Source organism: Sinohyriopsis cumingii, chromosome 16 (genome assembly GCF_028554795.1).
Source record: "Sinohyriopsis cumingii isolate HCF-2022 chromosome 16, ASM2855479v2, whole genome shotgun sequence".
Classification (NCBI taxonomy): Eukaryota; Metazoa; Mollusca; class Bivalvia; order Unionida; family Unionidae; genus Sinohyriopsis; species Sinohyriopsis cumingii.
Genome location: NC_142976.1, coordinates 56,029,076 through 56,101,164, shown reverse-complemented (window position 1 = coordinate 56,101,164; position 72,089 = coordinate 56,029,076). Strand labels below are relative to the sequence as shown.

Here is a 72,089-nt window from a genome sequence, read left to right as displayed (position 1 = left end):
CTTTAAGAAAAATAAGGATGGGAAAACGCCATCTTTGCTTCGGTAGCTTCTGTATGACAGAACCAATTGGACAATTTTCAGCTAATTGAGTATTCTAGTAACTTTTATTGCACAAGATCAAAACTGTACGCTGAATCTTAGCACTATACTACGTGAATTAGATTTGTTTCTATATTTATTTATGTTAAGTGCCACATGTACCATCAATACAATACTTCGAGCAAACTATGCGACAAAATTAAACATAAGGGAGGAATTTTAATGCAGAAAAATGTCATTGATTGCCTAGTGTTATCATCAATTATCGAATTTAGCACATACATTGATAAATTATTCGATTATTTGATTAATCATGCCAGCCATAATTAGTAATAATATATTCATGGTAAACGAAGTCTGCTGGTTAGAAAACCTGGTGGAGTTTTTTTTCTCCAAATATTAAAAGAATCATCCCCATGCTTTTAATTTCAATTTGTTTGACAGTCAGCGGCAGTACGTTCCTAATTTGAATATATTCAAATAAAGTTATTAAATTTTGTATCTGTGTAAAATGTTTCAATTTAATATTTATTTCAACCGAAACATTATCATTTTTATAAATTTATTTGTAGGTTTTCCTACTGATTTTATATATGTATTTATTTACCTTAGCGCGAGCTTCACGCGAAGCCTCTGCCTCGGCTGCCATGGCTCTCTGCATTTGAACTGGGAGACGGACATCCTTACTGAAATTCACAATAGAAAAAGAAGAATGATCAGTTTATCAAGTTCAATCTTGATCGTGCATTGAACGCCAATGCTGATCTATTTCAATTTGTTTAATGTGCGTGCTCCGTTTGAAAATTTATGATAAATTTCAACCTGACAATGTAGCATACATGAGAACAACCATCGTCTTGCGCCAAATGTTATAATACACTATGTTCCTTTTTAACCCGTGGCTGCCAGAAACAAGAGTTCCTCATTTTTCGTGAAAATGCATAAAACATACATCATCAGCAACACAATGTAACAATCTCTTGCACATTAAAGAATGTCAATAGTGACTGCTCATGACAGCGAAACTTAGATCGACTCATTCTTACAGCATCAATGTCATGTTGGGTCAACAATGCCAGAAACATGGAGGTTGCAGTAATTGGTCAAGCAGGTTTATACATCTTCATGTGAAACGGGAAGATCGAATCTTACCGAAAGCAGTCACAAGTGAAAAGAGAGCAATGCCGATTTTCGCATGTGGTTTGAACAATGAATATATCATGACATTTAAATTTTAATTGTAATTAGTGAAATGTTGTTTATGTAAATGAATAAAAGAGGAATTTACTCATTAAAAAAAAACAAGCAGCATACCAAACTAAAAAAAAAAACCACTTACATTTCGACTCTCTCCACCTTGACGCCCCATGGATGAGTCGCAGCATCAAGCGTCTCCTGCAAAAATATTGAATACAGTGTAAGGGTTATAAAATATTGAAATAAATGACACGTTTAGGTTCATTGGTAGTGGTGTTTTTCAACACATTTAGGTAGAGGGGCTCTAGTGGTTTTCGACACATACAGACTTTGACAGTTTAACTGTACCAAGACAAGCTGAGTAAATAGCCTTGTCCAATCAAAAATCACAGCTGCCAATCGGGTCTTGGATGATAGAACCAGCACTCTTCTGGTCACAAGTTCCAGGTCTTCTGGCCACAAGTTCCAGGCCTTAACCACTCATACGTATAGATGCTATTTCTCCTTCCCGCACAAAAGTAGAGTGATAGATTCAAAAAATGCAAAACTCGACAGACGAACATTCCAAAATACAAGAACAAAAACAATACACACAATATGCTATTAGATAGATGTGTATAGCTGCATCCAAATAAATGCATGAATGAACATCTATATAGACAATTCGATCATTTAAAAAGTTTCTGATGATAATATAACCCGACAACGGATTCATTTAATTATTTCACATGCAAAGCAAACGTAATGATATGCATAAATTAATGAATCGCTTGCAATGTACCTCCAAGGTATTACTAATGTGCTCTCTATCACTCAACACCTCAGTAAGAGCTTTGGTTCCCAGTATGTTCCGCAGTGTCGTGGCTGCCAGAAGTTTTGTCGAAGACTGAGCGTCAGACACATTGATAATGGACATGGTGGGATCGAAAACACGGGCGTAAAATACGGCGTCCACGGCTACCGTCACCGAATCTTTAGTCAAGATCTGTGAATAATTTAAATTTTTTGGATAAGTAAATTCTATATAACTCGTCTTTAATTACCATCATCATCATCGTCTCATATTGTCATCATCATCTCGTACTGTCAACATCATCGTCAAACACCATGGTCATCATCATGAACATTATTAAAACAAAAAATAAATTCCCAAATTAAAGTGTCTTTCACAATTGTATCTAACAATTAAAGAACATTTATATTGAAAAACATTCCAAGTAGTATATATATATATATATATATATATATATATATATATATAGAGAGAGAGAGAGAGAGAGAGAGAGAGAGAGAGAGATTTAGTATCAATTTACGGTGATGAAGACCTACGCTGTGATTCCAATGTATTGTATTTCAGTTAGTGTACTGGCATTTTTACAATGAAACAGTTGCAGTCATTCCGTTATATTTCAATTTATATTAGGTCACTGGTTTAGAAATAATTTTACCTCTTGCGGTGGAATATCATAGGAAAAAGTTCTCAAATCCACACTTCTGAAGGTGTCAACACATGGAAACAGGAAGAAGATACCTGGAATGTTATACCACATAATATAATGAAAACAAAACGAACTTAGACCAATATACCGAGAGAGAGAGAGAGAGACAGACAGACAGAGAGACTGCCAGACAGACATGGAGACATGTTTTCATATAGCAACTGTAACAAAATTAATCAATACATCGTGTACTCATCCGTCTATCTTTACATCCATCTCATCCATCCACATTTTCGTTCTTACTCCAAACGTACATGCACAAAATGCGCACATAAAATGTAATTATATAAAATTTGTGCGTACGCAGAATACAATTGTTTTATTTATAAGTGATATTTATAAGTGACATGTGAAATACGGACAGGCGGAAGTAAAGACAAGCAGACAAACAAACAAAAATATAGAATGTGTACCTGGTCCGACGGCGCCTCCTTGCTTGACCCGACCCAATCGGAAAATGACAGCTCTCTCATACTCTTGTACTATCTGTACATTGCAAAATATACATTCCTGAATATGATTTTCTGGAAAATCGGCGGAATTTGTTTTATCCTTTCTTTTGTGGCATTTGTATGATTAATGTATTTCAATGTAAGAGTGAATACAGGTTTCAGTGGATGACGTTCGCATCTATGTTTTCAAGTTATTCACTTAATGATGCATTTCGTCGTCATTACAATTATCATCATCGTCGTCGGCAGTATTAGAATCTATATTGAAAAAGTATGTACAATTATCAACACAATCACTACAACTCCTTGCTTTACTTTCATTATCACCGTTATTATTGTAGTTATTATTATTATTATTATTATTATCATTATTATTATTATTTAAACATTAAAACTTACCTTGATAGCACATATGAGAGAGAACGGAAAGAAGAGTATCAAAGTTAAAACTGATATCCCCAATAGTATACAACCGCAACAGCCGATGTCCCCATCGGGTTCAATCTCTTGCTCTCCTGTCAATAGAACAAAAATCAATAATTCATATAATATAATTAAAAGTCCATAGAGAGACTGACGCTCTACTGTCGAAAAGGGACTTCCAAAAATCCAAGATAAGTCACTTTCCTTTTTCTAGTACTGAAACCGTCTCTGTTGTTCATGATAGACTTCAACAGGATTCGGTGTATTCTTTTAAATATATCCAAAAATTTGGTTATATAATAAAATATATTCATACTTGTTTATGTTGTCTTGCTTACAAACCAATACAAATAAAATTAATTTTACCATTATGACCCTATAAGGTCTTGTTTTAAAAACTCATTCATACACGTGAGGATATGGCGGTAGTCAGATCCGCATCATTTTAATTCAGTAACAATTGTATTGCACGAAGCGTTTTTAATGAAAACCCATATTTGTCAGTGCCACCTTCATACCAGAGGTGTAGTGGTAACACGATTGTAGAGATATTACGGAACATATCATTGCCATTTGAATCGAACTGGGTCAATGGAGAGTGATAACTCATTCTATTGTGCTATAAAACGATGCTACATATTGTAAAACGAGGGCAGCACAATTTACATAAATAATGATTATCAGATTGTGTGTGTGAGAGAGAGAGAGAGAGAGAGAGGAGAGTCCCCAAACATCGGCGCCCACCCCATATCACCTCTAAACATATTTAGGCTTACATCAGTAAAAGTTAACAGCTGACCACTATATGTTTGTCCCCCCCCCCCCACACAGTAGAGCTTTTATAATATGTACTACCTAAACTAGATCTATATTTTGTTTATTGACTCATCTAGAAAATATATATTTTCACGGCACCACCAATCGACAATAATCCTTAATACCCCCTCCCCGAAAAAAAGTCTTATTAAATGTCACGGGGGGGGGGGGATATTGGGGGGGTGTCATCAACAATTTAGCATTAACTCGGATATCCAACAATCCTTTTGCTTGAACGAAGTTCCATTATTACTAATTTAATTTGCTACTACTACTAGCAACATATTTCTGGTCAAATGTCTTACAATATCAAACTTTATATGTCACAAGAGCAAAGAATTGTGTTCTGGTCGATGTTCAATGAGGAAACTTCCAATAATAAACACGTCGGAATGGCAATGAATATACAAAAGTGTAAACTTACTTTTGTTAGCTGCGCTACTCATCTTCAGCTGGAGAAAAAAAAAATAGAAAAATAAAATAAACTTGTTGCAAAGGTTAAGTTTTGTAGGGCAAACATTATTACAATGTACTCGAGCGTGTTTAATATCAGTTCCCGATGACAGACGATATTTCTGTGACGTCATCGACAGCAACAATGGTCCCCACAATCTCATTTTACTATTGAGTGCACAAGATGAATCGCGGTTTAAAAATAATCCCCCCCCCATGACCTAAATACTCCCCCTCAAATGATCTAAATAATCCATCAATAGAAAGTTTAGTCGACAGGCCCTCTGTCAGTGTTTCTAGCAACAAGTATTCTAATTTTGTTTCTGTACGCCTTGATAAAAATGAAATATGTTGGAATTATCATATACAGCCAGCAATCGGGCTTGTGTACCATATGGGTACATGTTAGTGATATTAATGAGAAAGGTATATTCTTGTATCTCTAACGTCAGATGTGGCACTAGGGTCCAGGGACGGCATTTGCATGTGCTGTAAAATTGATTTAGCCTATATACGACAATTAACAAGCCCATCAAATTTTGCGACCCCACTGCCCGGAAAAAAGTTGAAATGACGTCCCTGCTAGACTCTGGAAAAGATCTCGTCGCAAATAAGTAAGGGCTCAAGGAAATCAATTTTACGGGACACCTGGCCTGAGGATCAAAAAATGCGAGTCTGAGTTTGAGGGTGAGTTTGAATCCTCGGCCAGTTTAATTTGTCATTTGGTTTTGAAAAGAAGAAAAAAGACGTCAATAATAAGTTCCAATAATTCACTGGAATGAAATACGAAACATATTTGTTCAAATGTGTTCAATATAGGTTGTTAACATTATGATCAGAAAGATATAACCTCCATTTCGTTAGTTGCTTTATCTAGTGGTAAGTATGGTCACTTCTCGCTTAACAGTACCAAGTTCAAATCCTGCCACATAAATATATGATTTTATTCATGTTTTTGTTCTTCTTTGTGTGTTTCTTGCATTGACTAGGGAAATAGAATCGTGCCATTACTGATATTCTCCGTGCGATATACACAAAACACAGTAGAATACGCACAGTACAAGGCGGACATTATCGGGCAGGATACGGTAAGAAATATGCTATTCCACTCTGCTGAACACCAAAATAAAAGTGAAATAACGGATATATTTAAATTCGTGTGTTTCACAAATTAACACTAAAGTCATTTCTCTAGTGGCTGTTCACTCCCTCGATGAAATAAAGATGTAATGACCAAGATGTGCACACAAAAAAAAAAAACTTAATCTCTTCACTGAAATCTAGTTGCCTGTGTGTACAAGTTCTTTCATATACACATACTCTCCACTTTATCTACTGTTAATTAATCAAGAATAATTAATTAAAAAAATACAAGGTCAAGACATGCTGGTCAAGCCCACGATCAAAGTCTGGCTACGAAAATTGTGACCTTGACATGCAAGGTCAAAGGGAGAGTGATTATTTATAAACACAACCCATCACTGAGCTGAGGAAGTACAACTCTATATTTAAAAAGAACTGATATGAAATTTGTCTTTGGATGTGTTTTGATCCTAATTTCAGACGGGCTAGCACGCGTTTCACAGAATAAACTGCTTTTGCTTCATAGTGATTCTTTTCAAGTTGAAAGAAACTCCATCAATGAATTAGGAAATATAAGCAAATTATACAAAACCCAAAGCAAAAGTCTATAACAGTGACTTTGACCCTCCCAAGTAAAAGAGGCGAGGGAGTATAATGAATTATGGATTTACTTAACTTCATAATTATTCGTACTAAGTAAGACGAGAATATATCAAGGATTTCGGAAAGCAACTGAAAACAATTTAGCCCAAAACTTTCATGCAAATTTTATATCAATATGACCTTGACCCATAGCCTGAAAGGCCGAATATGTATATATATGATTTTTTTAAATACTGAAAATATATCAAGGGTCTGATAACAAATATGCAAAACATCCCACACAATTTTTATATAATAAAACCTTAATGAAATAGTGAACCGTAACCGCCGCTAGTAAAGTAGCTACTACGTTTGCATCTCACTAACATCTTCTCTCTCTCTCTCTCTCTCTCTCTCTCTCTCTCTGTGTTTAATGTTTAGGCCTATACGTACGCATGTATATTTCCTACATACTCATCTTGGTATAATGGAGATGAAAATATGAGGAACTGTTATTTAGTCATTATTCCGTGTATAATTTTACCACATACGACAAAAAACAAAAGTAATATGTTTAAACGATATTATTTTGCGAAACGCTCAATACATCTTATTCGTTTGATCCAATTCAAAAGAATGACTGTCATTTCATAAATATATGAATTTATTTTTGAACATCTAGGAAAAAAACTCTGAAAAACAAACCATGTTGTAAAATCCAGTGATTTCCTTTGAAAAAAAAAAATTGTATTTTTTTTTTTTTTTGCAGGAACATTGTGATTTTTGCGTTATCTTTGAGTGTTTGCCTTAGTTAGGAAATCTCGAGATTTTCCAATGATGCCCAATACTCATAATACATACATGGGAATCGATGAATATCAATTAGCAGCTGACCCAAGCGCTGGACGAGCACCAGCTAATGGAATTGGCGATATTACAATTAGGCCCACTGTAATTTGAATAATTAGTTTCGCATGCATTTCATTCTAACATTTAAATAAAAAATACAAAATCGAATCATACGCCAGTAATCTGAGCAAACTAAAAATTGAAACCCTCTGTAAATCATCCCTAGGGCAAACTGTAATCAAGATACCTTGCTGGAAAAAGTGTTGTCCTTGCACATGAATGCAAATGCAGTGCTGTGCTAATAATTATGCCATGTACATTGGAGTCTGACAATTTTATTTCCAATCGTGTACCTATTTTATCAGACCGATAAATCAGCCCTTCAACCGTGATGATATCGTCCATCAGTATCAACACATATTTTTTTTTTTGTGGGGGGGGGGGGGGGAATATATGGGACTATTTTATGTGTCGAGCCTAGTGATGCGTACTTGCATTATTTTGTTAAGGAGCGTTTTATAAACGGTTAACCGAGCTGATAATGAATCATAAAGGGTTGCAAAGCAGAGGTCAAGTACAGCGAATTAAACAACCCATTTCATGGACAATTATCACCTCGGTCCAAGAGATGCGATCAGTTTAAGAGCTTCAGTATTGATTTGATTATCGTATTTCCGCATAACATGTTGAACTTGTACATTGATTTAGAAACCTTACATGTGTATCAGGGCGTATACTTGGTATGCTACAACAGATCTGTAGACACACTAAACACAAGCATACTGCAAAAGGTAAAGCGTCATAATTTCATAATAAAGTGGTTGTACTTACCTGTGTGATATCTACCAGTTGTATGACAGTTATCCCGCCACCTTTTTCCACTTATAACCCAGTCAGAGGTATGTGATGTAGCTATCACTATCAATGTGTATGTCACATGAATTTAGTGTATTGTGTGGCTCTGACGTAGATAGTCGGAGACCACGAGACTTACACCGATGTCTATTTATAGATGACATATATTGTGTGTATTGTGGAGCTGGCAGCTTTTATTAATGTGTTGAATTAGCCGGGAGTGGCTTAGCAACCAGCGTCATAATGTAAACATAGCACAAAGTACTATTATTGGAATGCTATCTCTCTCTCTCGAACTCGAACTAATACGGTTCGCTGGTAAGTCGGATCACAATCAATGGGTTGCCAGTTCGAATTCTGCTCAGAGCAGCCCAGGAGCTGCGGTGTCGCAATGATTATTGAGCTGTTCTCATAATCAGTGGGTTACGGGTTCCAATCAAATCCAAATGCGTCCTGAAACTGAACTTAGCGTGCCGGACTCGCAATCAGAGAGATACGTGCGCTGCATGATATTTACCGAAACTAACAGTGATGAAATTATGAAACGTCTCGTGCTAAACAAATTTAAGCATTTGTCATAACCGTGCATATAACTGGGTCTCTTCTCCATTAATACTGATTAGAAATTATACAAGTTTAGCAGCAAGGAGGGTGAACAGACCATTTTTAGGAGTGTCTATATTTGAAAATAAGCCTACCTACGAAAATACAAATAAAAGGTCAATAACGCCAAACCGAAGCCTCTAACCTACCGAGATTTTCTTTAATTGGATAAGCTCATTTTGTTACTTTATCTTTCTCGCTCGTGTTTTCAAATTTGTATGCGTGTTTGTTTACCCACCCGGACACTCATTGTTGGTCGTCAAATGTGCACCGATGTGTGCAGCCACATTTGAATGCAGATAATTGCAGCTTTTAATGAATAGGTGATATCAGCCTTTCAATAGAAAATAAATATCATAACGGGTGATGGGCTGATTTATCGGCCTAGTCGTCAACCTCCCTGCTGCTGTTTCTTAACCAAATATTTTTTATCAAGACCTACGCGATATCGCGACCGAGGATCATGTAAATTTATCGTGTGGGATAGCTTGCGCAGAAATTTTTGAACTTAATTATATCCATATCCCCTGAACACTGATGAATATTTCGTAGAGTATTTGTATCGACTCCATTAAACGAAACTAAAATAGCACAGTTATCTATGATCACTTTAGGTATTTGTGTATATCGCTGAGTAACATATATAACATCTGGGTTTTTTTTGTGTGCCTGGCTCGAGCGAATATCTGAGTTGGATTTGATTGTTTGTCCAGCATCACATCATCGTATACTACGAGATTATTAATAAATCTATCAAGGTCATCCACAGATGGGGCTTCATCAATATCGGTGATAAAATCAATAATAACATTACCGTCCTCGAACAACAATTTTGCCTTTTCATTAAAATCTTTAAGCACATCGTATCATCGCTGATCATCTACGGATGGTGCCACTAAACACAACTTATCTCACTTAAGCCATCTCGTTATCAGATTAAGCAACAATTGCGTCTTACCAGACACAGATAAAGAGGCCCCGAGTGGCGGAGTGGTCTAAAGCGCTCACCGTTCCGGATCACTGCCATCTCACCTCTGTCTGCGTGGGTTCGAGTCTCAGGCTCGGCTAACGTGGATACGTGAGCAAACCTGACAGTAGCTTCTCGTGGATAGGTGGTTCTTCCCGTGGTTTTCCAGGGTTCTTCCTCCACCAATTATACTGGCCACCATGTATAGCCTATCTTGTGCTGAAAAATGGCGTTAAACCCTACAACAACAACCAGACCCAGATGGACCTATGATAATTGCTCTGATAGAATTTGGTAGCACTGGATGATGTTTGAATGGCTCTTGCGTTCGTGTCGCTGAAAAATCAATGGCATCCATGTTGTAGAAATATGGTAAATGATATGAATTTATATTGTGTTCGATGCAGAGCATCCACCTATGATAATTGCTTTGATAGAATCTGGTAGCGCTGACAAATGGATTAACAACAATAAAAAAAATTAAAATGCGTGCGCTTACAGCCAAGTGTGTGAAATGTGGTACAATAAAAATACAAATTTATCTCTCTTGACAAGTCAAGGAAAATAGGTGGTGATATCACTGCTTCATTAGGAAAATTACCAGAAGCTCCATGGGCTAAATACACAGGACAAAAACAGTTTCCTGAAAATAAGTATTGTGGTCCTGGAGCCCGACTTGATATCCAACTTGACGAGCGAGATCAACCAAAACCTGGAAAGTATCGAATAAATGCATTGATTAAACATATCACGTTCCTGATGTAGCGTATAAAAATAAGGATTTACAACATCGACATATTGCAGATGTGAAGCTGATTCACTCGTTAAATTCCATAAAAAACTTGCATGCTTCCTATTGAAATTCGCGATGACAGGTAAACTAGTGCTAGGGGCTGGTAATTAATCAACAGATTATTATTATTATTATTATTATTATTATTGAATCGATTTTTTATAGCCCAAGAGGATATTGTAGGGGCAGAGTAGCGAATAGTAAACTTGCTGATGCAGTAAATGTCACCGGTTCTGTTCCTAAAAATTGGATAGCATGACAGGATATGTCAAATCTACCTACCATCACCTAAATAAATTCAGTACGCATATTTTGATGTCAGCGCTCCCAATGAAGTTCATCAAACAGATATTTTATTTTTACCACACGATACCATTAAAACACGTAGCCGTCAATCACGCAGATACAAATACGCGTTAACTGCCGTTGACGTTGCAAGTAGATATAAAGAAGCAGAACCACTATCAGCTAAAACAGCAACTGAACGAATTTATCAACGAGGATCCTTGCGATGGCCACATAGGCTACAGGTTGCTCCTGGCAGATAATTTCTTGGTGTAGTATCATCTCTGATGAAAAAACATAACGTCGAAGTCAGACGAGGACATACCGCAATTCATAGCGATCAGGCAATTGTTGAACGATTTAATCGAACACTAGCTAAGCTGGTATTTTTATATATCAGTATGCGCAGGAAATATCCCTGAACAAATTTCAGAAAGATATGAGATATCGTGAATGGGTTGCAAGACTACCAAGTGTAATAGCATTAACTAATGAAATTACTCGTGCAATTTCTATGAAACCCATTAATGCGATCACATAAAACATATACCAATACAACGACATGACTCCTTCTCAAAACAATCAGTACTAAGTAATGTGACTGCAATATATTTATATGAAGCTGGTGAACTTGAAGGTGGTAGAAAAAGAGCAACTGATCCTATTTCGAGTGTGACGACACATACAATTTCTGGTGTAATAAGATCCACGGGGAGACCAGCAAACTACAGACTAGATTCAACTGCTCTTCAACGTGGATTTGTACATGAACAATTACAAGTAATTCCTGAAGACACACAATTACCACCATATTCACTTTTGTGAACTAGCGACCCGACGTTGATTACACTCGAGACAAGTCAGCATCACATTTTCGCGCGTGTGACCAAGACTACTATTAGTTCTATCTACGGTAAACTGTCAAGGATTATTATTTGAAAATCGCTACAACATTACTGTGTTTCAGCTCGCACAATGATTATTCTGTCGTTGTTTCAGCGTCATGATAAATTCAGGATCGAGATCAAAGTCGCGCTTATCTTTTTATGTCACACTGTTTAAAACTATTTTTGTTTTGTTTAACTAGATCGTCGTTAATTTCCAGAGTTTGATTATTAGCAGCAGAGAGGACGAACAGCCTCTAATTGATTCACTCTCTATTTCAAATAATAAGCCTTCCTCGAAATCGCAAAAAAGGGTTCGAAATGAACGTCCTTCTTGAAAATCATTAATAAAAAAAGGATTGCGGTGACTGAGTGCAAAGTATGAGACTTCACTCTTGTTGCTGCTATTAATTAAAAAAAGTTATATCAAATAATGGTTCCTACGGAATCTTATGCTGCCCGGTTAGCTCGAGAGCCACTAGAAGCAATATGACATTTTTTCCCGTAAGAGATTCTTCAGAAAAAGCTACAAAAACGGCAAGAAGCCCAAGTTGAATACGCAAAAGATACAAAACAGTTATTGAAACCCGTTACTAAAGTTAATGAAAGCATTCCAGCAGCTACTGAAAGTCTTCTTCCATCAGTCAAGCAAACCGCTGAACAAATTGCAAAGATAGCTGCAGCTCAACCTCAACTTGAAGATGAAGGTGAAGAAACACTTGAAGGTGGTGTTGGTGAAAAACCAAACATGGAAAAGGAAGAATTGATTTTAGGGAGACATTTGCTAAGAAAAAGGTATACAAGAAATTCAAAAATATAAATTGAAAACTAGACAGGATAAGGCCAAGTTTGGTGAGTTTGTGCCGAAAGTTTTCCTTTCAGAGATCAATTTTTAAAACCTGAATACGTTAACAAAGTAAATAGTGACGCATGGAACGATTGGGTGTTTAAAATAAATCAAAATGTTGATTATATAGACAAAGAAGATATTTATTATAATATTTATCCAGAAGGAGCAAAAAGTCATAATAAAAAACTAAAAGAACAAAGACAGCAAGAAAGAGAACAAAAAACAAAAGGAAAGGGAACAAACACAAAAGGAAAAGGAAAAAAAAAAAACAAAAGGAAAGGGAACAAAAACGAGAACAAAAACAAAAGGAAAAGGAACAAAAACGAGAATAACAACAAAAGCGACGACAAGAACGACAACAAAAAACTTCACAGCAAGAGTCTTCCTATCAACTTCCTCTTCCACTGGAACAAACAGAAAAAGAATCGACTTAAGACTTTTATAAACTATATGGAGAACCTACAGAAGGAGAATTTTACGATGAGCCTGACATTGGTGCTACTGCTAGTGGTTTGGGAAGTGGTCTTGCTGCTTGTTCTAACAATATCATCAATGACGTACAACGGTTAGAAGTTCTCATAGGAGGAGCGCGTGCTGGTAATAATTCTCCGGAAATAACTAATGAAGCGGCTGATATCTGTCAGCAATTATTCACAGGTGGTATCATTGATAGTAGCGTTTACCGAGAACTTATTGATGAACTCGTTGATGATTATAGCGATTAGATAAATGGCAAGTAAAATAAGATGATCATACACAATAGTCAACATGGACCTATCACGGTCAGAGCAATAAACTCACGATTACCAACCTACACAGCAATTTACGGAGATGTGCTTGGTGATGTTGTTCAGGGATTATTCAGGAGGATAGCTCCAAAAGTAGCACCTGTTGCAAAACAATTATCAATGAAGGCTATTGACGTTGTTCGTGAAAAAGCTTCTGGTGCAATTGTTAACGTTGCTGGTAAGGCGTTCTCGGCAATCAAAAAAAGACTAGCACGACTAATAAGAAGAAAATCACAAACAGTAAAATTACCAAGTACTGAAGCCATGCTTGCAAATGTTAGTAAAATAATAAATCAAGCTGCAAATAAGAAACTGGCAGCGCTAGCAGATCAAGGACTCGGTGAAGCAAGGCATAATACAGCAAGTTTAATACCAGGAAGCTGAGTTTTCTAAAGGCGTTAATCCTCGTGTTAGACGAAAATAATTATAATAAAAATGTTTAAGCGCATATCAGACACAGCATTTGACATGGAAGCACCTGTCCTTAAAGATGAGTCTGTGCATGATTATCAATTTTATTCGTATGATGCACGACTACCAAATCAACAGGGAAGAATTGAATTACAAGTCCATGATACAAGCATATACTTTTTACCCGCTGAGGCTTTTATCGAGGTTGAAGGTGAAATTATAAAAACAGATAATGCTGCATATGCAGCTGGGGCTGAAATTGGTTTTGTCAACAACCGCATCATGGCACTGTTTGATAGCGCTACTTATTTGATTGATGGAAAAAATATTGAGACAATTCAGAAAGATGTTGACGTTACTACAACAATAATATGACTAGCAAGATACTCTGATGATTATACAAGAGCAGCAGGTCCCACAGTGATGTTTGTAAAAGACAATTCTGACGCCCCTGAAAGCGATCAGTATACTAAAAGACGACCAAAAAATATAACTGCCGCTGCCATGACTCACATGTGGAGTCGATAATTATTGAAGCTAAATCAAATCACAACTTAGGATTTGCAACACGACGAGCAATGTTGAAGGGAGAACGTAGAAATGTCTCATGCGCAATTCCACTATCACATATCTTTGGATTTTGCAGAAATGTCAGAAAAGTTATCTTTGGAGCTAAACACACAGTTGCTCTTGTGAGAAATGGTTCCGACATTGAAGCTTTATGGCATCCTCCTAGAACTGATAATGGTAAAGTAGTATTGACAGAACTTTTGTTGTGGATGCCGGTAATGACTCCAATGATCGCAGAAGAACAGCGACTATTATCTTTTATAGATACAGGTGGTAAGTCTATGTTGTCCTGGTTGACAACAACTACAGACAGTATAGAATCTAACATTAACGGGCAATTTACATGGCACATAGCATCACAGCAAAGTGTTTCTGCACCACGACATATATTTATTGCGCTTCAGGATGCTGCGCGATTGCACTCACAAGAACGTAGCCATATGATATTTGACCGACTTGGTGTTACCGATGTTTCTTTACGGATAAACGGACAACAAGAAACAACAGTAAACATACTACTGAATTATGAACAAAATCATATAGTGCGTGTGTATCATCGGTTAATTAATTTTATGGGACGTGATCAAAATGTAGATACAGGATTGCAAATCTCACAAAATGATTTTATAAACAGATATCCAATCTATTACTTTTCACTGGAGCATCTTGATTTATCAAAACAATCTGTCATTGATATACACTTTAGAGCTCAGAAAACACAACTGTTGTCGCGGATGGCCCACCAGTTGTTCATGGTCCTTACAGAGCAATCGCGATTATACTCAGTGACAAAGCAATGTTACTTGAAGGTGATAGTGGTCGAATGAGAATCATTGATGCACTAGTGGAAAATCTTTAATCCACGTTATTTAGAAACACGAGTATTTTATAAAAATGTCTTACCATCATGCTAGTGTCAGTCTAACTCCTGGTCAGACCAAAAAGCTACAATCCGCATCAGCAAAAAAATGTGGGACCACAATAACGCTAAAGCACAATCAAATCACAGGCGGTGAAAATAAGCGGTAGTTGACAGCGCGTCAACTTAAATATCTTAATGACGCTAAACAATCCAAGACTGGAATACAATTTAAACTTTCTGCTGGTGCTATCAACGACTCAGTTAAAACGGGAGGAATATGTCCATTTCTCTCAGCAATACCAGCGCTGCTAACTGCCCCAGCTGTTGCAAAAGCAGACGCAATAGATACTGCTGGATTTGTTGGTCACAAGTTAGCAGAAAAAGTAATAGGAAAAGGGATTTAATAAAAGGGAAAAGGCCTAAGATTACCAGTGAGTCGTTTCTCGTAACTTCCAGGCATAGTTTAATAACACCAATGTAAAATTTGTATTTACTTGATGCTGCTAAACAACTCAAAATATAAAAAACAACTTCAGAGGGTTTAATATGCGAGATCAATTACCACAACAACCAAACACCGCTGAAACTGGTATTATTAATCTCGATAACAGCACTGGACCTGTAACTCACTGGGCATCATACGCGATTGACCCTCGTGGGATTGTTTATTTTGACTCGTATAGGTTAGCTCCACTGCAGGAATTTATCAGATATGTCACGCCGTACAATGTGCCAATCTGGTACTCAACGCTATCAACACAAAAACTAACTGATCCGCCAATATGCGGCCGTGAAGCAATTGCGGTGCTCGAGTCTATATCAAAATCATCATTACCACCTCACAAAGCTGTGCACGATTATACAAGTCAGCGTTGGAAATCCACGATTTGAAAACGAAGAAAAGAATAATGTTTGGTATTTACGGAAGATCCTGCGATGCGAGTAGAAAAATAACTGACATAGATTTATCAAAATACGTGACCAAAGAACGACCTTAATGATCTCATGAACCTAGCTGGAGTTGATCAGGATGAGGTTGTTGTTTTTCAGGACCAATATGGCAGGCTAAAAACCAGCAACATCAAATGGAATGATCGACGAGTACTTGGTGTGGTCACGGATAACATCCCCGTGTTTACTGACGGCGGTAGAACCAGAGACTCAAGTATATCGTTTACAACCATCAGAAATGAAATCGCTAATCGTTTATAGAATACCGGCGACACAATGACAGGTGAACTCAGCATGAACGGAAATAAAATAGTAACGCTTGGAGAGCCAACATCCGACGAAATACATGTGAACGTTAACTACAGCACCGTAGATGATAAATTATCCACGTTACGGTCCGAGTATGACGTTCATGCATGTTCACGAATCTTCGTAGAAATTTTAGAAAAATTGATGAAATCGCAGATGTTTTCTCTGGTACTCTATTGACCGCTGACATGAAACTCTCTGATATCAAGACGAACATTGATACAATTAAGAAAACACTCGAAGACATCGTAAGTAGAATTCCTGATATCGTTAACAAAATTAATCTGATTAAAATTCCTCACAAACATATCAATAACGTAGTATACACCGTGTCATCTGGGTTCACAACATGGTCGCAGCAAAAACAAAACTCGCAAACATACCGCAACATTTACTGGTGTTTATAGACTGTCTGTGTTCAGTGCTGCAATATTTGAGATATTTACAACGTATTCCTGGCGGCATTCAACCGACAAGTTTTCCGGGGTTGTGTCGGTTGTGTTAAATAGCGGAACTGAAGAAATGTTCATAACGGAAGCAGCTGATAAAAAATTAACCACAACATCTCAATGGTGGTGTCTGGAATTTGTTGCTAAAACGCCTCATTTTGGTTACTGGGTAAAATAATAGTGGCGTTGACAGAATCAAGTGTTCAGAAATATAGATATTATCAAGTACGTGAATGGCACTCAGCGCTAAAAGCCATCATTGACAAATATACCGTGAAAGTAAAAAAAAATACAAGCGGCGTGCAGTTGCTATTGATGTCGTAGTTTATTCAGTGTCCGCATTAGTTGCATCCACCGGTATAGTGTTATCAGCACTGACTCCGATAACAGTAGCAGTAGCAACAATGTGTTGCATCATCAGCAGCAATTGCAGGTGTTTTTAATATTATCGCGAAAAAGATATCCACGTGCACGAATACAAAATTGCACGATTATATTAAGCGGTTACACACGGCAACAGGAGCATATTCTAAATTATCTTCACTGATATCATCCAGCCTCGGCGACACATCAGTATTAGATTTCGAATTTACCAACATGGTGAAGACAATGAAGTAATTGATTCAGAAAACCGCCATTTGAAAAATGAAAATTTAAATAATGACCGAACTACTTCAGCAGATAGCAGCGAACGCAGCACCGGTAAGAAAAAACAATGATATCGACAAGCTCAACAAAACATGAATTCAGCATTAATTTTCCAACTGCAATTTCAGTAAAAGAAATCGCTTTTGCACAGTTGCGAGTATACTACAGCTGGCCAAATATCAGATCGACATCAGTCGGTCGATTACAACCAAATAATTCGCTGGTGTTTGCAAATAAAAATAAACCAGATGGAACCCCCTACTGGACCGTCGTTGGAATACCAACCAGAAGTTATGATATCGAAGATATCAATGATGAATTTGCAAGCAAAATAAAATATATCACAGACCAGGAATCCAAGATAAAAATAACAGTTCATGAACCAACAATATCATCTGCGATCAAAATAAATTATCCCGTTGATATCTATCCATCATCGATTAGAACAGTGTTAGGATGGCCTGAAATTCCACCGGGGGACCACCGATACCTGATCCAACCCGGGATGATTTTACCACGGACAAGCAATCATACTCGGAACAAAACAAATTTATTGGATCCTATGATGGTTGGCTTGGACCATATGTGACGAGTTTTATCATGGTTAAAAATCTAAATGTTACTTTTAGTCCTTCCAGCGATTAGCTGATTTGGATCAATCGCTCACAAAATGTAGAAATTGCTGAACGAAGACTCATACGTTTCATCAGTGAAACTACTAAAGTAACGTACAAGACGCTAATAGCATGTTTACGTCAAAGGTTAACAGAATACCTCATTGATGTAAGATAATCCCGGGTCGGTATCATTGAACACATTGAGACATCAAATCAAATCATGGCTGATCTGAAGCATATAAATCAGGTTTGTGTACAAGCGGTAATTAACTCAGAAGATAAATTTAAGCAACAATTTCTCGACAAATACAAGATAACAAGCGTTGATCTTCATTTAAATTTTCCGGGTAGAACCCAAGCGAGTTGCAAAAATCAGTCAACGATATCGTTGACGAGTTTTTCCCTAAAATACCCGCCGAATGGAGAAAGATAACACCACCCCAGGATAACATTCTCCGACACAACAATGATCCATCAGGGACAGGTCGTCATGTATCTCCGGAAATCGTAAATATAACATTGGTGATCGCGGTCAATCTGGTATGTGATGCAATTGATGGAAGCTATCAGACAAACACCGACACATCAAATCAAGCACAACAAGGATACATCTTATATACTTTTACTCCGCTAGTTTCACCTGGTTCTCTCATTGTGTAAGAACCAGTCAATCCCGTCTATTTGCTTTGTCATAATCCACTGTTATCAAGAATAAATTTCAGTCTAACTGACCAACACGGGAACTTGGTTGACCTTCGTGAAGAAACGTTAAATCTGAATATATATGTGAAATCGTAAAAATCTACGATTTTCAAAGATTTCCAATCGTAACAATTCTACGATTTTCGAGGATTTTCTCCTAGTGTTTTTATCAAGGGAACAGCACATACTTTAAAAATGTCACTGATGAGGTCTTTCTGCACTGCCGCTCAGATTCATAATAATATTATTTTCTGCTGAAAATCAGACCGATTATCTAATTTTGATAAGTAGATAGGTAGTCAGAATCGTGTAAATTTAACAAATTTCAGTGAAAAACCAAACAAAATATTGTGAAGTCTGTCAGCGTAATCAGAATTACAAATCTATTGTGCGAATTTTTTTTAAATACTGATTTTCAGACTGATTTTGTTAATTCTGACAAGGTAATAGGTAGATAAAAACGTGCAAATCGTCGGATTTGTTAATTCTGATAGGGTAATAGGTAGTCAAAGCCGTGCAAAACTGACAGATTTTATTTTATACTGAAAATTGGTCAGTGGTAACAGCACAAAAAATAATTCTCTTCCTTGACAGTCAAGGTGGACTGATAAATGGACTAATTTCCACGAAAGAGTCTAACTTTCATTTTCATTACTTGAAATAGTCTTTCTTGGTTGCCTCACACGAGTATTAATTGTATTCTTTGCTTCATATTCACGAGATAATTCTGATCTAATGTTTCGAGTGCACGAGAAAGAGAGACAAATTCCTTTACTTCACTTTATTTTATTGTATCTAGCTATTGACACATTGCTGTCTGAATCTTTTTTTACCATTTTGTACTCGGATGGTAAAAGTATACTTTCCTTCTTCCCTTTTTCTTGCAGTGTCTCAAAATCAGAAATAATATTTTCAGGATTTAAGTCATCAATTTATGCCGTCGCTTTCTAATTTTTTAATAGCAGAAATAACATCATTGATATTTTCGCAATTCATTATATATATATATATATATATATATATATATATATATATATATATATATATATATATATATATATATATATATATATAATAAAAATATTTTACCTCTCATGTGAACTCTTAGAGTGCCCATATAACATCCTAGCAAGTCCAGAGGGGTGTTGTTTATACACCGAAGACAAGACAACACAATTCCATATGAGCCTCTAGGGTGCTCATATAACATTCTACCAGGCTCAGGTCCACACGAAACACAACCTCCTGTATGAGCCTCTAACCTGTCAAACAGCAGTTTAGCAGCCTCGAGAGGGTGTGTTTTCGAGGACGTCACAACACATAGTATTTACACTATTTACATATGTAAACGCCTATTGTGCCACCGCATCTTAGCGAGTTTACAAGAATACAGTAAACCTTAATTAAGGGACGGCACATCATATGTATTTACACTATTTACAGGTATTTACAAGTACTTACAGGCATTTACACTATTTACAAGTATTTACAGTAAGGACGGCACGGTACATAATATTTACAGGTATTTACACTATTTACAAGTATTTACAGTAAGGACGGCACAACACATATAGGACGGTACAGAGGGACACGAGGTTATTTTCTACGCTCAACAGATTTTGCACACCCTCCCCCAAAATCAATCCTTGGGAGCGCATAAAGCGCCCGCCACGTGTTGACATGGCGGGAAGATGTGTTTATCTGTTGAGTTTCGAAAACCAAAATAAAGAAAACATGTCCTATAGTATATAAGCTGGACTGATACTTGGAAAATCAAAGACAGGCGTGACTTATATTCTTACTTTTTCTTAATTATAATCGCAGAAAAAATGTTGATCAACCAGAAAATCAGACGGATTCAGTAAAACAGATATATTGTCTGTGAAAAAAATAATCAATAATCAATTACACCTGCCCGTGCTCACAATACATGATATAAATCTTTTGGAAGTAATCGGAGATAACTATTAGGGCTTGAAATAGAACTGATACCAGATAGACCGTAGTTATTTTACTTCCGTGTAAACCGTTACCACAAAAAAATATTTTTTACAGGTATTCTGAAAACACTAAACGAGGAAAAAATGATAATTTACCTTTGAGTCTATTGTCCATTGAGACACTGGAATAGCCCAATTGATTTGGTGCATGTGTATTCAACTCTGCGATAATGAAGTTGGATGCGGTTAATCAGTACAGGATACGAGGATAACTCAATCAACCGCGTTACATATCCTCGGTAGAGTTATCTCCGTTCATTTCCTGTATCATTACATAAGAGAATTAGATCCAATTTTCGTACTTGTTTGAAAAGGCCGATTTTTGTATTTTGTCTGCAACACGTTGTACCCCGGAAGAGTTAATATCAAAATACTTGGCAGCTGCATTCATTGATTGAAATATTATTTCGTTACCGGTCTCTCTATTGAAAGGTTTAACCGTTCTCTTTCCAATACTCTTAAACTGACCGGCCCTTCCACGTGTAGTGTTCTCGATCTGTGTGATAGCCTGTAAATTTTGTAAAGAATTATCGAGTTTGTCGCTGTTGATATGATCAATCACAAGACCATCTTTGATCTCCCCGTGAAAAACACCGAATACAAACCTGTGACAGAGACATGGTTTCTTCTCCTTTGCCGTGAACATGAGTTAACCCTGATTATTAAAAATAACCGACTGGCTTTTTCGCCGATATTGTCTTACTACACCAACATGAGATGCTTCATAATTTTTAATGATGGGATGTTGAACAAATTCTTTTTCCTCCATTTATACATAACATCATTTGTCTAAATTATAACTTATCTTCAAATCTAGCTATATAGTCTTCAGGGATCTTATAGCCTTATCAATGACAGGGTTGTTATTTTTTTATCATAATAACGTTTTAGCTCTCAATATCTTTTGCCACCACAACACGCACACAGCTGTGTTTTTCCTCTAACTCCAACGCCACATCTTAAACAAGGCTGTAGACCAAGACTCCCCTCCTCACACTTGCAAATGTTGACTGCAGAATTCCTTCACGCAGGATTTATTACAAGGAGTTAAAGACCTTATCATCAACCATTTGCACTGATTTCTTATCGGAGTCATCGTATATATAATATTTTTTTATTTAAATAGTTGTCCGAAATATAATATGGAAGAGTTTGAAAGATTTTCTTCAATCGAGCCTTGGAAAACTTCCAGATTTTATCTTGACAGAAGAACCCCTGACTTGTGAAGGAGAACTCTGACTGATCCGACTATTAATCTGTTCAATATTATCAGGGATGCTAAAAAAGAATTTCGTGATGATGGGGCATCTCACACGTGGCCGACATTCAAAATTGTACCTGACGACGAAGTCATTGATGGCAGCTACAATGAACGATACGCGAGCGGAAAAGATCTCAGCGATCAGAAATATTCTTTTCAGAATAACATTTATTGTGCTTGAAGAAATTGATTCCGCTGAGTGGATTATCGGTGACAAACGTGACCCTGTCCTTGCTAATGGGAAATCCGCTCCGTTAAACTATTCGGCCCCGATCCCGTCTGTAGGCGTGATGAGGCTGTACCCTACTTCCAAGCTCTGCAGGATCAAGGTCATTTAAGATACACCAACGTGGGTGGTATTAAACTAAAGTAGACAGATATAGCTCTAAAATGATATCAAATAATCTGGAAGTTCTAGTCGCACTACAAAATACAGAGAGTAAAACCTCATTTTTTGGACCCGTTTTTTTTTCACCCAAAATTCGCTCGACATCGAAATGTGATTTTGTGTCCGGATTTTAGACCTTTTGACCTCAGATCTAAGGCATATCAGTCTTAACTGCACACAGACCAGACAGGTGAACCTTTGCAAAAACTAGGATAAGGTGGGCATTTGGAATAAATTGTGGTCTCCATACGAAAATGATGGGTCCATTAAGCAAAAAAAAAAAAGCCGATGTATTACGATATATTCAGAAATAGCCCCCCCCCAATGTCTTTCCTACGCACATTTCAGGCAAAAACGACAAAAACCTCTGGGGCCGAATGAGTTAAGTAAAAATTCCAAGCCAGGATTGCTGACTGGTATTGACAGACCATATTATGAACGAGCGTATCCTATAACAGCGATTGTTTATGGAGTTTATCCGCTAAATGATATACCCATCATTAATGATCTTACACCAATGAGATGTTCATAGTTGAATTGTGTAGCAGAGGGAGTAATCGAACATTTTACAAATGCGATGGGTGGAAATGGGTTAACGAATCTACGACGTTCGCGGATTAAAAAAAAAATGGGCTGAATCGGTTAAGGATACCGGAGCTACAATAAATGATGTCGCCGAGTTATCAAGTAAATTAAAATTTCCAATAATAGTAAGAACGTTAACCAAAGAGATTTTATATGAATCAAAGAATAAGTCGAAGGGAACTCCAATTGAAATTATTGATCATAATGCGTACGCGTGGACCAGCGCAGTCACAATATTTCCACGAGATCGAACTATAAGATTTTACCGAGGAGGTATGTTTGATTTTATTCACGAAATAAGTAAAAACGATCCTGTGTCAGTATGGTTATTTTAAAGTTCAGATAATGAAAAATTTGATTAATTTCTACGACCTAACGGCGAAATATATCATAAAGAATCTCTTCATGAAACGATGAGAAATCTTGCACAGAAATGCTCAACAGAGAATACTGAGCAATTACTAAATAATTGTTTTACAGTTCCATCAGTTGCATACCACGCTGCCAGAGAGAGAAATTCGTGGAAGCCAACACGATTTGAATTTCTCGAAGACGTACAATTAAGTTGCTGTGAATACGGACACGGTGGATTGTGGAATACCATGTATAATTACAGTGACGTTATTTCCGTGGATATGGTAGTGTGTTATCCAGTAAGTTTTCTTGTATTGGGGGAGTGTTCTGGATATTTTGCGCGGTTTGGACACACCACAAACGAGATGACGCGACTATCGATAAATGTACCACTACCTGATTTTGACCTGACCTGGATTGGTCGTATTATATCATTCGAATTCGCTAAAGATCTTCATCCGATCTGTTATGTTTGGTTTGGTGGACACTTTTCAGAAAAACGCTGGGCACCAATAGTGTTGTTACGATGATTGATTGTAAAATACTGATATCGCTGATTGTAAGTGAGGCAATTATATCATATTGGAAGAAGACCGAAGTTTGGTTACCACCACCTGATGATGATATCGCCGCAAAGGATCTCGGTAGAAGAATAATTGGCTCAAGGTGGAGCATATGACCATAAACGACATTATGCCCGATTAATTCTAGATGATGCTGAATATGATTTTATAATCGCTGATGCAACAGCGAGAAATATATTTGTCAGTCGAGAAAACGATAACTTATCTGACGGAACACGGTTGGGTACAACTGCTGGTTATATCAATGGCGAATCGCCTCAATATACTCATTTAAGATCTTCAATGCTCGCTTATGTGTCTATAAAGTTATTATCAGTGATAAATAGATTCCCTGACACTGCAGTCAGAGTTGCAACGGATTCGTTTTATATCGATAAAAATATACATCATTGGTAACTTGTTTTACAAACACTGATGTATAATGGGGTTCATGGAGAATAAAACAAGAAATGTTACGTAATTATTCTGAATCCGCGGATATTTTTACGATTAAAGATAAATCTATCGCAGCGATCAGATATCAGATTTATCATCTGCGGCATCCGTGTATGATCCAGTATCCAGACATAAACTGTGTATTTGAATGGACCGGGAGGTTCTGGTAAGACAACTCGGGTCATCGAATTATTTTGACAGAATTAAGATGATATGGTTGTTTTGACACCTACACACAGACTCGCAAGAGGAATGAAACAATGAGGAGTACAATCATGTACTTATTACAGCTTTTTCGATACAATGGTGACACATGAACTCCTGACAGAATGGGGGAGAAATATATTCCAACAATTATTTTTTGGGATGAAGTGTGCACAGTGTCGCTAAATATATTAAAAATGTTTCTCGATTGGCTGTTATTGAAAAATACAGCCGTGATAATGTGCGGCGATCACGGTCATCCACCACCGTTTGTTGGACCCTCTCCACACGATTGGTTAAAGAATTTTGTAGATTATTGCTCGGAGATAACTGATGATCACAGATCTCTTGATGCAGAATTAAGGGATTTAAAAACATTAATCAGACTACAACCGAATAAAATTCAGTGTGAAATAATGCGTAAAATAATTTCAGAAACTTCAATAAACTACTTTCTGCAAACGTGGAGACCAAAATGATTTGATAGTGGCAAGTAGAAAGATAGTTCGTGATACACTTCAACGGAGGTTGTTTGAAGCGCATAAAGAAAAGTTTCCAGAATTTCTAGTGCCGCTGTGTAATAGACCAACTGATACACGACGACAGAATATCAACCTTGATATACCAGGAGAGACTGAGAAACAGAATCTCGTATTAAATGATGTTGTCGCAGTTGATATTAGTCTTGTTGAGGATGCATTGCGCGCGGACAAATCCCCGTGGACGTTAGGATACGCAGTGACAATTCACTTATCTCAGGGTTTAACTATCTCTGATACTCGAGTTTGGATTGTAGATGATCGTGTCGAGTGGTCAAATTTAGTTTATATCACAGTATCTCGAGTCAGAAGAATATATCAGCTGCGGAGAATTGTCATGGACGCTACAGAAACTATCAATGATATTATTGACAGCGATATAGTAAGAAAACAATTAGCCTGTTATAAACAAAGTGAAGAAACAAAACGCGACTTTGATCTAGATGTTGAATTTATCAACGCGTTGAAGCAGCAGCATAATATGCATTGTGAGAACTGTAATTGTGTAATGGTGTGGCAGTACTCGAGTAATAATCCAAGACAATTTACCGTAGATAGAAAATATAGTAGTCTCGGTCATACATTATAAAATTTGATGTTGACCTGTCTCGAGTGTAATCGACGTAACGGCGCTAGTTAAGTGAACGCGGTGGTAATTGTGCGGTGGTAATTGTGTGTCTTCGGGAATTACTTGTAATTGTTCACGTGTAAATCCACGTTGATGAGCTGTTGAATCTAATCTGTAGATTGCAGCTCTATCCTTGGATCTTACCACGCTGTAAATTTTGTATTTCGTAATACTCCAGACAGGATCATTTGCTCTTTTTGAACCACCTTCAAGTTCACCAGGTTAATATAAATATCTTTCAGTGACAGTACCCATCACTGGCTGCGCTGAAAAATCACGTCGTTGTGCTGCTATGTTTTTTTTTTTTTTTTTTTTTTTTGTGATCGCGTTTATAGGCTTCATGTTGGTTGTTTGAGTAATTTCATTATTTAACGCAGCTATCACACTTGGTAATCTTGCAACCCATTCACGAGATATTTTGTCTTGAATGATTTCTTTCGCGTATTGATATCCAAATAACCGCTCAGCAAGGGTTCGATTAAATCGCTCAACAATTGCCTGATCACGGTGAACTGCATGTCCTCGTCGTATTTTGACATGATGTTGCTTCACCAGCGATGATACTGCACCCTGAAATTCTTTGCCAGGATCAACCTGTAACAGCTGTGGCCATCGTAAACTACCTCGTTGATAAATTCGTTCCAACGCAGAAGCTACTTCAGCAGCTGTTTTGTTGATATCGGCTCTGCTTCGTTATACCTACTTGCAACATCAACGACAGTTAACGCGTATTTGTATGTTACTCGACGTCTAGTATCATGTGGTAAAAATAGAATATCAGCCTGATGAACTTCATTAGGGACGCTGAAATCAAAATGCGCGTATTGTATTGTTTTAGGCGATGGTGAATAAATTTGCCATATTGCCTGTCGGGTTAACCATTTTTCAGCAGTAGAACGTTCGACACCTGCTGCTTCAGTGAGTTTACTACATCACTGTTCTACCTTTCCAGTATCCTCTTGGGGAATAATAAATCGACTCCATTTTTTCAATAATCGGTTGATTAATTACCGTTTCCCAATACAAGCTTACTCTTCATTGCAGATCTCACCAACCAATTAGCTAATGATTCTTTTGAAAGATTTATGTTTTATCGAATTTAGCTCGTGAATTAATTTCACATCTGCGATGTGCCGCTCCTGGAGATCTTTACTTTTATAAGCTACATCATGAGCGTGACACGCTTTATTGATAGCGTTTACTGGATACTCACCAGGTTTTGGTTGATCTTGGCTGTCAAGTCGGATATCAAATCGAGTACCAGCGAAGGTGTTTTTCTCCTGGATATTTCGCCCATGGAGTTCCTGGTAGTTTGGCTAACTGGGTGGCAATATCACCTCCTCGCTTTGTTTAAAAACTGACTTGTCAGTGGGAATAAACTTAAATTTCTTTGTACCACATTGTTCACACTTACCTTTAACTGCTGACCTGTTTTTTTTTTTGTTGTAATAGTTGCCAGTGTACTTGTGGGGGGTACGCGTCCTGGATTTCACACAATATATATCCATATTATAATTATATGGATGTAATTGATTTTTTCAGCGACAAGAAAACAAGAACCGATCAAGCATCATGCTGTGTTACCAAATTATGTGCGAATGATTATCATAGGTCCGTCTGGGTCTGGTAAAGCGCATCTATTACTTAATTTGATAATGAGATGATTATAATGGGATAAGTTGTACTTGGTTGCACCGTCAGTTGATGATCATAGATGTTACGATGTATTGAAAGACTTTAATGAAAACGCAAAGTTACTGGATGAGCGGGGTGATGTTGTCATTGAATGTATAAATGACATCAATGATGCACCAAGTATTGATGATATTGACGGATTTATTAACAATTTAGTTGTGTACGTTGATGTAATGTTGGACAAACAGTCCAATCCAGCTAGAACATTTTCTCGAGGAAGACATAAAACACAGATGTGATTTTTGTAACCCAGCGCTATACACAAATACCAAAAGTGATTACAGATAATTGTAGTATTCTTGCTGTGTTTAACGGAGTTGACACGCACACGTTGCAAAATATTCATCGGACTTGGTGCAGCGGAGATATGGACATAATTAAGTTTAGAAATTTATTTAGTCAGGCTCAGTTAACCCCGTATGGATTTGTAACGATAAATTTGCATGATCCGCGGTCACGATATCGAATTGGTCTTTATAATAAAAAAATAATTAATAGCAGCAACGAGGGTGAAGTCTCATACTTGGTACTCAGTCACTGCAATCAAAAGTTTTTTACGATTTTGAAGAAAGAGGTTCATTTCAAACCCTTTTTTTTTGCGATTTCGAGGAAGGCTTATTATTTGAAATAGAGAGTGAATCAGTTAGAGGCTGTTCACCTTCTCTGCTGCTTTATTATTTTACGTGAAGTCTACTATAACCCTCCGCAAATGAGTTATTCTTCTGACTCGAGACACTGCGAAACAAACTAAATTTGACCATTCGATACGATCATCAACAATCCAAATATTACTATCCGATATAGTTCATCCTTGTGACGAATGAATCGTTATAGCATATCCTAGCGTCCATGGAGTTTTGTCCGTCGTTAGCGCGCTCTCAACAACACTGACAGGAACTAAAACAATATAATTTAACACAATATTTTGTTTACTACCATAACCTGGAATTTCAATGTCGCTATTTTGTCGTCGAGTATCTGCTGAGCGATAACATAATGGTTAAAATAGACCTGAAAATTTCTTTATGCAACAGAAATAATTGTTGTTGAAGTGTATCACGAACTATCTTTCTACTTGCAACTATCAGATCATCTCCATAAATTCCAAAAATTGTTCATAGGAGTTTCTGAAATTATCTCACGCATTATTTCACATTGAATTCTATTTGGTTGTAGTCTGACTAATTTGGATCAAGCGCTTTATGATCATTAGTTATCTCCTCATAATAATCTACAAACCTTTTTTTTAACCATTCATGTGGAGACAATCTAATAAAAGGTGACGGTTGACCATGATCGCTACACGTGATAACATTATTTTTTGTCAACAACCAATCAAGAAATAGTTTTAATGTCTCCAGCGACACTGTACACATTTCATCCCAGATAATAATCTTTGGAATATATTTTTCACCCATTCGTTCAGGAGTCCATGTATCTTCCTTCCATCGGAGGAAGCTATGATAAGTATGAAATTTAACTCCTCGTTCGTTCATTTATCTGAAGAGTCTATGTGTAGGGGTTAACACAATTATATCAAGTCCACGAAATAATTCTATCACACGTGTTGTTTTATTAGACAAATAATATTATTATATAAATGGAGCAAAATGAGTTTGTGAAATATCACATCCTCAAGAATTATGAAGCATCTCGAGATTGTGGAATCTGGAATCGTCGATTTGAGAAAAACAGTCGGTACCTTCATTAATATTGGTTATCTCAAATTTTGTGCTGGGGTAAGAAACATTATCTCTCTCATAAATTTATCTACGAGTGTTTTCATGGACTAATCGAAAAGGGTTTTGTTATTAATCATATTGATTCAGATCCGAAGTCAAAACTGCAAATTTGGTAAGACTGGCGGTAATGATAAGAGCGCAAAAATAGTTAAAATCTGTGAATGTAGAGACTGGTATAGAAATAATATTCCCATCAATAAATGCAGCTGGCAAACATTTTGGTATTTTTTCAGCTTTGGTACAACACGTTGCGGATCAATATACAAATCTGCGCATTCAAAAAATATAAACAAAAAGTAATATTTCAGTATCTCCTGATTGTGTCAGATACAAACTCCGGATGAAGGGAGATAACTCTGTCAAGCAAAGCTCTCTGTCTCCAGTAGAGTAATTAATTAGTTACTGCGTAATAGTTATATGACTTCGCTATTATTTATTTTTATGTCATAATTCAGTAATTTAACTACGTGTGAGTCACATAGTTGTCAGTGGAGTAGCGTAATTTGTAACAGTACAAATTCTTAGAAGGATATTTACACTTTTTGAATTCGTTCTTGATAAATTCAGAAAAACAGTAAGTCACACGCCCCGCTAATGTAATACAAATTAAGCTATATTTAGATCTCTAGGTAAGATAACTGTATACGGATCTAACATGTACTTTAACTCGACATAAATATATCCAAGGGATCGTCCGTTGGTGCAGTGTTAAGGTTGCGGATTCTCATACTCGAGGCCTGGAGTTCCAATCCCGTGACTGACGAATGTCGACGATGGCGAATATTTCGCGGTTTTTTATTAAAAAGTGGGGGCTATAGCCCCAAAGGGATTTCATGTACACCCCCTCACCACGTCAAACAATGTGGTGAGTGCTTTTTGCACTCTCCCCTGGGTTGGATATGGGGGTGCATGAAACTGATACTCCTAGACAACCCTCTGAATCTCTAAAATTTTGTTTCGTTTAGGGATTCGCTGGGAGGGGTGTCTATGCAAGAATTTGTGGAGCCTCCAAAAATAAACAGTAGCGTTATGTGAGCTCTCAATCCCACTGAAAGGTACCCCCATACAAGAACATTCAGAATGAATGTCAGCCAAAAAAAAAAGCCCATCAGCCATACAAAAGGACCGCACTGAAAGGCATAAGGAAAATGAAGAGACCCGGCTCATCATGTTACTGTTTATTCTTGGTTAAAAATAAATTTAAATATATTTTTTATTATATAATGAATTTCGAAAATATTAATGCTATTATTTCTGCAATTTTGCTAAAAATTACAACACAACAGTATAAAAAATATCTGATCAACTTAATCCTGAAAAAACTGTGATTTTAAATAATTACAACAATGAAAATTTGAAGCTATATATACATTACCAGCAGAATACAGATTTATTAATCTGATTTAATAGAATATGTTACTATCCTTGGGGACAATCAAATATACAGAAGTTGAAGAATTCGTTTCTCTCGCACGTACAATTGAAAAAACTAGATCAGAATTATCCCACGAATATGAAACAAAATATATTGCGAATATGCATGTAGTTGTTGTTGTTGTTGTGGGGTTTAACGCCATTTTTCAGCACGATAGGCTATACATGGCGGCCAGTATTAATGGTGGAAGAAGAACCCAGAAAACCCCGGAAAGAACAACCGACCCACGAGAAGTTACTGGCAAGCTTTCTCACATGCCCACATTGGCTGAATCTTAGACTCGAACCGCCGCAGACAGAGGTGAGATGGCAGTGATCCGTAACGAAGAGCGCTTTAGACCACTCGGCCACTCGGGGCCCCGAATATGCATGTAGGCAGTTGACAAAGATTATGTCCGATCCTGGAACAGTATATTGTAAAGGTGAAAATGAAATCAAAGTCACTATTGATTGTGAAAGTGACAATGTTGTCACTAGTGACTGTGGTAACAGCTAAACAGAATAACTCATTTGTAACTATAGTAAAAGAAATATTTATTCAGATTAAAATATTTATTTTGATTCAGATTAATTTTCATTCTGATAATAATATTTATTTTTATTCAGAAATATTTTTATTTTATTTTGTGAAATTATTATTGTGAAGAAAAAAAAATTTATCGGTAGGAATTTCATTATTTTGAGTACTATTTACCTCAGAAAATTACGAAATCAGTTCTATATTTATTACCTTGAGTACCATATACCCCAATAAATTATGAAATGTGATCGATGATCACAATGTTGAGTTGATAATAATATTTGTTCAGGTTATTATTTTGATTATTATATGTATTCATATTATAATATGTACTTTTTTCTGATAATAAAATTTATTGAGATAATAATATTTATTCAGATTATAATATTTATTATGCAATTTTCTGTTTCAGTAGGATTTTCACAATTTTGAGTCTAAATCCCCATCAAATTATAAAATCTGACTGCCTTGACTTTGTCAAGGTTGAGTACTATATACCCCATCAAATTATAAAATCTGACTGCCTTGACTTTGTCAAGGTTGAGTACCATATACCCCATCAAATTATAAAATCTGACTGCCTTGACTTCTTTGAATATTATTTTGAACAGAATATTCCGGTGACAATTGCTTCTTTTCATATTCATCATACATAAAGATATACTGTATGGTGATTTACAGTGCACAATTATTGCCTGTTGTAACCTTATTATCACAACACACGCGAGTGATGGTCGCTCCAAAGGCTTCTAGATGCTAATACCTGTTTTAAAATGTATCCAATATATAAATGGATAAATTTATTACACATTCCTGCAGATTTTGTATGACCGGAAATTATAACACTAAACGCACAATACCGGTATATCATTATTCTCAATTTGATCATTTAACATCCAATTAAATGAAATTAAATGTGTTCTTTTTAATTTAGTTTTCGCTCTAATCATACCAAATAGGAACTACAGTGAGCGAATTGATTTAGGTCAGTGGTCCTTACATTTTTAAGTATGAGAACCTCTTAAATTCAAATGTGGTATATGCAGCCTTCCACATGTTAATAGTGGGGTTGGGGAGAGGGTCCCTGGCCCATAGGTTGGGACACCACTGATCTAGGTCAGCATATCTATATTTTGATTTCATAATCTATTTCTTGTTCCCAGGGATCTGCCACTCGCTGCAAGAGAATCTTCATCGGCAAATATTAAAGAAATTCAGTAGTTACTGAGTTGGAAAACTAGCTATTGTTTTTAAGCAAGAGAAACAGGGAAGCGTCTGACTCAAAGCTTTCCTTAACTCTGGGCAGAAATAATGTTAAATGTCTTAAGTTCTCAACAAATAAGTGCAACATGTCAATTGTCTGTCATTTGATGCATTTTAACAAGCTGCTGTGTTCCTCGAACTAATCATTAAGGGTATAGCAAGGTTTGTCTCAACATGCAATGAACAATATTGAAGCAGTTACGGTATGCATCTTGTACTAGTGTTCCATCGCAGACTTAAAACTATTCTAGCTAGGTGTATATGTGAAAAGATTATTCCAGTAATTCCAATAAGATCTTTAAAGCTTTTGAATTTAACAACGAACAATATCTAAACTGATGATGCATGTAATTCTTGGAGCTATAGGAATGTACCTGCGTGAACATCAGATGTGCAATGCACAATGGGCATTTAGTAATAATTTCCTCAGATTTGTATAATGTTACCAAAATGACTGTTTGCAAGACGACACTTGAGCTGAGCTCCAGGAATGATAGCCTTAATTGCCTGACAGCAAGTGATCACAGCTACGGTGATCTGTTCAAGGTCATTTGCAAACGTTAGTTTATTATTTACCTCTGTCACTGACTTGTCCAGAAATGGACAAGTGAATATGAACCTTGTAGCCAGCAAGATAATATTAATATTGTCCTTGAACCTTGCACCGGTTACCATGAATTTCCGGACATTAGTTTTTACTTGGACAGACCCACATACGCCCCATTTATGAATATTGTTTTTGACCGTTGGATGTTTGCTATACACAGAGAGTACATTTATGGTCAACTTTGTATTCAGTCTCTGTTTTAGCTATCTGAGGTTGTCACACATTATACTTTGCTTGGCCCTATCGGCAGTATTTTTTGTGGTTGGGGAGGAATCTTATAATACGGTGAAATAAAAAAAAAATGCATGACAACTTGGAGTGATTTTTTTGGCTTTACAGTTATGTTATCTGTATCAGTGCAAATTTACTTGTCTTAGTTGCATTGTTCTACAGCCTATTCTAACAATTCTCATTCCCTTGTAACCCAGGCATTGTGATCACCGCATATAAGAACTCAAGTCAGCTACTAGTATCAGATATGTATCTCTCCAATTTTCTTGTAAGTGACAGTATATTCACAATGCCCTGGGTAAGGGTCATTGGTGGAGCTTTAACAAAGTTGAGCTAAAAGAAATCACAATATGTACAGGAAATCATTATTAACAAGGCAAAAATGAGCACAGTGCATTCCCTATCTTAACAAACCCCACCACCAAAGATACTCTTCGCAGAACAAATACTGACCTTCAAAGCGAAATATACCCATCTAGAATGGATTATCTTCAGATGTAACCTTTAGTGAGATCTGGCACAGAAGATAATTTGCATAATATATGCTGTTTCCGTGCCTTGAGATTTGTAAGATTGGAGCTTTTTGATAGACCATTTTCGTCATTATGTTTGTTGAGCAGGAAACTTTGCCAAAACATTTGCAATACATGGCGAGTTGTCCTCACATATGGTCCAGAGGAGTAGCTAAACACAGATAGTTGTAGCGCATACATAAATTTGAATTGTACAATCTTTTATTGCATCCACATTAAATACATGGAGAAATTTTCTTATAAATTTTAAGTCGGCACTTTTTATTGTACAAAAAAAGCTCTTTTGGTATATCCTACTAAAGTGCTATTTGAAATCTTATGTATAGAAAGAGAGAAGGAGAGAGAGAGAAGGGTGATTTTATGTAGTTTTATATATTCCCGTTACATTATCTCTGTAATATTTCTCCAACAAATCAAAGTATATGATAAAATGCAAAATTTGTGTTTGTGCAAAATCAGTCATCAAAATGGAAAATTGAGATGAAGGATACAAATGTTGTAGAGAGTACACACTCAGAAAGCTGCCTGACTATGGGAGAGCAAATACATATTTTTATGTATGATACGAATTTCTGATTATTTGCTTACAACACTAGAACTATTCAGTATAGACGTTTTTACCAACATGCAAAAACAAAACTATAATCAACATAAAGCTGAAAACATAAACACAAGATAAAACGAATGACAGCAGAAAGTACTAAGAAATAAGATAAAACGAATGACAGCAGAAAGTACTAAGAAATAATATACCAATGTTAAATCAATCATATCAATATAAAGCAAACAGGCATCCATTATCCAATGGCAACAATCTACATTGAAGATATTAAAGAAACGACTCATCTATCTCGACCTACTGTTTTGATTACATCGTTGATAACAAAAATGTAAACATCAGGCAAACTTATGCCCACACATAAGCAATATAACATATCCAGCTAGAAAAAAAATAGCCGGTCCATTTTTTCCAAAGCCTGCCTATAACAGCACCAATGAGTTTTGGCCAGCTCAAACAAATATTTACTAAAATTTATTAAGCATTATTTGGTTTTTTATTTTGCTAAGTACAGGCTCATCTTTGCTTCCTGATGGTGCACTATAACTACTTGTTCATTCTTTTACCCCACCCCCACTAAACCATTTACAAAGTGTGTTAATAAAATCATTTACATAACAGTGGCCATGGCAGACATTTTGACATTTTAATTAAACAGTTACATCGAGCTTTTCAGTAAATGTTAATGTTTCTCCAGTTTTTCACAGAATTTTTAAAAATATTTTCTTTAAAATGTCTAAAAAACTGTGTTGACAAAATTACTATATAATTGCATCAGTTTACTTGAAATAATTTCCAACAGCTCCATTGCATAGATTTCATAGACACTATTGCTTCCAATTACAACTTCTGCAGCATTTTTAAAACCACTAAATTCGCTTTTCTCTTTTTTAATTAATAATCTCTTCATCACAGGTGGAAGCTATCCACTTTGTATTATTCTTTTTCTCACCTATCTCTAACTTATCATAGAATCTTCATCTTACAATATAAATACGATACAGAAGTTGGTTTGTATTAAAAGGTAGACATGACATTCTTTAAGGCTAGAATTCTAAAATTGGGTTTTGTGTGCAGTATTTATTTTACATGATAGTGGTGATGAATTTTACTTTGTCTAGTTGATGAAATTCACCATCTTGTTCAAAGTTAACATATTTGCTGAAGTAAGAAAACAATAAACAAGAAAGAAGTATCTCAAAAATGTTAACACATAAAGTTAGTGTATTGCTAAATAACACAAATGTTAACACATGAAGTTAGTGTATTGCTAAATAACACAAATGTTAACACATGAAGTTAGTGTATTGCTAAATAACACAAATGTTAACACATGAAGTTAGTGTATTGCTAAATAACACAAATGTTAACACATAAAGTTAGTGTATTGCTAAATAACACAAATGTTAACACATAAAGTTACTGCACTGCTAAATAACACAAATGTTAACACATTAAGTTAGTGTATTGCTAAATAACACAAATGTTAGAATTAAGAATAATTCAATTTATAGGACTAATTTATAAATCATTCTGTTCCCATGTAATAGTTATGTCTATGATATTTTCTCTTCCCATTTTCTTCTGTATATCCAAATTATATATCATAATTTATCTCTTTCTAAACTTCTCAATCCACTATACCACCAGCGTTAATAATCTGGATTATTCCACTTAATTTCATATTCCTATTGTTAGACATGAGTGATAATAAAGATATGTTGTGTTTTTCTGGAAATTCATATTCTTATTCTACTCTAGCACAATGTAAAAAGGATAAAAGAAAGTTTGAGATTAAAGAAGATATTGCTTTACTTTTACATTGGTAACTAATTGATGCCAGCCCTAAGGACAGATGTGTGCCCAATATTTGCAAGTCTGAACACTTCTGCAGAAAACTGTATATGTACAGCAAGATAAAATGTTCTGTGCTTAAAGACATTGATGGTCTTAAAACAGATGGAGGCACAAAAACATGAGCAAAGACAATTTCTGATATTTCCCTTAAAAGTTATTATGTAGGTACAGAAAAGTATCAGGACCTATACATTTAGGATTTACTAGCTGCCTTCACACCAAATCAAATAATCATCAAAAATAACTAAAATTTATGTCTAGAAAACATTTCCCACGAATTTAAAGATACATTCTATCACATACAAACTTGGACACTGAGGTATTGGTCTAACATGATTTTATTGTTCTTCCCATGAACAGTCGTTAAAATAGTTTGAACCAAAGTAAACCATTTAACGAGAAAAGATAAATCCAAGCAGGAATGAAAAATGTTGGTCACATGAATGTTATTTAGATCTGATAGGATGTTACGAAGTCCATTATTCATCATACACTCATATCCCTAGGGGGCTGCAAACATGTAACAAGGTCATGTGGCACACGTAAATGCACATACTCAGAAAACCATAATTAACTCAAGGATGGCATTTGTATCCAGAGCATGTTCTCTTGTTCTCCAAATGTAACTACAAGGTTACTATGTCCAAATATAATAACAAGGTTACTATGTCCAACCTATAACCTGATCAACTTACAAAAGTATAACAGACCAAAGTCAAATATCAAGACCACCATCTGCAATGGTATACTAAGGGTAAATGGTGCCCGTGACTAGTGGCATAAATGGCTCCCAGGGCAATGATGATTGCCCAAAGGGCTAAAGCCTGGGCAGAGGGATTTTGGCAGGGGGCTAGTGCCCACTCCCACCATCAGGGCCACAGTGAAGCCATGGCTGCCATTGATTCTCCTGCAACTGAATGCCATTTGATAAATTTTCCTGCCATCTAAATTCTATCACTCACATAAGACACGACATGAAGCACATGCTGGTTGCATAAATGACTTTGCAAATTCTTCTTATACAGGTTCTGTGTAATTTGCTGAAAGGTTGGGATTAAAGAGTAACAAATTTATAAACATACAATTGTGGTCATTTTTGATGGAAAAAGAAGTTATCAGCAGTTTTGGAGCCCCAGGGAACTTGCTTTGTCCTTCCCCCATCAGTACACTACTGACTACTGACCATCTGAACAAAGAACATTTACAATTTCGGGAAGGAAGTTTCATTATCAAAGGTTCCACATCAATAGGTGCAAATAATACTGTTTTAGACCCAAAAGTCTATACAAGTGAAAATGGAAATCTTGGCTGATTTAGTGTCAAAACCATCAAGTTACATTATTAGGTACTGCAAAGAACTTGTTGTAATGTTAGCCTAAATTGGGTTTGGGAAGAAATACAGCTTTAAAGTAAACTGAAAATGTGGCTGCCATCTTGCACCATTCTCAAGATGGAGATTATAAATTGTGACTAGTTTGTAGTGATCCTTCATTGATGAGAAGGAATATACAATATAAAATATCACAGCTGTTTCTGAAATATTTTTTTTAATCATTAGAATTTTCATGATCATATATTATTGGTAATACATCATACGTCTGTTGTACAAAATGTTTTGACATTATCACCAGCAGTGTATACAAATAACTATACAAATATACACACAACAACCTTCAAATCCATAACAATACTATATGTTGTTATGCAAGTAAACATACTTAACCCACTTTTTAATTTTCACAATTATTTCTGTGTTTAATACCAATAATGAAATAACATTAAATAAAACAGAAAGCAAGAAACTATGCCCAAATAAATTTAATTCAGTACATTAATTTACAATAGAATCCGTATAATCCATACCAATAGCACCAGGTTGTGTCCTTGATATTTGCAATTAATCCTCCGAGATCAACTGATATTTCTCCACATGACTTCAAATTACTAATAATTTACAGTAGGTTAATTGTATAGTGAATTATCAATTTACAAATGTATGGTTTTGTGTCTTAGAAACATTAGACAGACCTCACACATAAAAAAGAAAACAATTAGAAAGCAAACATATGAATGTCAGATACAGTCTATTTAACTTCTGAAGTCAACCTCACTACTTCCATCAATAGCTTTGCAGTGTTTCAGCCAGGTTTAACAAGGAAAGAGCCAATTTGTACCCTTAGTTGGAAAAGGGCCAATTTGTACCCTTAGTTGGAAAAGTAGGCTCATGGTGTTATCAGAATGAGCCAATCTCACATTAAAAAGACTGATCATATACAATCTCAATTTTCCAAGTTATTAGCACGAAATATCAAATAAAAAACCATCTTTACTTCAGGACTTTCATTTATGATGCCTCCATCCATACAATAACATCACAAGAAGTCAAAATCTGTAATTCATGCATGGGTACCTTCGGGACAGGAGGATCATCTTCTTGTGATGAGGAGTGTCTCTCTTCATTCAATGAAATGTTTATCACAACTTCTTCCAGTGTATATTTATGGTAATATTGTCTGATTACATGACTGTGTACTGGCTTAAATGGTGAATGATGATTTATTTGCCAACTGCAAGAGACATAAAACAATTAACATCCCTTTGATTCTGTGGACAGGGTTGGTTTGCTTCATTGCCTTCAGCATGTTGACATAGACTATAGTATGTGTGATCAGAAGTAATTCGAAAAGGATTACAGAGATGTTTTATTATAGTTGGATTACTGAATAGCTCAATCAGCATAAAAAAGGGTCAGTTTGGCGTTGGTGTTTAAGTTCCAAAGCTATGAATATGCATTCCGCCCTTCCTGTAAACCTGATTTTAAAGTCTGCTACAATGGCAATGAATGGCATTATGTGTCATGCAGCATATTCAAGCATATTAAAAACAAGAGCAAACATGCCATCAAATGTGGATTAAAAAATAATCTCCCATATAGAGTAGCTGAACATATCTAGTCAAAATAATGTTCCCTGATTTGCAAATTGCACAAAGATTCTCATACAAATGTATGAAACTACTCAAAGAGACCCAAGCTTTGGGTCCTTATTAGGATTTTTTAAAAAGGCAATGACATTTGCCACAATAAAAAGTATGCCATTCTCATACCTCCCTCTTTTGAAGTCAAAACTCACGACCAAATTTTGCAAATCTACCAATTGTCTTAAACTAACTTCTCTGTTCTGTCACATATATGACATCATCTTTGCTAGCCAGGGTTCCAATAACCCTAACTACAACGTGGTGTAATGAGCAGAGATTTCTGTGTTTTGGGTCTGGGAATTTCATTGGATGTGGCAGCAAGCCACCGCATCCAATCAAAATTAAGTTGCTCAAATTTGAACACTGTTCCTAAGTGATCAAGATAAGGGGAGCACTCAGTTTGAATGGACTGATAAATAAGCACTTTTCCAGTGTCAGTCTGTGTTTGCACAAATACCTTTCACTCAAATACACATGTAATGGCTTCCCACTGGTACATAATCATACTATCAATGTTAAACGTACAAATTACCCCTTTTAGGTCAATTGTCCCCACCATTTTCAGCTGATGTACAATGCACCATGCTATTGGTTAGTTGGCATTACATACTAAGGGAGGCAACTAATGAAATCCAATAGATGTCGCTAGGACAAAGCACCAATATATCTGTTCTTTCTGCCAATGTGTAGATAGGGTTATTGGAAATTTGGCTAGCAAAGATGCCCTCACATTGAAGTCATGTCTTTATTAAGTTACGGCTTTCAAGAGTATGGATATGATAATTATGTTTTCTTTATTTTGTTCTGCAATTGTGAAATCCAATTTCATCTTACTTTTTGAAGCTTCTAGCAAATTGTTCACTGGACTCATCACATCTGCAATCATTTTTGCCAAATCTTTCACTGGAGTTGTCACATCTTCAATTATTTTACCAAATTGTTCAGTGGAGTCAGTGCATCCGCAATTTTACTTGCATTCACAATCTGAGTGTGATACTTGTGTAAAGAAATCAGTTATCCTTTGTTCCACATCTGCCTCTTAGCGAAAAATGTATTGTCATATATACACTAAAACAATGTAGTCAGATAGACTACAAATATGAGTCATATAAAGACTTAAACACTGTCTGAGCTAGCAGTGCTCATGCAAGAATATTAAAAACAGAGAAAAGGGTAAGAAAGCAGTTTTATTGAAGAAAGGAGCAATTTTTGCAAAAACAGGCACTTATTTGCCAAAGAAGATGATGTAAATAATGAATCTAACATTTAATCATTTTGGAAGTATACACTGACATTAGCACATTTGTAAGTATAAAAAAAAAACATTTTTTTTTTTATCAGAATCAATAGAAAACAACACTGATTTTAGATGCTATAGTAATCTAGTGGCCACAAGGAGGGCTCTTGTAGTGCTTAAGTAGTGGGGAGAGACTAAAAGGATAATAACTGGATGCAAATTGGGGGGAGTCTTCCCATTCTATTCAGCTGCATCCCTGTAACTTAATAAATGTCATAAAACTATAACACATACAATAATTTAATACTTTACAATCATGGTAGCAATAAAAAGTTTATTATAAAGACAAAATTATTCAATCACTATTTTTTGAAGAGAAACACAGGAATTCTCATTTTGTGAATGTAACTCACCACACCTTCCTCCAAACATTATCACAATCAATATCAATGGAACATCACATACTTCTAACATCTGCATAGCCACATAAAGAATGAAATATCAAATAGTCAAGTTTCTTTGAAAAACATAGTAAAAATTCCTGCATTACATTTATGACAATACTTAATTTATATAAAAATAATTATTTATATAATGATTATTTCTTACACATATCTAGTGAAATGTAAAGGCAGCCATTCCAATATCAACTAACTAAAAACAGCTAGAAACTGAAGAATGATTGCCAATACTACAATTGCAACAATAAAGAAAAGGAAGAATGATTTCTGGTTTTGGCTCGGTGGAAGATCTAGAGGCCTTGTTGCTAATGGATACCAAGTTCTGTCCCACTGGGTCATAATGGCCTCTCTGGCTCCTTTCCAGGTCCCTGGGCCACAAATTCTGTACTGGTAAGGTGTGCAGGGCCCAAACATACAGGTAAGGGCTAGTTTTGGGTCAGTGAAAAGCAGCTTCCCTGCAAAAGAAATGATACTGACTGGTATGGGCTAGATTTGGGTCAGTGAAAAGCAGCTTCCCTGCAAAAGAAATGATACTGCATTTTATGAATGAAAAAAATATCTGTATAGAATGGACATTTGATTCATGTCTCATACAAATAATACATTTTCTGTCCATTTCTAAATTATCCTGGGCAAGTTACGTAAAATTCTACTTTCCCTGCAAAGTTTTCAACTTGACTGTGGCTGCAGGATAAGGGATATTTCTAAGAAAATATTGGATGTATACACGTACCTCATGAAGCCATGTCCTTATGTAGCTGTCAAACAATCCAAGATGGCAACCTGTTGTGATATGGCTATGGGTTCCATAGGATTGTGTTTTAAATTTTAGGATTAAAGATCTCTGAGATAAACACTGGAGAGTCTACTCAGATCTCTATCACATGGAATGGATAATAATAAATTGCTCTTATGCAATGTTTGTGGCAACTGGCCTAACTTTATGAGCCAAGATGCAAAGAAAGTTCATTTTGTGTGGTGTTATTTTCCAACATTAGGAAAGAATAAGCCACATTATCCAGGGTGAAGGTGTCTGTGCTGATTTACAAGCAATGTCCTTTTCATCTGTGATGGCCAAGAAGAGGCATGGTCTCCCTTCATGCAATGACTCATTCTTTCTTAAATACCACTCACAGTTTGCACTGGGTCCTGAAGATGACCTTGGCAATGAAGTGTCTAGAGCAGACAGAAATTCATTATAAAAGTCTGATTTCCCACAAATAGGAGTCTGTTCTTGGCTATGAAGTGTCTAGAGCAGACAGGAATTCATTATAAAAGTCTGATTCCCCACAAATGAGAGTCTGTTCTTGGCAATGAAGTGTACAGAGCAGACAGAAATTCATTATAAAAGTCTGATTCTCCAGAATGGGAGTCTGTTCTTGGAAATGAAGTGTCTACAGAAATTCATTATAAAAGTCTGATTCTCCACAAATGGGAGTCTGTTCTTGGCTATAAGTGTCTAGAGTAGACAGAAATTATTATTATTATTTTATTTTTGTAATGTACCAAAAATGCGTAATACAAATACAGCCAAGCATAAAACATAATTTGGTGGAAAACAGCATAATGATTACACCAAAAGAATGGTTGGCATGTATGTGTTGTTGTTGTTGTTGGGTTCAACGCCATTTTTCAGCACACAGGCTATACATGGCGGCCAGGATTAATGGTGGAGGAAGAACCCGGGAAAACCCCAGAAAGAACCACCGACCCACAAGAAGCTACTGACAAGCTTTCTCACATACCCATATTGCCTGAATCTGAGACTCAAACCCACGCAGACAGAGGTGAGATGGCAGTGATCCATAATGGAGAGCACGTTAGACCACTCGGCCACTCGGGGCCCCGGCATGTATATCTCCTTCAAGACCTGAGATGCTGGAGAGAAAGGCCATTACAGAAATAACCTCAACTGTTCAGGACCTTGGTTCTGGGACTGGTGAGACAAAGGTTGGAAGTTTGTCATTCCACCTTGTCACAACTAGGTCCACCATTGGTTGATCCCATTGGGCACATCTTGAGTACAAGACAAAGGATGAAGAGTCCATTAATTGGTTCTTGGAGAAGAACATTAAAACATTTAGCTGGCCTGGGATATGTTGAACTTGTTAGTGGATTTGTCACTGATGACACATCTTGAGAAAATTTCATAAAAAGAAAACAAAGGTTTGGAGACCTGATTTGCCTTGCTGTTTGAGGTACGTCACCACGACAGAGTTGCCAGACGGAATAAGAACTTCATTCCCATGTAGGTTCTCCAGTATAAACGAAAAGCTTTCAGAGCAGTTGTCATCTGTAGAATGTTGATATGTAGATGTCAGTCCTGATGGAGTCTCAGTCTACTAGCATAACGGTGGAAGGTGGCTTGCCACTGGGTTTCTTTCAACTTCATTCATTTGCCAGTCTTATTTGTTTAGATTCATTCTTATATTTAACTCTCAATTTTTCTAAAATATTGACAAAGCCAGACATGTGGTGTACTTTTACAATTTTTTATTATTATTTAATGACAAATGTTTGTGTTTATCAAGGCACTTGACTAAGCTGGTATTTATTGGTTTTTGCCAGTGATGATTCGGCTTTAGTATGGTGTAGTTGTGGTATCTTAGTCTTGCTGTTCCTTTTGATTTAGGTGCCCCTTTAAACATCATCTCTGTGTGTGTTCAAGTCTCAACCAAGGCAATGTGTATATGTAAGAAAGCTTGCCAATAGTTTTCTGCAGGTTGACTCAGTGCCATGTACAATCAGGGATGGGGAGTTCCTGCATTAGATGGGCTGTTTTCATTGGGTCTACTCAGTGCCATGTACAATCGGGGATGGGGAGTTCCTGCATTAGATGGGCTGTTTTCATTGGGTCTACTCAGTGCCATGTACAATCGGGGATGGGGGGTTCCTGCATTAGATGGGCTGTTTTCATTGGGACTTTAAATTCATGATTCAAATTGTTACCTAGCTAAAAAAAATGAAAAACAGTATATTGCTGCCTTCTGCTTTGGCGTCTGTGCCGTCTAGGAGTATAGTTTAACTGGCACCACATTCCATCATACGGTGTTATAGGAAACTAGTTCCCTCAGGATAAAAAATAACAGAATATTAAGAGTTCAAAGATTCTAGTACTGTACGGTAAGGGGAAAAAGGATTTTATGTCTTCTTGTACACATATGATGAAAAGCTATGGAAGTTTCCAAGAACTACCTTTTTACTTTCGTCCATTAAATGCTCAAATGTGAAATTTAGAATTAAAACTTTTGAACAATAATCTACTAAATATCCGTTTCCAAAACTGACATGCGCAAATACAGTTGTCTAATTTGTGGAGAGTCACAACTGGAAAAGCAGCATAGTAGGATATTTAGAAGTTGACAAACGCAATGCTTAGTAAAATACATTTACATACACAATTCAGGTTTGCATCCAAGTTCTGCTGCCAGTTCATCCATGAACGGAATATAATCCACCTGTATTGTGTGTCTCTGTGACTCCACATATCTTGCAGCCATAGCTTTTTGTTTCTGTCGGATGTTATGCCACATCTCATCTCTAGTTGGCAGAGTTATCTCCCCCTGTAAAACAATTCAATAAATTAAACATTCAATAATTTTTCTTTTTCCAGTTCCCTTCCTTGGACTAACTTCCTGGAATTGTTTACATGAGCAAACAGCCCTCTTTGTCAGGCGATTTAATGTATACAATTAATGGTTGAAACAGTAGCAGGTAAGGGGAGGTAATCATATATATATATATATATATGACAGATGGTAATTTTCCAATGTCCTTGTGTAATTTATTTTGTCCTTGTATATATTATATTGTGAAACTTGTCTTGGATATTCTGTTATGGATGTATCTGGTTAAACAAATAAAAATTATATGAGAATGTGTGTGTGTGTGTGTGATTTGGATTTTTAATGTAGCTTTAAAAAAAATTCAGTCTTATCGCTGCAATGACTGCAGTGTGGCAGTTTATAGTGATGCACAGCAGTGGGGCATCATGTCGCAGACATGTAGCATGATGTCCCACCCAATCAGATTATCCTGACACCAGGCCGACCAGTCCTAACACTAACCTCTTAATGCTGAGCACCAAGTGAGGCATCTATTAGTACCATTTTTGTAAGTCTTTGGTATGACTTGGCCAGGGATGGAACCCACGACCTCCCACATCCAAGGCGGATGCTCTAACCACTAGGCCATCGGAGCAGTCAAATAATATGAGAAAAGGAGTCCTCTGTGTTGCCCTGATAACCTAAGCAATATATATGAGTTTTTCAATTCAAATGTATTCACTTTATTTTAATCGGACCAATGAAGGAAAAAAGTTCCCTGGTAACATGGGAAAAAAAAGTAAATTTCAGATACTGATCGGTTAGTTACAAGGTTTGAGAATGACAAACAAAACATGTGGAATAAAAGTAACATGCTCATCTAAAAACACCTCCACTGCTACAGCCTCTAAATCTGACCCATACAATGTAATGGAGTCAAAGGTAAAAAAAAAAATACCCCCCAAAAATACAGTACATAGCTGTTCAAAACTGAGTGAACACAATGACCAATTAACATGCATATCTTGTGACAATGGCCATAATACAGTGACTGACTAATATGCATATCTTGTGACAATGGCCATAATACAGTGACTGACTAATATGCATATCTTGTGACAATGGCCATAATCCAGTGACTGACTAATATGCATATCTTGTGACAATGGCCATAATACAGTGACTGACTAATATGCATATCTTGTGACAATGGCCATAAAGCAGTGACTGGCTAACATGCATATCTTGTGACAATGGCCATAATGCAGTGACTAACTAATATGCATATCTTGTGACAATGGCCATAATGCAGTGACTGGTTATATGCATATCTTGTGCCAAGGGCCATAATGCAGTGACTGGTTATATGCATATCTTGTGACAATGGCCATAAAATTAACAAAGTTTCAAAGCAATCCACCGACAACTGCAAGAGAAATTACATTTACAATATTCTTTAGATATTAAAATCAAGCATTAAAACTGAGATATTTTCAGCAAAGGATTTTGAAAACACTTGACCAACTATCATTAATAATTCAACAAGTAAATGATAATTTACATAACATATATGACAAACCTTAAATACTTTTGTTGCTAGACGACACTGCATCTCACTTATAGGCATGATGGCCCCAAGGGGCTGGAAACATCCAACAACTGCCAAGGTCAATTTCTCAAGGTCAGGGGGAAACATGTACTTGTACAGCTCTACTCTGTTTTGTTTGACATCAATCACGGATTTGTCCAGGAATGGAAAACCAAAGATGTATCCGGTTGCTAAAAATACAACATCTATATTGTCTTCGAATGTACCATCATCAAAGTAAACTCCGGTCTCTGTAAATTTCTTGACATTTGGCCTAACTTGGACAGATCCACAAATGATTCTGTTGGGGAGGTCATCATTCACCATCGGATGCTGGGCAAATGGAGGATGTTTGGGTTGTAATGAATACCGCTTGTGATCAAATCTTTTGTTAAGCAATTTGGCTACATATGAATTTGTTAAATTGGGTGTTTTGGAAGTAATATAAGCTTGCACACGATTGCTAACTGCCATGTCAATTGGTGTACCATTGTCAGTGATTCGGTTCAATACCCAGCTTCCCCTTCTTGTACTCAAGAAGACCTGTAAAGATGGAAATATTTTAAATATTACAATTTGTAATATAATTTCTTTTATAGTTATTTAGACAGAACTGACCCCATAGGTTGGTTGCAATCAAATAAAAAGTGTCACAGATTTTGTCTGAGTCTAACAGAGCAAATATTTTGACCTAAAGCTTCTGTTATGCATTTTACAGCTAAATTTGATTCTTCAGTATTTATAAAAAATGCGATTTACTTAATTTACAACAAAAAGTCAATGAGAGTCTCAAGTTTGAGACATTTAAGTAATCTTATCCAATATATATAAATTACCAATCTGCCCCATAATATATGATGGTATTGTAATGGCCATAAAATACCTACCAGTATTGTATGAAGACATAATGCAGTAGGTACAAACTACTAATCCCACTGTACAGTGTGAAGACATGTTGTAGCAGGTACAAACTACTAATCCCACTGTACAGTGTGAAGACATGTTGTAGCAGGTACAAACTACTAATCCCACTGTACAGTGTGCAGACATGTAGCAGGTACAAACTACTAATCCCACTGTACAGTGTGAAGACATGTTGTAGCAGGTACAAACTACTAATCCCACTGTACAGTGTGAAGACATGTTGTAGCAGATACAAACTACTAATCCCACTGTACAGTGTGAAGACATGTTGTAGCAGGTACAAACTACTAATCCAACTGTACAGTGTGCAGACATGTTGTAGCAGGTACAAACTACTAATCCCACTGTACAGTATGAAGACATGTTGTAGTAAGTACAAACTACTAATCCCACTGTACAGTGTGAAGAAATGTCGTAGTAGGTACAAACTACTAATCCCACTATACAGTGTGAAGACATGTTGTAATTGGTACAAACTAACAATTTCCCCCCTGTACTGTGGGAAGACATGATGTAGTAGGTACAAACTACCAATCCCACTGTACAGTGTGAAGACATGTTGTAATTGGTACAAACTACCAGTCCCACTGTACAGTGTGAAGACATGTTGTAGTAGGTACAAACTAACAATTTTCCCCCTGTACTATGGGAAGACATAATGATGTAGTAGGTACAAACTACCAATCCCACTATTCTGTGTGAAGACATGGTGTAGTAGGTTCAAAAACTAAAAACTTTTCCCCTGCATTGTGGGAAGACATAGTATTGTAGTTAGTATAAACTACCAATCCCACTGTACTGTATGAAGCCATAAAGTATTATTGTAAACTACCAATCCCACTGTACTGTATGAAGCCATAAAGTATTATTGTAAACTACCAATCCCACTGTACTGTATGAAGACATAAAGTATTATTGTAAACTACCAATCCCACTGTACTGTATGAAGACATAATGTTGTAGTAGGTACAAACTAACAATCCCACTGTACAGTGTCAATACAAAGTATTAGTTATTGTAAACTACCAATCCCACTGTACAGTATGAAGTCATAATATTGTAGTTAGTATGAACTACCAATCCCACTGCACTGTGTCAAGATATAATGCAGTAGTAGATACAAACTACCAAACCCCACTATAATGTGACGACATAAAGTATTAGTCATTATAAACTACCAATCCCAATGTACAGTGTGAAGAAATAAAGTATTAGTTATTGAAAACTACCAATCCCACTGTACTGTGTGAAGACATAAAGTATTAGTTATTATAAACTACCAATCCTAATGTACAGTGTGAAGAAATAAAGTATTAGTTATTGTAAACTACCAATCCTACTGTACACTGTGAAGCCATAAAGTATTAGTTATTGTAAACTACCAATCCCATTGTACAGTATGAAGACATAATGTTGTAGTTAGTATGAACTATCAATCCCGCTGTACTGTGTCAAGACATAATGTTCTAGTTAGTATATACTACCTATCACACTGTACAGTATTAAAACAATGTTTAAGTATAAACTACCATTCCCACTGTACTGTATGAAGACGTAATGCTTTACTTAATATAAACTATCAATCCCACTGTACTGCATGAAGACATAATGAAGTAGTAGGTATAAATTATACATATGCCAGACATATTTGTCAGTTCAAAGGATGTGACCAACAATGGGCATTGGTCATAGAATATCCAAAATAGCATGATATTAAAATTGTGTTTGATGTGTTTATTCATTAATCTGTCAAATAAACACCTTATTCATTAATCTGTCAAATAAACACCTTATTCATTAATCTGTCAAATAAACACCTTAACAATGTAAAATTGAGAGGTTAATATGGCATGTTTACAGGCTTCTTCTTTTTTGGACAATCAAAAAAGATGATGTCAAGTAAGCTGCATTATAAGTTTACTTGGTCTATTTCACTGCTCTGGTTACCTAGTGGCTAGAAGGTCTGTCTCGGATGTGGGAGTTCGTATAGTTGAATCCTCACAGAGTCATACCAAAGATTATAAAAGTATTAGCAGCTGCCTCACTCGACACTTTGCATTAAGATGTTAGTGTTAGGATTGGACTGCCTAATGTCATGATAATGTGGCTGGGTGGGACATGATGCCACATGTTTGCGGCATGATGCCCCAGTGCTATAAACTGTCCGAGTGCAGACATCATGGTGACATGACTGAATTTTTTTTAAAGCAAAGTTAAAAAAATCCAAATCAAATCCTTTGTTAAATAGTCAATAAGGATGTTGCTGGCTAAGCTTGTTATAGTTCAACTGCATAAAGAGGCCATACTACTTACGGTCAGCTGGTCAAATGTGGGTACAGAAGGGCAATTTAATCCTTTCATGAAAAATAGCAGCAGCAGTAGATTCCAATGACCAGTTTCATAGTAAGAAATATGTTATTCCTACAATGTTTCTTAAATTTGTAGGATTATATGACTTAATAATAATAATAATAATAATGAGGACTTTGTATAGCACCTAATCTTTAGAAGCTCTAAGCGCTTTACAACATTAGACAACACCTATAAGATAAGAAACATAATATATTATTACAAAAACAAACAACACGAAATTAGAAAAACATTAAAAAATAAAAAACATGCTGAGAATATTTCAGGTAGGAAACATTATTAGGTCTTTAAGTTTATTCTTGCAGTCGAAATAAATGAGTTTTGAGAGCCCTCTTGAATGTGATCACTGTGTCTTTGTGTCTAAGTTCAGTGGGCAAATCATTCCACGTTGCTGGGCCCTGGTATGCAAAAGAACGCTGTCCATATGACTTTGTCTTCACAGTGGGAATAATGAGTATACGATTGTCAGAAGAGGAGCTTTAAATATCTTGCTGGTGTGTACACATGGGTGAGGTCAGATAGGTATGTTGGACTAGAGTCCGACAATGAAATGTAGCACAGAGAACAAATTTTGTGTTTGATTCTGGATCGAATGGATAGCCAGTGTAGGGTACAGAGCAGCGGGGAGGTGTGCTCTGATTGTGGTACTCTATGATCCGAGCAGCTGTGTTGTGAACTTTTTGAAGTTTCTGGAGTAGATATTGAGATGAACCAGACAGAATTGAGTTACAATAGTCCAGTCTTGAAAGTACTAACGAACACACAAGTGTTTTAGTGGCATCAACTGAAAGATATTTGTGAACTGAGCTGATACGTCTCAGCTCAAGATATGCAGCCTTGCATATATTCATGACATGTTGGTGCAATGTGAGAGTACTGTCCAGAGTAACACCTAGGTTTCGTACTGATTGTGTGAATTTAATGAGGAACTTAAATCAGGAAATAATAATTATCAGTCATAAGCTGTTTGTTTGAGAGAGCAATATTTACCATGTCAACTCATGAAAACTGAAATCAGATCAAGAAAGCTAGAGTTTTAATGGAAGTGGACAGCACTTTTCCTATTTGTGGAGATTGGATAGCAGACTCAGTACAGTGCTTTGTGAACTCTGTCAAGCATAATTAAAATCAGCGTTAGTGTAGCATGATGCATGCAACATCCATGTTAGACTTGTGAATAGCAGAACTACAGCTAAGGAAAAACAAGCTGGTGACATTGCTGAGATTGCTAGATCAAGTAATAAAGAAAGCTGATGAAGCAATGTGCAAGTTAATCAGTCAATGTATTCTTGCAGCTAAATGTCAATGTCACCACCACAAAGTTGTATCTTTAGCATAAGGCCTGTAATTCCAAATCCATTAGAATAGTTATCTTCAACGCTGGAGGAATTTGTTCATGATGATGTAAAAGCAAGTGTCCCTGTGGGATTAACCATTAATGAATCAATTGACCCTGCAAAAGAGAAGTACTCCATTTCAGACCTTCTGTATCTGAAAAGGGAAAACTGCATACAAGAATGCACCAATTTACAAGATTTCAACTTAAAAACATTTCCCATTAATGCAATTTCATATGAATTTTTTTAAATTAATTTTTGTTTGAATACATTGTACTAAAAAATAATGAACTTGTTTGTTTACAACAAAAATATTGGGCTTGTAAATGGGTAAAATGAATGGTATTAACAATAACTGAATTATGTACTTTTCTATGTAAATTAAGGGCAGTGAAACAAATATTTAGAGTTACGTGATTTTACCTTGGGAATGCAAATATCATATAAGTCATGAACATACTCTAGGCATATCTGTAATCTAGTGAATTTATTTTAATAATGATATCAGTATGGCATGGTACCTAATTGGCGCATCCATGATACTTCGCTTGAAGAAAGGGTCACATTTTCTTAAAGAAACTTGCCTCTATTTAGTTCAGATGCATTGTGTGGTCGATAGACTATCACTGGCCTATAGACTCTCACAGGGCCATAAACTCTCACTGGCCTATTGACTCTCACTGGCCTATAGACTCCCACTAGCCTATAGACTCTTACTGGCCAATAGACTCTCACTGGCCTATAGACTCTCATTAGCCTATAGACTCTCACTGGCCTATAGACTCACAGGCCCATAAACTCGAACTGGCCTATTGACTCTCATTGGCCCATAGACTCTCACTGACCTATAGATGCCACTAGCCTATAGATTCTCACTTGCCTATAGACTCTCACAGGCCCATAAACTCGAACTGGCCTATCGACTCTCATTGGCCCATAGACTCTCACTGGCCTATAGACTCCCACTAGCCTATAGACTCTCACTGGCCTATAGACTCTCACTGGCCTATACACTCCCACTGGTCCATAGACTCTAACTGGCCTATAGACTCTAACTGGTGTGTAGATGCTGCTAAGAAAGTTATAGAGATTGGTTACATGGAGAGCACAGTCAACTTTATTCATACCTACTATAAGAGGTCAACAACTCATCTTTCTAAACTACAATTCTGGCAAACAATCATTGATGACCCCATCTTACCCTCCCCCAATAGGATCATTGTGTACACTTGTTGCAGACAAGAGATTTGATGTACACTGCCATTAAGCAACATGTTGATGGATCTTTTACATTGCTGAAAACCAAGTACCTTGGACAGGCTTCTTAGAATTTCTTAGAACAATACCTGACAGCACTCACTTCAAAGGGATAAAACTAAAAAGTTCATTACATGACAATGACTTGCCAACCAAAGCGTTAGAGTGTGTACCAATTTTCAGGAAAATGTATGTGACAGATTCCCAGACCATGAGAAACGCATTCACTATGAGCCTATGTCTAACACATTTCCTCCAAAGGTTAGTGGCATGCCACAGTTTGGTAATAATCACATAGACACACTGATTGCTCATTACGGTCAACCAAGACAGAACAGCGATGCAGTAATCAGAAATGATGGCAAAAAGGAGTGGGGGTTAACCAGGTACATTGTGTACACCACAATGTGATTTGTTTGACAGAAATTTCAAAGATAATTCCAGTGATAAGCATAGATTTCTGCAACCGAATGTGCTACAGGCCGAATGTTGAAACCTCTGATGAACTTACGAGAATAAAACTCGCTGGCTTTTAAAAGTCTTTCATCTGATGCCAGCGGTCAGGAAGTAGAAGGGATATCGAAACAGACTATCAGTAAAACAAAGATAATGCTTTCACCAAACTTACGTAATTTAAGCGAGTGGATTTACCATAGTTCAAATGTGGCATGTCATGATCAGTTAGGGGAATAATGTTAAATACATTTAGTTAAACAAAGAAAACATTTCTGGGAAAATCGTATGGATACACTTGTGGTTTGCTGCTACCAGCAGATGACATTTATGGAAGGGTCTAAACACTGTTAACTTTTTAATGAATCTATACTGTAAGCAACTGACTTGCATTTTTGTGAACAACAAAAACATTCATGACCATTAAGATTGGCCCTTGGGGTGTTTGATTAGATCAAAGCAGACAATGAGAATAAGATGCCGGTTCATCAACTGTTGGTTAATGATGATCATTTTGATCAAAAGACTAATTACATACATGTGATGAGACACCTCTCTTTGATAAAAATTACTTGCCACAGTTTTAATGCATCATATTATTATGCGATGTCTGAAACACCTGCATGTTATTATATACAATATTTACAAAAATAATGCCATGATTTAGGGACCTATTTTGTTTGTTGGAAAAATACAAACTCCTATGTTAATCATCAAAATTCTGCTGTTTTTTAGAGTCAAAGATAGATATATTTTTGTTTTTGTGTGATTATCACACAGTGCATGTGTACTATTCCAGTAGAAGCTTCACATAATTTGCTTCCTGTCAAATTCAATTTTCTCTTAAGATGGCTGACAGAAATTAGTAGATGCACCTAGTTTTGATGAAGAAAACTGTGGAGACCAATAGAAACCTTAATAAATTATTGTATAAAAGATAAGTCTAATCTCTTCATTAATTCCTTCTGGCTGGACATACAAAATAAAGAATGGGTAGCTAAAGGTACTGAAAATTGTTGTAGTTTTAACATCACCAACAATCACAATTATAATAAAACACAATTGTTATGGTTACCAACTGCCTTAATTCTTCTTTTAATTGCTATAATGTTTAATATTTCATAATGAATTAGCATTAGCAATCTGATGATATACTGGTGACATGGGGGCACTCACCATTTATTATATACTTTTAAGAGAGTGGCGTATGTAAGATGAACTTGTTTGCATTTGAAACATGCACAGTGGAGAGAATGTTGGCATACTTCTATGCTACTTCAATGTAATGTGGCTGATATTTCTTTTGATATTGTACTATTGGAAATTGTACATGATCTAAGCAAACAGCTAACTAAAATGACTGCTCACTGGTGCTAAAAAAAATCAGCCTGAATTAGTCTAAAGTATACTATGTATAGCAGATATTAAAATATGGACAATTGATTTTGCCAGACCAGACAATACCAGCTTCTGAAAGTGCAATGAATGAATTACCAAATATATGAAATGTAAAAAAAGTTATTGGCTATCTTTTTACAATTTACCTCTGAAGTTCAGCAAGTAAAAACAACCAAGTGGAGCTGGCAGCTTTTTAAAAGTGCACATCTGGAGTAAAGTCAAGTTGTATACTTTATAACCCATATCACACCCAGCAAATCATACAACAAAATAAATGGAATCAAAGTTTCTTTGAACAATACTCTAGATATACAAGGTGTTTTTCAAAGAGCCAGGATAACCCAGGGAAAAATTTTTCTTTAAAATTTTAACCATATGCAAAGAACGAAACTGTAGAGCGCCACCATATAATACACACATAATGTTCTGAATTACTGCATAGAGAGAAAAAGGTATCATTATTGGGACTCCATGTTTTAGGATTGGACCACTACTTTTTTCCAATGATGAAATCGTGGATGGCAACTTTCAAAATCCTATGAAGAGCCTTGGTGATCCTGTGGGCATTAACAAAAATTAATCATAATTTAGAGCCTTGAAATTGATGAATGTTTACAAAGTTTTTCATGCATTTTCTGCATGAAAAATTGAAGTGTGAAGTGCATTATGGTCTCTATGTAAAGATGATGTAGCAAAGTCTGAGAAACCAAATACAAAATACAATATGCTACACCCAAATTGATTTGACTCTAGTCATCATGTGATAAGTTTACCTGTGAAGTAACTCTGCTCAACTCAACAGCAGCATCCCCTCCTGAGTTCCCTATCCCAACAATAACAACCCTCTTGCCATCATAACCCCGACTGTCCTTGTAGTCATGGGAATGAATGACCCTGCCCTTGAACTTGTCAAGGCCAGGGAAGGTTGGCATGTGCTTGTTGGCATGGTGACCTGTACAGACTAAAACAGCATCAAACAAAAGCTCATCAGTTTTCCCACTAATCTTATCAGTAATCTTCAGTACCCATTGACCTGATTCTGAAAAGTCGGGTGCCTGGCTGATTTGATTCACCTGGAGAAAAAAAAATAACAGAAGAAGGTAATTAAATAATAACCTTAATGCAGTTTATAAAAATTGTACGTAGTTCACTTGTCTATATAATTTCCATTTAATCTGACATATTACCATATTTTGATGTAATAGGTGTAACCTGTATTTTAAAATTAATATGGGTAAATTTGTTTTCTAAAAGCTCAACACACTCGCCAACAGTCTACTATATATACTCACCTGTAAGTTGGTTCCAACTGCAAACAACACGTACCTTGATATGCCTTTGTATAAATCATAAAGAAAGGAAGACCAGGTCTATTTTTATTTTTGTTCTACTGATTAGTCCAAACAAGCTGCATGAACACAAATCTGCCTCATGTTATGCGACAACAGATCTTCATCTGTGCAGTTTGTGGTTGGATCTGACAACCAATAAACGTATAAATTTATATCTATACTAGAACTATTAGTTTACCCATGTTATATAAGACACATGCAAGATCCCTATCTTACATAATCGCTAGCCAAGGTTCCGATATGTTAACTTAATCTACACCTTGGCGGACTGAGCAAACATTTCTGCACATGGGGGTCTGTGAATTTCATTGGATGTAGCGGTAGGCCACCATATCCAATGAAAATCAAGTTGTTCAAAATTTTGAACACTGTTCCTACAATATTGAGACAAAGGGAGCACACAAATGGAATAGGCTCATAAATAAACAATTTTCCACTGCCGTTCAATGTTTGTACAAATACATCCTTTCACTCAAATACACCTGTAATAGCCTCTCTCTGGTATGAAGTAATACTTTCCATGTTAAACTTACAAAGTATCATTTTAAAGCTAATTGCCTGCACCAATTTTGCCAATAAACAATGCACATTTTTTCATGCTATTGGTATTTTGCCATTACATACTAAGGGATGCAACTCATGAAATACAATAGATGTCACTTGGACAAAGCACAGAAATACCTGATCAATCCACCAAGGCATAAACTGGGTTAACCAATTGGAACCTTGGCTAGCATAGATGCCTATTTAAGACTGATCTCACCTGCCTAGTTTAGTGGTAGCGAGACTTTATGAATGCACTCAAGCAAGTTTTAAAAGCATGGTATCCTAGATAGTTACAATTAAATAACCCCTTCCTACCCATACAAATTCCTGGTATCTAGAGCTGGTACCCACCAGTTGATAATAACTCAGGTAATAAAATGATCCACATTGACTGTAAACGAGACTGCTCACCAATGCTTTGACCAAAAAGAATGCATCAACCTACTGAGGCATGTGCACTGTATTATACTGAAATGTGGTATATACAAAGTTCAATATGGTAATATATGGAGTTTAATGTGGAGTTCATTATGGTGTTATATTTTGATATTGCACAACCAGTCTGGAACTATGTACTGTGTTTTCACTCACACCAGCACATGAAAACATGATTTTATGGTTGCTTTAAATGTTTATTAAAATCAATTTGCTCTGTTGTTGTTGTTTTGGGGTTATAATGCCATTTTTCAGCACACGATAGGCTATGCATGGCGGCCAGTATTAATGGTGGAGGAAGAACCCGGGAAAACCCCGGGAAGAACCACCGACCCACGAGAAGCTACTGGCAAGCTTTCTCACATACCCACATTGGCCGAATCCTAGACTCGAACCCACGCAGACGGAGGTGAGATGGCAGTGATCTGTAACGGACAGCACTTTAGACCACTTGGCCACTCTGGGCCCCATAATTTGCTCTGAAATAAATCAGATTATATTGATAAAAGAGTGCAGAGAGCAAACAAAATGTAGTATAGTTTTATACAAAACCACATTCATGTTTTGAGCTGAGGCTAGGGCATGGATCTGACGTGGCACTGTCAGTCCCATTATATAATATAAAACTGTATGATCTATCAATAATGGCCCCATCATAGCATGTACAATCTGTCTGATATATCACTAATGGCCCCATCATATCATGTACAATGTGTCTGATTTATCACTAAATCTATATATCATGTACAATGTATCTCATCTATCATTAATGGTCCCATTATATCATATAACATGTCTAATCTGTCACTACTGGTCTCATTATATCATGTAACATGTCTGTCACTACTGGTCCCATTATATCATGTATCATTTCTAATATGTCACTAATGGTCCCATTATATTATGCATCATGTGTCTGATCTGTCACTACTGGTCCCATTATATCATGTAACATGTCTAATCTGTCACTACTGGTCCCATTATATCATGTAACATGTCTAATTTGTCACTACTGGTCCCATTATATCATGTAACATGTCTAAACTGTCACTACTGGTCCCATTATATCATGTCTAATCTGTCACTACTGGTCCCATATCAAGTAACATGTCTAATCTGTCACTACTGGTCCCATATCATGTAACATGTCTAATCTGTCACTACTGGTCCCATATCATGTAACATGCCTAATACATCACTACTGGTCCCATATCATGTGAAACATGCCTAACACGTTGGTAATGGTCCCATATCATGTAACATGCCTAATACGTCACTACTGGTCCCATTATATTATGTATTATGTCTAATCTGTCACTACTGGTCCCATTATATTATGCATCATGTGCCTATCTGTCACTAATGGTCCCATTATATCATGTAAAATGCCTAATACGTCACTACTGGTCCCATATCATGTAACATGCCTAATACATCACTACTGGTCCCATTATATCATGTATCATGTCTAATCCGTCACTACTGGTCCCATTATATTATGCATCATGTTCCTATCTGTCACTAATGGTCCCATTATATCATGTAACATGCCTAATACATCACTACTGGTCCCATATCATGTAACATGACTAATATGTCACTACTGGTTCCATGATATCATGTATCATCCTGATACATCACTACTGGTCCCATTATATCATGTATCATGTGCCTGATCTGTCACTAGTGGTCCTATCATATCATGTAAAAAAAAGTCTGATTTGTCGCTGACACTCCCATTATATCATACAAGAATCTTTCTTCCCAATGGTACTTGAACTGGGGAAGTAGTCAGCACGTTGGACTTGACACCAAAAGGGTTCAGGTTCAATTCCTGCAGAGACCAATACTGGTCACCTATCTCTCTAGGCTATAAAGACACCTTATTCAAATTGCCTTGGCATGTCATAAAATGTTTTGATGTTTGCCAATAATCTAGTTCTCTCTCAAGAAGGAACAAAACATAAGATGTTTATGTGTGTGGCTGTGTGTACACTTTACTGTCTGATGGTACTTTCGTTGAAAAGGGGCTGCAAAAAGCATTTCAGACTTAAAGTACTCATAAATATTACTTATTAAATATTCATCTGCTACTGTGATAATAAAGACAGTTTTGACATAAAACATGTTTCTTAATGTTATCCTCTTTCATTTCTAAAAACATTACATTATATGCAGAAAAAAATGGGCATTACTCGTGAACATAAAGATCACAATAGCTTTTTATCATTACAAGTACATAAAAATATGGCTGTTTGTTTAAAACTTGTGTATTCTGATTTATACCCTGTAAAAATCGTCATGCTGGTTGGAAATATAATGTTAAAAATATAATTTTTATCACCTCACTCTTACATGTGATGCATCTGTCTGACCGCTTATGAGTACAGGTGCTCGATGCGAGCTTGATGTTGAGAAAGAAAATAAACAAGCAATCATCCGAAGGAGAAAATCATACAAAGTGACAAAAATACTTTAGATTACCCCCATGACCCGTTCTGACATAGGACCCTCTCTATCATACTACATACTATCATATATCTTATATTGTGATAGAGAAGGTCATGTCAGAACGGGTCATGGGAATAATCTAAGGTATCTTTTATCACTCTGTACGATTTCTGTCTTCCTTCATATTATTTGTTTTTCTCAACATCAAGCTCACGTCAAGCACCTGTGCTCATGAGATGATCAACGACCTGCCCCGTCATAATACTCTCATGAAATTAAATTGTAAGATGTTCATTGCTGAGTCATTTTATATTGTGTTTGAATAAAGAAAACTCAATACTTGTATATATTTAACATTTGACAAATTTACGAATTTACAAACAAACTGTCTGTCACAGGCACTTGATTCTGGGGAAACTAATGTGTACACTCACCATATATGGTGATTGTACACATTAGTTTCCCCAGAATCGAGTGCCTGTGCCGTCTTTGTCTGTCCGCACTCACCATTATGTGAGTACAATTTTGGGTTCTATTTTTAGGTGGCAGGGTCCAGTTTCGTAAATTTGCCCCAGGCAAATTTCTTAACTTAAGGCTATGGTGTGACTTTTTCAGCTAGTATTGTTTACTATTTATAAATATGAATATATTTGTGAACTAGGTGTTTCGGGCTTGTGTTGTTCTTGAAATTGATGTCAGGCATGTACACTTTCCATAGTTGCTCTGCAGTATGTTGATAGTGAAATACCAATAGTCAGCTAGGAAGAAGAGCTAGCCTACCATAGCAGTAGACACGTGGGTTCAAGGCAAGTAGAGTATCTCAAAAACGGCTTGGATGACAACTATTCTGAATTGCATCAAACTATTTAGCAGACAATGTTTTTCAAAATTTTCATTCAGGGAAAGAGCTTGCGTTTGCACTGTGAGCACCACATGCTGTCAAAAATGGCCTTTGGATGTGAAAAATGCATGTATAAATAGGGGTTGGGGTGCATAAAGTTCTTCTGCTATGAACTGCCATTGACTTCTCTGGTCAAGTGAATACTATTCTTATGCTTTGTTTTAATATAGGTATCTAAAAATATGGACCTTTTTGACCTCACTTGTGTATTTGATTTTTTATGATTTTTTTATACTAGGTTGCTGATTGCGGTATTAAATTTGTACATAAAAACTGGCTCCTGCCCCCTTTTAAGGAAAATTGATAATTTTTTATGGTGCAGTCAGCCACATCTATTATACTTTTCTGTTTCTTTGTGTATATTTAAATAATTTTTATGCATTAGCTTCATTCTATTTCCTTCCTTTTTCCATATATCACTTAGTGTTGTAAGTAATACTCTTTGGAGAGGGAGGTAACTGTGTTTTGTACCTCAATGTGAGAACTGTTTACATCATGACAAAGTAGCATATTTTGGACTTAACTTACTAAATATGGGAACAAAATGGTAACTATAATGTATTGTCTTGCACTTTCTGTAGCTGTCAAGGTTTGCACCCCTATGTGTTATGAATAATATTCATATTTCAATACAGACACACATAAACAATTGCATAGCATGTCAACATGTATTCTTAAAGGTAATTTTACTCCACAGGAGCAGATAGAATTCAGAGGAATCATACATAAACATACTGTTGTGAATATTGAATGTCACCAGTGGAACGGTCATAGAAATAATGATGCATATGGCATATTGCTTGCTATATATATTTTGGTGAGAAGAATGAAAGTTTTAGCACACCGATATAGTTTCTACCTTCATGACCCCACTCTGAAGTTGACATAAGAGATTCATATCTCACACTTGGGTGATAATAGGAAATGTTTCATTGTTATGCATATATCTTGAAATTTCTAGGTTCAGTTAACAAAGGGGTAAAAGCTTAAAATTAAATGGAAGTTTCATGCATTTGACAATACACATGCAGTTTCTCCTCTGAAAGTCTTATGTTTTCACTGAACGTTAAAAGTACATCAATATCACTTGTTTCTTTTCTTTTTGCAGGTCTCAGTATGCATGGTAAGGGATTAGGATTAATCGGTTAGTCATGCTGAAAGAAACAATAGCTTCAATCTCACCCAGATACTCATTCTGATCTAAGTGCACAAGAGAGTGACTTTGACGGACAGATTTAGCTTCTGCAGGAGTTGTTTTATGGTACGTGTTTATGAAAAGCCAAGCCGGTGAAATGCTTTTTACCTTGAACTGAATTTTCCACTGTAAATATTTGTTCTATACCATATCTTATTATTTACTATGATTTTGTAAACTCCAGAAAACATTAAAGTCAGTTGTAAGTAAACTGGTGTCTGAGAAGAAATTTCTTTGTTAAATTGTATTGAGTAATTTGTATATATATATGGTCAATTTCATTGGCTATGTATCTATGAATTTATTTGATATGTCACTTTGTAAGTTTTAGGGTCACACACATCAGTATATCAATATTCCAGCATTGTCTAATGTCAATTGATTAAACTTTGACTTCTCCAGACTAGCCAGACTTGTGTTGCAATTACCCCCCCCCCCCCCCCCCGCCCCACAACACACACTGACACAGCACTGATGCTGCTATTAGCATCTCCAGAATGATAATGAAAAGTTAGGAACTTCTTATTTTATATCAGTCTAAAAGTACTTCTAAATTACATGATTTACTTAAATGTGTGATTTCTTTAAGTTTGCTAGAAGAGTTTATAGAAACTTTTCACTTTTGTCACTGGCAACTAATATAGCATTTCTGTCATTCCCTCCTAAAATTTATAACCTCCAGATCTCTTCTTGACATTCATGAAACATTGTAAAGGAATTTTGATTTTGTACTGATGCTATAGTGGTAAACAAAGACCAAAAGCATTGTAGGTTGCAAACAATTTGAAATCTTTCAAGAAATGCAGTCAGTCATAATTCACAATGTAAATAATGCAGTGCTTTTTGCCGCAAAGAGGTAACTTTTTTAAAAGCATAATACCCTTTTCATTTTTGCACACAAAAAGTTTTCATTTATACCATTGTACTAGATAATGTCTAAATATGTGATATGTACACAACTTTTGACAAAAACCATTTTCAGCCAAATTCTTAAGGTGGCAGGGTCCAGTTTCGTAGATTTGCCACTGGCAAATTTCTTAACTTAAGGCTATGGTGTGACTTTTTCAGCTATTATTGTTTACTATTTATAGATATGAATATATTTGTGAACTAGGTGTTTCGGGCTTGTACTGTTCTTGAAATTGATGTCAGGCATGTACACTTTCCGTAGTTGCTCTGCAGTATGTTGATAGTGAAATACCAATAGTCGACTAGGAAGAAGAGCTAGCCTACCATAGCAGTAGACACGTGGGTTCAAGGCAAGTAGAGTATCTCAAAAACGGCTTGGATGACAACTATTCTGAAATGCATCAAACTATTTAGCAGACAATGTTTTTCAAAATTTTCATCCAGGCAAAGAGCTTGCGTTTGCACTGTGAGCATCACATGCTGTCAAAAATGGCCTTTGGATGTGCAAAATGCATGTATAAAATAGGGGTTGGGGTGCATAAAGTTCTTCTGCTATGAACTGCCATTGACTTCTCTGGTCAAGTGAATACTATTCTTATGCTTTGTTTTAATATAGGTATCTAAAAATATGGACTTTTTTGACCTCACTTGTGTATTTGATTTTTTATGATATTTTATACTAGGTCGCTGATTGCGATATTAAATTTGTACATAAAAACTGGCTCCTGCCTCCTTACCAAAACCCCAAACGGTTGCATACGACATTCAGTTTGCACACAGCACACTTGCTATTCTGTTGTGGAAAGAAAAAAAACACAACATGGAATCGATTTTAGGCTGTTTATAGTTGATATGGATGCTTGTTAAGGATGGCTGTAAACATGTCACGTGACGGTTATGTAAGCAGTAAGTTACATGATGTGCGACAAAATAAAAAGAATTCTTTAAATGGAAAGCAAATATTCTGAACAATAATTGCAGAGGTTGCGCTACCAGGCAAAGTGGGTGACCAACTCACCAGAAAAATCTGAACTTTTGCCATATTATGTTAAGAAAGCAAAAATGACTTCACTCTGCTATTTTTATTTAGATCTCCAATGACAGTAGTTTATAACTTCTGAGCTGCGCCCTCACCATGGCCAGGTATTTCTGATAACTGTATTGTAGCTGAAGGCGAAATGTATTAATTTGGTGTTGATACGAATTACATCAACAAACTCGTGCATATTTTAATAGCTAATTGTCAATTAACCCTTTCCCGAGCAAGATATCACTGCTCGATTCCATAGTGTACTACTTGATGATGAGAATGTACCAACTTGTTGCAAAATTTAAACACCAGAATGTAAATAGTAACTTTGTGTTTTTTTAAAATGACGATTTTAACTGTTCTATTTGTGTTATTTTCTTTATAAAATCAGTTTGAAACATAAGTGAACCTGGAATGGCAGACATTGCTATGAAATACCACATCATCAGATTGTCTGTTTTTGTCAATAATTTGGCAAAAAGATTAAGGTAGATATACAATTCAATGAAAACAAGGTCTAAATATATTACGTGACAGCATATTTAGAGTAAATATTAATTATGTAGATCAGAAACATGGAACAATGCTGTGTTGTGGAACTTGAAAAACCGCTGTTACGGTCATGGTTGCCCTTTGACAACATTCATTTTTTGTATAATACAGAAAGACAATGAAACAGATACTATTTAACCGATGCATGTCGTTACTACCACTATGTAGATAAATAACAAAACCATAAATCCGCAGTCGTATCAATGGATTGTTGTCATGAGAAATGTGTGGTTATATTAAGAAAATCCTTCTTTCTAAAAATAGATGTACATGAACTCGCACGACACAGTACATGTTCTCGGTTGGAAACAAGGGTCCAGTTCAGTCTTATGTCGACTTCAATGATTCAGTGTGTTGCTTGTGGGTAGTTACAGTAATGTTTTATCGGCAACAATCAAATTATTACGATCAGTATGGTAAGAAGTCACTTGCGCATTTGCTCCTATGTACATGTTATAGGGTTGTTTCAAAGTAGCTTAGAAATCTTTTTTTACTGCAATTTTATTCAAAACTTTCAGAAAATAAAAAATTAAGAGACTTTATAGCAACAGATAAACAATATGGACCAAAATGAACCCTCTGACATCAAGTGCTTAGTTCAGAAATCATCCTTAGCAAGATAGAATGCCACTAAGCATACATAAATGCCAAGAAGTGCATAAAGGATCAATATTATATATTGCAAATGAAAATAATGCAACAAAATATGTCAGACTCGAAGACAATATCAATATTTTAAAGTATGTGTACTAATTCATTACAGACCCAATATACTAAATAATACATTGTACATAAATATTTTTATTTTTAGATTACATCAGAATTACCATTGGTGGCAAAATTTATCAAGAAATTAAGGAGCAACGAAGAAGTGAATACAAAAATATTATTAACAGATGTGGTGTAGCTACTTCCTGCACCAATCCTGTCAAATGCTGGCTCGCAAATATTTTATGGAGTTTATACTGAGAAATAAAATTGTGTTTCTCCATCCTTGTTACACAAGTTACATTTTCTAACCTAATAGTTTTAATACCAATTAATCGAACATGGAACAGTGATGTCTCTCTTGTTGTTTTGTGCTAATTGCAAATGGTCACTAACATCTTTTAAAAAAAAAATATGAAAATGTTTCACATGAGAATATTTGTTAATTTCTAATGCAATGTTTACATTTGTTTCTTGATAGATTGAATACATGATAAATTGACACATTTCATAAAATCTTAACCACACAGATGTTGCTGCTGATGCTGCTTTTATTCATTATGTAGCTGGAATAGATTTATGCTAATTATTATCCAAATAATTAAAGAAATTGTAAGTTAAATATCTCATTTGTCCATCCTGTTACGCAAGTTACGAATTGACAGCAATGTTCTGACAAGCAATATTTGGAAAGGAAAACTGAGAGTTATCTCCCATCTGTTAATTAATTGAAGATGGAATACTAGACCACTGATCCATAACAAATTTTATTTGAAAATTAAGTATTTAAAATTTGGGGTATTTTTCCTACAGTATGGCTGAAGAGCATGTGTGTGTGTGTGTGCATTTGTGTGTTTTCATGTATCTGTAGATTATGTGTTAATATTTATGATTTTAGATTGTTTGGGTAATTTAGTAAACAAAAATACATTAGATAGCTAATTTTGCCCATTGTGAGTTTCTACTTTAGTTCATTTTGTTTGGCAAACATGCTTACTTGGCCTTTTGACCCTGTTGACAAATTTGATGGGATCTGAGTTCAGGTCACTGGTTCTGCCCTTTGTAAAACCAGGTACATGTATTCTAACTTCTGTTTATTCACTCCAACCATTACACTTTTGGCTTAATCATTACACTTTTTTTTCCTCAAAGTATGTCTTACACTTGCATGTGTACGGATTATGCTTTTTTGGTACCGGTACATTAAAAAATAAAAGTAATGCAATACAAAGTTCATCTTTTTAGTCCAGCTCAATAATTTTTGAAAATATTCCTAAGAAGAAAGTACTCTTACACAGCAGCCATCTTTTAAATGCAAAATTCCAGACTACTGACACACCAGCACAGTACAGTGTGCTTTATTTGAACACCACTGGAACCGATTTAGAATACTCAATACTTTTGCACTTGTGAAAGAACTTGTATAACTATTTAGGGTTTCATTCACCATCCTCTAATTTAATTTTAATTTTTCACTTTGTATTTTAGGGAAATAAATTATTTATTGAATTTTACAAAATTTGGTTTTCACTCTTTTTCAGTCACTTAGTTTAATACCATAGAGCTGTAACAGTATGTATATTTATATGTATGTATTTATGTATGTATGTATGCATGTATGTATGTATGTACGTACAAAAATTAAAAAGCAAGCGATAAGAGATGTACGCTGCTCTAAAGAACATGTTAACAAAGTTTTCTTTGATCTTTGTTATTGAATACTGAATATAAACACTCATGTAAAATAAAAACACATCCTAATTACTTAGCCTGACAAATACTAACAACTTATAAATTGGAATATACATAATCTCTATAATTACAAATGGCTTTGAAAACAAATCAATATACATGTATGAGAATCATTCAGATTATCACCACATATCCTACAGAATTCTGGAAGCAATTCAGTTGAGATTATTTTTTTCAAAGTATAACTAAAATTGATTTATACATGACATAAATGTTGTTTAGAATGTCGTCATGTATATTTGAGATATGAATTTAAGGCTGAAAACAAGCTATTGTAAGAATACAAATTTTGTTACATGACACTAAATATCATGTCCACTTCATGAAAATATTCCGAAATTTTCACGATCGTGATCAACATTTAGACTATGGTCCAGGTCCCAGTCTGGTCACTGAATTTTCATAAAAATAATGAATGAAACGACAAAATAATCTGTCTTTTGACCTGAAAACTTTATAAAAAGTGAATACTGCTTCAAAATCAAGGTGCTAATTAAATAAGTGGCTAACCATTAAAATTTCACTGGTACATGGGATTTTTGCTCTAGTGGGAAATATATTTTTCTTTTCTCCAAGATAATTTATTAATTAATAATTGATTCAACATTTTGGCCATAAATCAGAATAATATTTTGTTCAAGCTGTTTAAAAGCCTAACATTGTTTCTACAAAATCTTCCAGCTCCCCACTTAACTCGTTAATCCCTGGTGCCCCATTTAAGCATCAGGAGGTAGTACCCTACTTCTGAACTCTGTGTCATCAAGGTCATTTAAGATACACTAAAGTGGGTGGTATTACATAAAAGTAGACAGATGTAGCTCTACAAAGGACCATACAATTTGGACTTTCCAGTCTTGTTACAGAATACAGAGGGGAAAACATTTTATTGACCCGATTTTTTTAATACCCAAAATTCACTCATGGTCAGAAACTGATTTTGTCTCCTCATTTTAGACTTCTGGGCCTCAGATCTTAGGCAAACAGGTCTGAACTGCAAACAGACAGGGGAACCTTTGCAAAAAGTGTGATAAGATGGGGATTTGGAGTAAAAATTAAGGGGACAGGACACGAAAATGATGGGTCCAATAAGCCGACAACAAAAGAAACATTTTACCCTGCTATACATATGCAAGCAAAATAGTCAATGAAAAACAACATATCTATCACAGCTAGGTCACAGGCTAACCTAACATTTCTTGCAAGACAATTTATTTATTTGAAGTAGCCTCCAAAATGTGTTTCCTACTTGCATTTCAAGCAAAAATCTCCATGCCCGGGGTTAATGAGCTCAAATTAAATGGTCAGTCATTAAATTGTCCTGATGTGAGGAAATCAAAATGCTTCAATCATATTACTCTGAAAGATATATTTCTGTAGGTAATCAAATTCAAATATAATAACTTCCTTTAACTGATTAGAGAGAACAAAATCTCCCCTTGCAGTCCTCACGGAAAGCATTTAATTTCATCAGATGATATACAACATAACGGTCTATTATCTATTTATTTATTTATTCACTGAAGCTATATCAACTAGTACTAGTATTTGACACTCACACACCAGCTAGAGATAAGAACCCAGATCATTACCTTGACTTTGATACCCAAGTTATCCCTTCACCTGATATCATTAACTAGGAAAGTCCTACATATTGTCATTATGAATGCTCCAACAGTCTTTGAGGATAAGTCTGGCTACCACTGTGTACATTTATCACCCCCACCCCAACCCAAAAGAGGACCAGGGAAGGGCAACCTGTCATTTTGACTAAGGCTATGCCATTGAGCATCCTCAATCACCTAACACAGCGTTTTAAATCAAATGCCTGCTCAGGTACTGGCTGGGTCACTTCGTTCACATCACAGTAAGAATTCTGTTTGAGAATCTGTTGATAGCATCTACATAGCCAAATGATAATTCTTTTGTAAACAATATCTATGTTAAAACAGATATGTATTCTCAAGGTCTTATACTCTTCTTTAGGATAAATTATATCCCTGCTTGTAGGTGAAAAACTTCATAAGTTCCATACATGTCAACTAGAACTAAAAAGATCTATGTGTACCAGAGGGATTTCCCTTCTCCATTTCATAAAAAGGGGAGGAATTATCTTAATACATGATGGATTTAACAAAGTACAAAGTGTGATTTTCATGCATTTGGTTGATTTCTTTGACGTCACTTTTGAGAAATTAGTGTGAATCCTGTGATCACACATCCTAGAGGGATGGATCACTGCCATCTCACCTCTGTCTGCGTGGGTTCGAGTCTAGGATTCAGCCAATGTAGGCATGTGAGAAAGCTTGCCAGTAGCTTCTCGTGGGTCAGTGGTTCTTCTTCCATCATTAATACTGGCCGCCATGCATAGCCTATCATGTGCTGAAAAATGGCGTTCAAACCTACAACAAAACACATCCTAGAGTAAATCCTGAATTCCAAACATGATGTGAAGCAACTATATAAATATATATTAATGAGCAGAAGTACTTTAAAAAAATAATAATACTAGTACTTTACTGAAGCCAGGTTAAATGTAATGCTTCTGACTGATCATGATCTTCAATGCATCCTGATTATACATTGGATGAAATTCAACAGTGTAGTAGAACTGGGGGTGGGGGGTGGGGGTGGGGCATGAGATGCTTCCAAAAGGGCTAGGCTAGATTTTAAAGGTTACTGTTAGTTCAGACTCCCTAAGCATCTCCTTTCCTGTACCCTTTTGACTCCAATGTTCAACTAAGCTCCCCCTATCCATCACCCATCATTCCATCCCTTGTAATCAAAAGCACGACACCATCATCTCAATCAAATCTCACACAAAGTATCACCACCCTCTTTCCAGTTTTGTTAATTTTGTGGCATTGAAGAAGTTCACATTACAAGAAAGGTTCTCAGTTATGGATATGTGACTTTCAGCCATCACACATTCCTCCCAACCCTGAGTTTCATGATGCCTGCACCCCCCTTCATGTCTGGAATGGACATCATTTCAGTAGTGATTGTCCAACCATATTTGTTTATTTTAGCCATGTAAAAACCCCAAAATAAATAAATGAATTGACAAGACACTGCCATTACAAATGACTCTGCCTCCAAACAGCAAAGACCTCCAAAAGATTTCAATACAATTATGCTGATTATCTTCTTAACGTGGAGGGACCTATTAAAACTACACAGCTCAACGAAGCTGAATTGATCAGTGTATTTCAAGAGTGTTAAAATGAAAATACTGCATTTCATTGGCATAAACAAGATTACTTTCAGGCAAATTAAGACAACACTTGATATGACAGGCTTGACAAGCAACTCAGAATGCAAGATGGGTCCATGTTGATTTAGTAGGGATGAAGGTGTCATGCTAACATTATTTTAGCTCTGACATCACAGATTTTAAATATCTGATATTAAAGTTTAAATTGTGAAAATGCTTGCATCTTGTTTTGCACTTAAATTTATTTTTTTCTAATTCAAATGGCCTCCAAGATTATGCGAGTAGATATCGTCTTTACCTCTCCTTGAGAAATGTTGATTGGTGTAATGTTATTACTCGTTAACTTCATTTATGCTGTGCCCTCAAATATCTCAACTGTTTATGTGTGGTAGACATAATTTCACAACAGTAGAATATTCTACCAAAAGTCATACTTTTTACGTATGGAAAAAAAGACGAATACAAGCATGTTTACTACAAACCTCTATGCTGAACCTGATGTATTTCTTTAGGTCAAAATGATCTGCATACAGATGAAAATATTTCTGCACATAAGTGTTGTGCATGAAAACCGGAAACTCTTTAGGAATTGGAAAGTCGCTATAGCACATCATTTCCTTGCTGGTGTTTATAACGGTTGATCTCATCACACACGCCTGCTCCTCCCTTACAGATTCTGTGAAGTTCCATAATCCCCCTATTTCCTCGGTTCTTTCAAAACACACAGGTTCTAATCCCTCATCAAGGCAACACTTGATGGCCGTTAATCCACTGGCACCGGAACCTATCACCGCTACTCTCTTCACCATGTTACAAATTATTCTACTTGTTTGATTGTTGAGCTTCTTTTAACTTTCTACTGTTTTGCAGACGGGCTCCTGACTAATACTGAATGTTATCACCACACAAATAGCTATCAGTGCTGGGGAGCATTCATTTGACAGAAATGTATCGCTCTCTTTAACAATATGGTCCCTATATCTTTCGCTCTACAGTTTCGTAATTTGCACAGCAAAATCATACCGAGTGACAAAATTACCTCAAATTACCCCAATGTCCCGTTGTGACATAGGACCCTATCATACGATAAATGTCTTTTTAATAATGATAGCCAGGGTCAGAACGGGACCTAGAGGTAATTTTGTCGCGCGATATGGCTTTTTTTCCCGTCAGGTTATTGTTTTTGTTATTTTTGACATCAAGCTCGCGTCGAGCACCAGTGGTTGTGACTCACACCGGGCTGCACCGTTGATAAACATGGCCTGATGTTAGTATTCCGTCCAAGAGTAGGGGTACTAATATTCGTTATAATTAAATGCCTGCTGAAACTTGGTGGTCTATTAACATCGATTATTTTCTATACCGCCATGACCTGTGAAAGAGTCGATTTGTTTAGGAAGGTGTGATTAGCATAATGTAGTTGCCTCCCTTTGATTTCTTTACAGCGTCAACTATGGATCTCCTGGAAAAGACAAGCATGGCACATTGAAGTCCACATATCAGTCTTTCTCAGTATGTATCGAAAGAATGGTGCTCCGCTGTATGTCAACATGTTTAAATCATTTGTGTAAGAAACGAAATCGGTAATTTTATGTACATTTCGAGGCACTGACGTAAACATTAAACGAAACAGACGCGGATATCATTTGCGATGTCGTGCGGAAGGATTTTGTTGTTGTTGTTCTATGATTTAACGCCATTTTTTAGCACAAGATAGGCTATACATGGCGGCCAGTATAACTGGTTGAGGAAGAATCCTTGGAAAACCAAGGGAAGAACCACCGACCCACGAGAAGCTACTGACAAGCTTTCCCACATACCCACGCTAGCCGATCCTTGGACTCGAACCCACGCAGTCAGAGGTGAGATGGCAGTGATCCGGAACGGTGAGCGATTTAGACCACTCTGCCACTCGGGGCCCCCGTGCGGAAGGAATCATGGGTTCATTGCAAAGAAAATTTGGAGTATCCGTCCATTAATCAAGGGTTCTACAGCCATTCCAGAATAATAATAACAACTAAAATTCACAACTGGCGAAAAAAATAACTTACCCGAAATAACTTATTTGACTTTGTTTCATGATCTTGGATATTTCAGTGATTAAAATCCAATTTTTCTCACACAAAATTTGAGAATTTACAAAATTTTTGTGTTTCTAGTTATGACAATAAAAACGAGCGTTATGGATGTTAAAATTAAAACAGCTACCCGTAATCAAGAAAAAATATTCAACTATGAGATGCATTATATATTCTACACACCAATTTAGTCTAGGAATACATCAAATATTTTGAATAAAACACAACTAGTGATCGTTATTGTAAAAACATCTTACTATCTTTATTTCAAAAAGAAACCAAATATTTCTTGACTGTTAAACTATCTAAACATGTTTTTTAACATTTGCTATTTAATAATAGTTTAATATATAGGACAGTTTGTCATCATCATTCAAAAACTGCAAGTATGAAGTAAGAGAAAACACAATGATGTTGGCTGTAGAGCATCTAAGTAAAAACATAAAGCACAGAAACCGGTAGCATGAATTTAGTTACGGATGTTATGTTACTAACGTATTTTTTTCAATTTTCTGAAAACTCTAAGAATTTGACAAAATAGCATTAAAGACTATTTAATTGAACTTAATATTGACATTATTGAACAAATTATCGAAATCTTGCATAAAACCTTACAATCTCTTTTTGTTACGGAGGTTACACACATACAACAATTTCAAGCATATTTATCAAAAGCCCTTGAAATGTTTTCTATTTCCTTCTGTGGGACTTTCATGGATCTTCTGGTTTTTCCAACTGGCACAGGACTGCCTATAAGACGATATATGACTTTCTGCGGAGTGATCCAGATTTCATCCTTTTGGCGAGGCCATTTAAAAGTATTAGCCAATTTCCCAGACTTCTCCATAAAATCCACTAGCAGTTCTCCATCTTCGTTGTCTTGTTCGACCACTCTACCAATATACCACCTCGAATTGTATAAACCAGCTATCCAGTCACCTTCCTGTACTGGTATGACATCAATTCTTTGTCGTTTTGTTTGAGGCTGATCTTGTTCTATTGTTCTATCTTCAATAGCTTCCATGTTGTTTCCTGGACCCTGTTCTTCACAAGGTCTCTCATCT

General features: G+C 36.1%; 2 protein-coding genes across 3 annotated transcripts in view; both read right to left on the bottom strand.

Moving 5' to 3' along the window:
* Positions 1–8,370, bottom strand: part of LOC149780460 (mechanosensory protein 2-like) — a 10,755-nt gene extending 2,385 nt beyond the window's left edge. The window contains exons 1-8 of the mRNA XM_089937401.1: positions 8,225–8,370; positions 4,851–4,878; positions 3,587–3,702; positions 3,149–3,221; positions 2,685–2,767; positions 2,018–2,221; positions 1,379–1,434; positions 647–725 (exon numbers count right to left, since the gene is read on the bottom strand). Of these exons, the coding sequence (XP_089793527.1) occupies positions 647–725; positions 1,379–1,434; positions 2,018–2,221; positions 2,685–2,767; positions 3,149–3,221; positions 3,587–3,702; positions 4,851–4,872 (633 nt within the window). The 5' untranslated portion in view covers positions 4,873–4,878; positions 8,225–8,370. The remainder of the gene's footprint in view (positions 1–646; positions 726–1,378; positions 1,435–2,017; positions 2,222–2,684; positions 2,768–3,148; positions 3,222–3,586; positions 3,703–4,850; positions 4,879–8,224) is intronic.
* A 29,516-nt stretch (positions 8,371–37,886) lies between these two features.
* On the bottom strand, positions 37,887–70,137 carry LOC149780459 (flavin-containing monooxygenase 5-like). 2 transcript variants are annotated; one of them, XM_089937398.1, is made up of 5 exons: positions 69,430–70,135; positions 54,679–54,978; positions 46,158–46,709; positions 44,431–44,596; positions 37,887–41,488 (listed from the first exon to the last, which is right to left on the bottom strand). In XM_089937398.1, the coding sequence occupies exons 1-5, from the start codon at positions 69,754–69,756 to the stop codon at positions 41,223–41,225; spliced, it is 1,611 nt and encodes a 536-aa protein (XP_089793524.1). In that variant the 5' UTR covers positions 69,757–70,135; the 3' UTR covers positions 37,887–41,222. The 2 variants fall into 2 exon arrangements, with proteins under 2 accessions (XP_089793524.1, XP_089793525.1); XM_089937399.1 differs by having other exon boundaries at positions 41,335–41,549; positions 69,430–70,137.
* Positions 70,138–72,089: the final 1,952 nt, after the last annotated feature.

Excerpts from the sequence above, each read along its gene's own strand:
- LOC149780459 (XM_089937398.1), bottom strand. The coding sequence starts at position 69,756 with ATGGTGAAGAGAGTAGCGGTGATAGGTTCCGGTGCCAGTGGATTAACG. Across the intron at positions 44,597-46,157 it reads TAGCAACAAAAGTATTTAAG|GGGGAGATAACTCTGCCAAC; the intron begins GTTTGTCATATA and ends ATTGTTTTACAG. Across the intron at positions 41,489-44,430 it reads TGGATGCAAACCTGAATTGT|GGAAGCTGCTTTTCACTGAC; the intron begins GTATGTAAATGT and ends TTTCTTTTGCAG.